The 72,089-nt window shown below is 38.8% G+C and overlaps 2 protein-coding genes across 2 annotated transcripts; both read left to right on the forward strand.

Annotated features, from left to right (window-relative positions):
• Nucleotides 1-16,492: 16,492 nt before the first annotated feature.
• On the forward strand, nt 16,493-36,273 carry NT5C1B (5'-nucleotidase, cytosolic IB; the record flags this gene model as incomplete). Its single annotated transcript, XM_079109934.1, has 10 exons — nt 16,493-16,525; nt 18,385-18,474; nt 18,798-18,974; nt 19,506-19,637; nt 20,941-21,555; nt 21,706-21,873; nt 22,962-23,091; nt 25,709-25,831; nt 26,243-26,427; nt 34,840-36,273. 10 exons carry the CDS (start codon nt 16,493-16,495, stop codon nt 35,170-35,172), a joined length of 1,986 nt encoding a protein of 661 aa, XP_078966060.1. The 3' UTR covers nt 35,173-36,273.
• Nucleotides 36,274-38,449: 2,176 nt separating this feature from the next.
• Nucleotides 38,450-43,791, forward strand: RDH14 (retinol dehydrogenase 14). The gene is made up of 2 exons (XM_079109650.1): nt 38,450-39,008; nt 42,742-43,791. The coding sequence occupies exons 1-2, from the start codon at nt 38,616-38,618 to the stop codon at nt 43,357-43,359; spliced, it is 1,011 nt and encodes a 336-aa protein (XP_078965776.1). The 5' UTR covers nt 38,450-38,615; the 3' UTR covers nt 43,360-43,791.
• Nucleotides 43,792-72,089: the final 28,298 nt, after the last annotated feature.

The following is a 72,089-nucleotide window of genomic DNA, read 5'->3' on the forward strand; positions in this document are numbered from 1 at the left end:
TCAACTACAATATTCACCCTACACACTTCCCAGCTTAAAGTTCAAGGTCTAGAAGAGCTACATCAAAAACTATGACACCTTAAGACAATGCTGGTTGTACTCAAAATCTCATTCTCATGTTATTTTGGTCTCTAAATGCCAGCCCACTAAGTATGGCTCAATTATTCCTGAATAAGGAGCTTATATTTGGATTTTAACTAGTGATAATTAATTACACCTCTCTCTTTCATTTTAGTTTGAAAATTGTTGAGAGTTAAATATGGATAGTTTCCAAAAGATGAAGATAGTTTCCAAAAGATGAAGACCAAACTTTAGGTATGTTATTTAAAATCATTAGGTAGAAGGATACAAATTAGAAGAATAGTCACAATGGACTTCTTAATACTTTCTTCAATTTTCAGTTTACTCATTAACTGAACAAACAATTGCAGACACGCCCAACTGACCAGTGTATGCCACAGTAATCTGACAATGGAGCAAAATGATGATCCAGAGGTACCTTCTAGGGGTAGTCAGATGTGAAAAAAAGAAAAAAAAAAAAAAACAAAAAACATAATCTAGAAGGAACTGAACTAGACTTCCCGCTTCCAAACTTCTTACCCATTAGGTAAATCAGAAGTGAGTACAGCTGGGAAGGGCAAAATAGAGTGAAAGAGTCCTCCCCAAGAACATGGAAATGTAAAGAACAGGCTGCCCCCTGATGGTACTGGCTACTAAGAGCTCATGTCCCCACATACTTCCATAAATACATTCACGAACATACTCAGTGATGCAAACAAGGGTATACTAATATTCTCATTTCAACATTAGGACAGGAAAAGCTCTAAACAATAAGGAAAAGTAACAGTATCTTTCTCGTACAATGTTTTATAAATACTCTTAATGAAATAAAAAAGGATATGCCATAATGGTGAATTTTAAAAAGGCAACAAAATTGTATTTACAATATACTAGCGACATATTTTTTAACTTTTAAAAAAATACAAAATAGACTTTTGAAAAGTAAAGATAATTTTTTTCTTACATTATTATGTATTTTCCAAAGATTCTACAAGAAAATATCATTAATGTGATCAGGAAAAGGTTCCCCCCCACCTGCAAAGTCCCCAATCTACTATGTTTATTATGTATACTAATTTAATAAAATAAAACAGTATTTCATATGTAGACCTCATTCTTAAGTCACAAATAAAACAAAAACCTTTTAAACCTGTAAAGTGTGTGATTTTTAAAAATTATTGGTGAATTTTTTTCTTATGTCATAGATTTCCCAAATGTTCTATAAGAAAAATATATCATAATATGATCAGGAAAAAAGTTTTTTGGTTCCAAATTCCCCATTTTATTCAATCCATTATGTTTATTACAAATACTAATTTAATAAAATAAAAAATAATTTCATATCTAGGTATTATATTTAGATCTCATTTAAGTAACAAGTTAAACAAAAACAAATCTTCCACTCTTATAAAGTGTATTACCATAACAGATAAAAATATTCATATCTGTGTGGATAGCCCCACTCTTTTCACACTAGCAGGGAGAAAATAAATATTTTATCCTGTAGTAGGAGACAAACATCTAAAAATATGTATTGACTCTAGAAAAGCTAATCAATGGTCAAATAAATTATTTTCTTTGAAGAACACAGAGATATCAACCTTTAATTACATGTGATTAGGAATATCAGATAAATACTGTATGACCAATCAAATTTGAATTTCAGATAAACAAACCTAGGGCCTCATCCATGCTAGGCAAGCACTCTACCTCTGAGCTCACAATATTATTTTTTTTTTAATTTTAAGTACGTCCCTTGCAATTTTTGAGAGGGCAATTGCAATAGAACTTATGTCTTGCTGACCTGAAATACCAACTTAACTGGAAATCCTGTATTTTTATTTGTTTATTCTGGCAACTCTGTTCATGATATCCTTTCAAAAAGCTATATTCTCTACTCTGAATATCCATTACTCCAGTTCCAGCAGAGGCTAGAACAATTGAATTAGCCAGAAACCAGTTCATCAAGCTAAAACTAGAGCTTTCTAATTCAGAGGAAAGTGCTCCCAGGGAGGACACTTAAAGAGACTCCATGCTTATAAAACTGGCTGTGTTCGCTGCACTGTAATTGCATTTGCAGACCTCTCCCTGTTCCCAGCCCTACTGTACAACTTCAGATAAAACAAGGGCAGCAGGGAATCCAAGTGCCCTCGTTTCCAGACTAATCCTAAATGAAATATGTAGGAGTCCTGCGATCCTCCCCGACTCCAAGTACAGTCCCAGCTATACTGCTGTACCAGTGAAACAAGTGGAAAATCGTAATGAGACACTAGGAATACTGCTTTCCACAAAAAGGAAACAGCCAGAGACAAGGTCTTTGGATAGACATGCTTTGCAGTGACCAGTAAGAAGAGTAAGAGAAGATGGTGTCCAGAAAGCAGAGCATACAGAGCATGCAGAACTGAAAGATTGAGGGAAGAGAAATGACAGGGCGCCATTTATGTTGTAGAAGAACACTCTGGTTGCTACATGAAGTAGATTATCAGCAATAGGAGGCAACAGTAAAATTAAAATTTTGAGAGACCAAGGTAATAGTGTACTGAAGTAAGACAACAGCATCAATAGTAAGTATTGGTGGGATTCTGGATAGATTCTGAAAGTAGAGTTGACATAACTTGTGCACATTTGATACAGTGTGTCAATGAACTGTGTTGTGGAGGTTGACTTCAAGGTTAGACACCAAAGACTAAGTGAATAGAGCTGCCATTTGCTGAAACGAGAAAGGTTGGAGAAGTTGCAGGTTTGGGGAAAGAGATGGGCATTAGATATCAAAAATTCTGTTTCTAGCTTGTTAATTTGAGATTCTGTTCCAATATCCATGTGTTAATATTTTCCAGGAAGTTGGATTCATGAGTCTGGAGTTAGAGTTTAGACCTGGCTTTTAAGCCAGTCCCATATATTCACACAGGGAGAGAATATAAGAAAAGAGGAGACATGTCCTTCTAAAGACACATCAGGAAAAGGGTCATGGAGAAGAGATACAAAGAGCAGCCAAGTGTACTTTGAAAGGACCAAGATTCAGTGCCCAAGACACCAGCTGAACCTCTTTGCCAAACTTGTGGGCAGGTGAAGTAAGATGGGACTGAGTACTGGACAGCATTATCCCTGCAGAAACGCTCCCGCTGAAAGACTGCTGATACCTTCACTTCATTCATTCAACAAACTTCCTTTGAAATGTACTATCAGTCAATCACTGCACTAGGAACCATGGATATAGGCCCGTGAGACACGTCCCATCCCAGCAAAGTGACAACGGAGAGAATGGCAGGTCATTAGTAGCAAGGTTAGCTCCTGCTGTTCAATCATAAAAGCAGCTTAAGAGTCAAGCTGGTAAAGTGTACCTCACATTTACTCTGCAACTATCCTGTGCACAGTGAGGATGCACACCATTACTGTCCAACAGTTTGAAATCTATACTGCCAGCCCAATGAAGATGCAAACCCAGAAATAACAGGCATCCACTCTACATTTTAATTTTTGCAGTATCACTTTATCTCAAAAGCTATTTGCATTTGTACCTGTATCTATCTAGATACATGATTTGCATTTTGCTACAAAGCCCATGTTATCCTGGGCATTGTCAGCATGTTTTCTTAGTGTCATCCTTGTAATACCATATTTTTAGTTATATATCATTTGTGTTTATAGCCTGCAGAAATCATGTTTCCTGTCCTCCTCATGCAATCTGGCTTCTCAGTTAAAATTTTCTTACCTGTCTCTACATGTCTTGTGGCTGTATATTTCCATTCAACCAGTCCATAGCAAACCTCAAGCAGAGGCCTAAGGGAAATGACTGTGAGTCACTAATAAGCTCTATTCTTGTCTTCTCTAATCTTTTTATTCTGACCAAAAGAAAAAAGAAAAAGAAAAGACATGTTTTCCTAAAGACAACAAAAACCAACTGACTAAAAATCTTTTAGAAATTGAAAGGTAGTGTTCCTACCAACAGAACACATCTGATAACAATCTGCAAGCCAAGCTTGCCCTGAGAGGCTAAATGTCCTGGTTCTTCATTGTCACAAATATTTCTTTCTCCCTGTGCGAGTGTGAGGTGGGAAAGGATTCTTAACTGACCTTGGGTATCACTCCAACTTTTTAGAAGACAGTTTCTAAACTCAGAGGACTCTAGTGAGCTACCTTCCATTCATCAAAATCAGAACTGGGCTAATCTACTGGTTCTATTCATCAGGACAAAGATGCTTTGCATCCTAAAAGGATCACTTGACACCTTCAGCACAGTGCTGGGGTAGGAAGGTGGAGAGTCAGACAATCCAGCTGAACCCAGGACTGCTGCTTAGTGGAAGTATGGAGAGGAGCCTTGGACAAGGAGCTTCCTCAGCTCCAGAACAGGAATTCAACCTACCTGCCTCCTAGACCTGCTATAGGAAACGAATGACACAATGGGAGCAAAGATACTACAAACTATAACAACCCAATAACAAAACTCCTCCTCCCCTTGTGAGCTCTAGGTACAAAGGAGTGGCAGTCTCAGTGGATTCTTGTAAACCCATGAGCAAAAATGATGATCTGAAAGTGATGCTTTTATTTCAATACAAGCAGTTTAACAACCTATTTGGGCACTCTGAAGAAAAAGAAGCATGTTGGTTGTTTCAGTGTGTTTATTTTATACCACTCTTTACACATAGCAGAGTTCTCTCTTCATAAAAGTCTTTTCGAGTCAATGTGTTTAGCCTCAACTTTAAGGAGGTATTTAAATTAGCACATGATTCTCAGTTCTTTCTTCCCAGAGAAGTTCCACAGAGTAACCTTCCAAATATTGCTTTTGTCTGGGCCAAATCAACTAGCCATGCCAGAAAGACATTACTGCAAAGTTGCATTATAAGACAGTACCATCATAACAAAACAGTGAAAACCAGAGCAGTTTTTATTAATAACAGCAGAACCTAATTTCATTGGTTTTAATTTACCATTTTCACATTTTACTATGACATTATCCAGATATAAATTGTTATGATGAGAAGCCATTCACTAGGGAACAAAAAAAGTTACAACTCTGCCTTTTCTAAAAAAAAGACTTGCATGTATCAGTGAAGGACACACTAATAAAGATTGGTCTGGAACATTTCTCTTCATGACGATTGACTTATCAGCAATAGTCCCTGCAGCAGAGTTGGAAATTACATAATTGCCAGAAACTGTAGATATTTGACTTGGCAAAAGCTCTAGGTTTATCCAATTTATTTTTGTAAGAATTGGGGCCCCGTGGATATTTAGAAATGTTTCATGAAAGAACAGTAGAATATAAATGAAACAAGCAAAAATCCCCTTTCAAAGGCTGCCTTTAACTCCATCGTCACTGTTGTGATAACACAAATAAACCAAAGACAAACCTTTGGTGATGGTGTTGGGCGAAAACACTGCTCTAAATTAAAGCATTATGAGTGACTAACATCTGGACAATTTCTCCCTCTTCAGAATCATTCCTGTCCATTCTCTGGGCACTATTTTTCAGTGGGCGCTGTGAAATGTGACACTCAGCCTCAGAACATATGCACAGTGACAAGGCACACAAAGCGTGGAGGACGGCGCCTGCGGGCAGGTGTGTCCTCACCTCTGCCCGCACTCTGTGAGAAGCCCATCCGTGGTCTGACGAGGAGGCAAGTCCTGTCTGTGCTAAGGTGTACCTCTGTAGTTTGAATTTCAATAAGGAACAAATTCTTCTGTCCTACATTCCTAAATTTTTTGCTCCAAAAGATATTATTGGTCTATAATGTGTTCAGCACTCTGGGAAATTCAGGAAAATGTAGATACTCAAAAGCCTATATCTTTATTTGAAAAGAGCAAAATCACCCAAATATTTGTTAGTCGTGTAGTTAAGTTTAAAAATATATTCAATACTAAGAATATGCTGACATTCACGGTAACAGGAATTTAATGCACCGAGTTCTGTAAGAAAGATACAACTTCTGCCACTGATGAATCTTCCTTCTTGTCTGGGGGGGAGATGGATGAGTTAAAGATTGTTAGATTTCATTAAGGTAAGTAATGCAGGCAGGAAGAGCATGAATGGAGAGGTCTCCCTAGGAAGTACAGGTGAGTGCACACGGCAGGTGACATCAGGGCTACAGTCTGAGGGACAAGTACTGTAGACCAGGTATAGCATGGCAACGATTGTCTGGAAAGTTGACACGAAGAGGTCAGGAGAATAACTCAGCTGAAGAGAAGAAAATACAAAACAGCACAGGCCCACAAAATGTGTGTCGATTGTTCAGGAATGAGAAGGCTGGTGTGGTCGAAGCAGAGGCAGAAAGTAGGAGAGAGCAGAAAGATAGGTAGCCTTAGCTAGGCACACCCACGTGATGAGGGACCACGGAGTGTTTTTAAATAGGGGATCTGTAGTGTCCATTTTTTTAATTTGGTCTGGTAGGTATGTGGAGGTAAGAAATTGGAGCAAAATTGGAAGATAAGGAAGAAGTTTCTGTTCTGTGAAACTATATTGTGTAGTGTTATGGGTCAGGACTTACAAAACTATCTTACAGGTACTTTACAGTTGGGAATAAATATACTGAGCAAACTCAGAAGGAATTAAAATTACAGAAAGGGAGAAGATTAGAATAAACTCTGCATAGTCAGGTTGCAATTGGAGATACCCCCATAAACTCATGGTTTTTAATACTATAGACAGGTGAGTAGACACAGAGACATGAAAATAACTGCACACGTGTGTGTGTGTGTTTTCCAGCCAATGAGAGGACCTAGAGACACTGACACGCTAGAAGCAATGAGAACACTTAGACTTACATATTAATTTCTAAATAATGTTGCTCACTAAAAAGAAATAGATCTCTGGAGAAACAGCTGGTTCCAGGAATGGAAGAAAGAAAGGGCAAGATAAGTCCAGAGAATTTTGTTGATCTAGAAAGTCACAAGATGCTGGAAGAAACATGGGGGAATTTCAAAAGCACACAAGAACTCACCTGAAAAAGCTTCCACTGGCCAAATCTGGGACAAGTTGAGCATCAAAATAAATACTGATAACAATGAGTTGCATCCACTGAACAGAATAAGTATCTCTGAGTTCACACTTACCAAAATAAATAAATATTGGTGAAGAGAAAGTACTTTTATTAAAGTAGAATGCCACCTTGTAAACACAGAAGGAAAAATGAAGTTATAATATCATCAATGGAAGCTAAGAGTAGAATGAAAGTTTGATGAAAACTGAATATTTATAGTCTGTCATGATGTCATATTATTTACACAGGGACAACTAGTGACTTTATTATAAAGGACAAAATTTCAACCAAGTTATCAAACTCAATATGGGGACAAAGTGACCTCATGATCCTCCTAATAAAATGTACTACGAGGGGCACAATATCACTTCAGTGGCATTTACTGCCCAAACCATATAGCCTGAATCTAATGATAAGGAACTATTAGACAAACCGCCCCCCCAAAACAAAGAAGAAGAAAAAAGACATACTAAAACAATTTGGCTTATTTTATTCAAAAGGCTAAAATCATTAAAAAATATAAACTGAAGAACTACAGCAGAGACAGAAGACTAAAGAGACATGACAACTACATGCACCTTGTAATCCTGGATTTAATCCTGAAGAGAGAAAATAACCACCAAGAGCATCATACTCAGGCTGCTGCCAAATGTGAATAGAGGACACAATGTTTGACACTCACTGCTTTATTCCTCCGGCAAATGTTTACTTCAAACACTCTACTAGGTTAGTGATGCGCCCACGAGTAACACACGTTCTCTAAGGCTGTCACACACTAGTGGAAGAAATAGGAGGGCAAATGGCTGTAACCCAGCATGCTTAGTGCTCAGGCTGAAGAATGCACCATGGGAGGGAACATGGTGTGGCACTAGGCACGTGATGCGGGTGCTTGGCTAGTTTCAAAGTACATTAAGAAAATCAAGCCAAAAGATGCTAATGAGTAACAGGATGTGATGGGGAGAGAGACTGAAGGCTCTAGAACTGATCCTGACATTGTACCTCAGCCAATGGAAGGATGGTGGTACCATCCACAGCAACACAGGAATAGAACCAAGCTTTCTTAATTTACTGAGGAGAAGAAAGTAAGCAGCAAAGTGGACTAACTGGAAAAGAAAGGTAGGGCCATCAATCTCAAAACCAAACTTCAACAATCTGGACAATGTCAATAAAGCCAATTTTGTCCATTAGAATAACCAAAAATACAGAATCCAAGGATTCAACTCTGAGATGAGCCACACTGAGAGAATTACATGGTATCAGAAGGGAAGAGAGACATTCATCACTGACCTATGTTTCACATGGTATCAGAGGGGAGGAGAGGGGACCACAAGGAACAAGCTGCTTGCTCCTCAAATAGCTAACACACATATTTTCTCACCACCAACCGGGCTGTTGCCAGGAAATCACGCAGACCCAAAATAAAAAACAGGCCAAAGGAAAATAAAGAGACAAGACTCTCAGTCTCTTGTCCAAGGAGCACTGGAGTTCAGGGCAGGGCCCTCCCTAGGTGGCCCTGGGGTCCAGAGAAAACCCTGCCCACAGTCCCTGGAATATGTTTATGCAGGTGAGTCTGGAGGCAGGGGACCTGGGAAGAGGACGGTTACTGAGTGCCTGTTCTGTGCCAGGCATTGTGCTTGATCCTCCACATTCCATGTGTCCTCTCTCCCCATGAAGCTGCTGTTATTATCATTGTTATTTTACCAATAAGGATACAGCATGTGAGGTTAAGCATCTTGCAGAGAGAGTAGGAAAAGGTAGCATTAATTCAAAAAGCCCAGGCTATCTACAAAGCTGTTTCTTTTCTCAGTAAAATACTGCCAGTATCAAGAACGTAAGCACAGCATCTGGGAATTCTGTATGGTGGACACATCAGGGCATCACACAGACACAGACAGCCTCTGTGAGACACATCCTCCTGAACACATTGAGCTCCCAGGTGCAGCTGCTGATGTGGCATGGTGGGTACATATGTAAGTCCTACTTAGCACTTGTTCAGTTGGCTGGCATGAAGCAGGAAATGGGATTTTCCCCCCCTTCGGATGAGGCATACCAAGTTGATTAACGATGTGAGGCAAAGTGGGCCAAGGAGGGGAGTTCTGCTCATGTTTCCTTTAGGAGAGCCATAGCAGGCCTGGGGGAAGAAAGGTGTGCATTGTAAGAAGGAGGCGGCAGGCACTGTTGGGCTAATTAGGGTTTGGTTAATGCTGGTGAGTGTTGAACATTTCTGCTAATGGCTGTTGCTAATGGGAGAAATGGGATCATTTGTTAATTTTACTTATGAAAGTGAGTGTTGAAGGCAGGGTGGAGGGGAAAAGGTGAACATGGACTATTTTGGCTAAGCCAAATAAAAGGTGGAAAAAACTCACAATGTTCTTAAAAAGAACAGGACACTAATTTTACATTGGCACCAAGTTCCTTTCCTTTATGAGAAAGTGGTCACTAATTTGTACTTCCAGTCCAATTTTCAAGTTTTTTGGCCATCTTCCAATTGACCTTTTCTCCCTGCTCAACAATGCAGACATTTTAAAATACCATTGTCTTGGGGGGTTGTTATCAAGAACCTATGAGCTGGGGATATAGCTCAGTGATAGTGCCCTGGCTGCATGTGCAAGACCCTGGGTTCAATTCATACCACCATGAAAGAAAAGGGGGGGAAAAAAAAAAAAAGACCTTCTTATGTGCTTTAACTTGCATGACTACATTTAAGATTTACAAAATTGGGAGATGACTATATGTGTTTAATTTCTATTCTATAGATAAGAAGATTGAAGTTCACACCCCTAATGTACACAGCAAGCAAACAGCACTTTCCTTTTCCAAGACCTATGTTTTCTAGAACATCTCTACATTTGAAGCTCCCATTACTACAATGAATTTTAAAACTTCTTTTCTAGATAAGTGTTTCACATTTTTAAAATTCTTCCCGAATATATCAAAGATATTCTATCCCAGTGTCCACAGTCAGAGTTCTCTGGCCCTCTGACTCCATGGTAAACCCTGGACCATGTGGACAACAAATATGAATGCAGTCAAGAACTGTGAACTTCATTCTTCACTGGAATTCTGAATGGCATGCTCTTCTCTCTGGATGAACTTCCCCAAACTTGTACTTTACAGCCTTGATGTAGCAACTAAATGAGAAGAGCCTGGTTTAGACACATTAGCCTCTAGTCAATATTTTGGACAAGGAATTTCCATGATCAGTTTAAGCAAGAGAATTCTGTATATGCATTATGAACAGGGTCAAGATAAGAGGATGCTCCTTAATCATACTCTGTGACTGGTAGAGACACACATTTACTGGATAAAGCCCATATTTAGAAACTATGATATCTTATCTGATTCAATTCTTTACACTCTCTGATTAATTGCCTAGGATTCCAGATTGACCTATTATTGTGATGAATGTAGAAGACTGAAAAAGAGGAACTGTGGTTCAAAAGACAAATTATTGTGTCAGCGGTATGCAGGACTGAACTGGAATCTTGGTTCCACTAATTATCAGTTTGCAAGTTTGAACAAGTTGTGTCACTTTATACTACTTATTAGTTAAAAGGCAGAAAACAGTATAAACTTTATAATGTACCTACTATATGCTCAACACTATTTGCTTTTATTGTCCATATTTTATCAGTCATGAAGTTTTCAAGTCCTCCCCAGGGAAGCAGCATTCCAGAAGGATAGCAACAGTCTCTGCAAGCCTCTGAAGCCCTGGCTTCTAGAATGCACAGGACAGTATTTTCCTAGGATTGTACTGGCTGAACCAATCACAAAGTAGTCCCAGGTTCAAAGGTTGGGAAATAGACTCCACCTGCTGTTGGGAACAGGTGCAAAATACTGTGCATGATTCAGTCTTCCACAGGCTCTGGTCATTAACTAGTGCTTCGTGCCAAGCACATTAGATCCCTCTAGTGGCTATATAAGGATGGCTTTGAGATAAGAGTACTGATGAGGGGGTTGAGGAGGAAGCTTTTGCTTAGTTAGGTCACTGAAAAGATGAAGATTTGAACTAAGTCTAGTGGAAGGGAGGTGCTTAGTGTTTGATAAACCCTCCTAAGAGAAAAGAGAAGCAACTAATAAGATCCTAAGATAATGGACAGAATGGAGTGAAAGAAGACTTGAGGCTTCTAGCTTGGAATCCAGCATCTTGAAGAGGGTTGCCAGGCCCTTTGTGGAAATTGTGAACTGGACCCCAGGCAATAGGAAAGAGAATAGAGGAAGTTAAATACCCTAGAAAGTCTACCTCCAGCCTACCTCCAGCCAAACATAAATGATCTGTTTTCTGGGTCTGGCACCCAAAGACTCTGATTAAACCTCCGTGATGGTAGCCTGGGCACTGAGATTTTTAGAGGCTGTCACGTAATTTTAATGTGCAGTCAAGCATGTGACCGTGCAGCTTGGATAGTTCCTTTCTATCAGGTAATCAGAAGAGGGTGCAACTGCTGCCAGCCCACTGCTTACAGCCCAGCCAGGCATGACCCTGTTAAAAAAAAGAAATGTGGGTTCCATCCTGAGCACCGATTCTGATGGCCCTTCAGAGGCAGTTTCACTAACAATGGGCTTTATCCCAATTGATGATACTTAAGATGCAAAGAAGATGCTTTGGCTGCACCAGTGGAACCAAAGGACTAGCTAAAGATTAACTGAGGATATGAAGAATTCCACATCACTAATAGAATCTCTAATCCTAATAGTTCAGTGATTGTCAGCATGCAGTTCTCAGACTAGCAACATCAGCTTCATCTGGGAACTTGCTAAACATTCAGATTTTGGGTACCATACTGAATCACAAACTCTGGGAATGAGGGCCAACAATCTGTGAGTACATGTGGGATTATTTACCTTATTAATTAAATTTTAAATCAATTAATTAAACTTTTAAAATATTTTTGAAATAATTATAAACACAGAGGAAATTGTAAGAAATAGTACAGATTGATCCTATCAGCCTTTGCTCAGTTTTCCCCATTGGTAAAATCTTGTAAAACTATAGTGCAATATCACATCCAGACTCATGACATTGATATAATCAAGCTACAAATGCAGAACATTTCCATCACCACAATGATCATTCCTGTGTTCTTTGGTGACTACTTCCACTTGCCCTCAGCTGCTCCTTAACTCTGGCAACCATAAACTTGTTCTCCATTTCTACATTTTTGTCATTTCAAGAATGTTATACAAAAGTAATCATGCAGAATGTAACTTTTGAGCATCAGTTTTTTTCCGTTTTTTTTGTTTTGTTTTGTTTTGTTTTGTTTTGTTTTTTTGTTTTGTTTTTTTTTTTTTAAACTCAGCATACTGCTCTGGAGAATCATCCAGGTTATTGTGTGTTGCAAGTTTGTTCCTGAGCATTACCGACTGGTACTCCATATGTGGATGTGCCATGATTTGTTTAACCATTGACCCTGTTGGAATCTCATTTTAACAAGCTCTCCAGGTAATTCTGATGCATTCTCAAGGTTGACAACCACTGATGTCTAGACAAAGAGCTTTGAAAGACTCAGAAGAATCGGTACTGTTCTTATTTTAGTCACCATTCACTGACCTCATGGATCTTCTAAAGGTATGGAAAAACAACTTTTTTTTTCCTCCGCCATTACTGTTAACATAGTGCTATGATTCCTGCCTATCACTGCTAAGAAAATGGAATTATTAAGAAAAATTTGTTGAAGTACATCTTGGCAACCCCTCTAAAAAATAGGAAAATGACATTGGAAAAGGTACCTGCTTAAGAATGGCTTTCCTTCCAGAAAGGTCAGGGAAGACAATAAACAAAATCTTACAAATGAAGTCAGGCCAAAATAAATGCTACAAATAAAAATAAAGCTAAGAAAGATCTGGAAGATGAAGGAGATGAGGGTACCAATTTAATGGCAGCTGGAGAAGACGTCTGTGAGGAGATGCCTTGGGAGCAGAGTCAAATGGAAAGAAAATACACAAGAAACTTTAGTAGATGGAGCAGCAAGTTTATAAGTTTTGAGATGAAAACTTTCTTAGCCCACATGGCTGGACAGTGAGGGAAGGAGCAGTGGTGGGGGATGAGATCAGGAGCAACATGGAAGGACGCTGGATTTGATTTCACTGTGCTTTTGTACATTTGGAGGAATGGGAGTGAATTGAATATGTTCCTATTTCCATTTTTACAGGAGTGCTTTTGTTGTTGAGTATAGACCAGAAACACTGGATAATGAAGAGCAGTTAGCTCCCTACTGCAGCTGTCCAGGGAGAGCTGGTGGTGAGTAGGACAGGGTTGGCAGTGGTTTGCACAGTGCTTGGGGGCTGAACATGGTTATCTGCTGGAAATGGAGCACACTTGAGCAGCCCAAGAACTGATTACAGGGTGTGATAAAAAAAGAAGAATCTAACATGTTATGACTCCAAAGTAGATAGCTAAAAAACTGGGTGAATAGGTATCATTTATTGAAATTGAAAATAGATTTGGAAGGTTAAAATTAAAGAGTGCAGAGCTGGATATACCAAACTGGAGATCATCCAATTACATGCTTAATCACAGCAGTCACTATAGAAATGGATTTTATGTTAAGGAAGTTTCACTATGGCTAAATAAATGAGGAAACTATTATTTACAATAGCAAAAATGTGGAGATATTCCAAAGATTCACAAAATGCTTATGTAAATTATTACCATAAGAAAATCTTTGTAAATTATTGGGTGTCCACTCCTTAACATTATGGAGTCATTAAAAATTACGATTACTCAAAACAAGTAATAGCATGGAAAATATGCTTCATACTATAGGAAAAATCAGGATACTGGCTTGTATATGTGATATAATTTTATCAATATTTTACAAAGAAGTTAAACTTCAGACAAAAATATGAAAATAATTGGAAGATTATAATTCTAATAATGACTATGTTAGTATAGTGAGTTCACAAACACTTCTTTTTTTGGGGGCTCTAATTTTTACTAAGTTTCTATCCACATATCTATAAATACTTAAAAATAACAATACATATTGTCAACAATGTGACATCTTAGTAACTTTTGTATCCTTAGACTCAACAGATGGAGTAGCCTCAGGATAGAAAATCCCTGAAGGTAACAGAGCCAATCTCACAATAATTATTTCTACAGACTAGGAGAGAACAGGTAACCATGGTAAAGAAAAAAGATCTTTTGAGGTCTTCTCAGGGTACTGACACCTAGTTGTATTACTCAAGCTGTGCCCCAAGTTTTGAAAAGTTCCAGGGTAAAGAGGAGGCTACTAGTATCTCTGGAAATTTTAAATAATGGTCATTATTTCCTAGAAAAATAAGAAAGAAGGGAAGTGGAAATCATGGCCCAGATCATTTTGTAGTACCCGCTCAGCACTTCAAAGGTATGAGTACATCCTCTCGGTAACCACAGCAAGAATCAAAAAAGGTTTAACAAAAATGAATGAAGAGTGCCAATCTAGACCCCTTTATGCTTTTGATTTTCTAATATGTCTTTCAAATCCTTTTTAAGGACTCTTTAAAAATTTTTTTCACAAGTGGATCAATGATAATAAAATTATAAAACCCACTGCAGTGGGATCTGGGAGTGTCACACAACAATGTAATTAGAGCACAGTTCCTTTCCTTTACTGCCAAGGTTGAAATTATGGAAAGCAGCATCCAAACCAAATCAAAACTACTCTACCTACATGAATCCAGAATTTTCCATGCTCAACAGCAAAGTTAAGAATTAGAAGATAATAAAGGAAAACAAATTAGGAAATATGCAAAAAGGCTTACAACAATTCTTTAATTTCACCTTCAGCACTCAGAACAAAACAGCATCACTGTATATTTACATTTCAATTCATAAAATAATTCAAAATGATCATTAGGCTCCTATTCTTTTCTCAGTTGTGTGACACAGGAAAGGACCAATAGCCAAGGAATTTACTGAATATATGAATGCTGAATTAATTGGAGGAGCAAGAGAAGAAATCAGAAGCAAAAGCCAATCTTCAATGTTGTTTAGAAGGACCATTCCAAAATTAGTCTCTCCCAAGCCCTCATCTCTGCAAAATCTTCCACCTTTATTTTGTAGAAGGTACATGTGAGAGCTCTTCACTCTGGGTTCCTAATGGCTTTTCCAGTGCCTTTCCCCTTCCCAGCTGGGTACCCTGCTCTGTGTGCCACAGAGGCTAGAGTTTAGGAGATGGGAGGAAGCATCAAAATGATATTTGATTGTTCATAGATCTCTATGAACAGCAAGTATTTTTAAATTTATATTCCTATAACTAGATTGCAGTGGAGATTATAATATCTAAAGACCTTTTATCTGAACACTGTTATAGAGCTGCTAGCAAAACTTATGAAGTCGCTAATAGTTGTTAATTACTTATGAATGCCAATCACTGTCTTGAGTACTTTATAATATTTCAACCATCACAACAACCTTTTGATGTTTATGCCATTATCTCCATGTTATAGTTAGGTAATTGAGATGTAAGAAAATTGATCACCTTAACCAGGATCTCAGTGAGATGAGGGGCTGAGGTGTGATACGAGAAAGGATTCAAACTCTGGTGGTCTAACCTAGAGTCTGCATGTTTTGCTAACTAAAAATCACTTTCAAGAACTTCTGATATTCATACTTGGTTATCAACAATACCCATTAAGAAGGCCAGAATCTCCCTTTGTTCTTGATAGTTTCAACAGCTCAGCTTGACACAGTACATATCTCTTATTGAAAGTTTGGGTGAAGACAAAATCAGAAAGGTAAAAATGCAAAACACTGTTGGACACTCTAAACCAGAGCTGGGAGCTGCCACTGACCTATTCTCCTACATGTGCATGGTAGGAACAAATGTGTCTCAAGGGTTAAGGCAAGGCAGCGCAACATTCTAATGTATGTCCAGACATATGAAAGAGCTTATGGGGGCTTCCTCAACAGGCAAAAGAAACACCAAACACTAAAGCTAGGTTCAGTTCTAGACTTCGCATCTAGAACAAAATAGCAACTGTTAAAAATAGCCTTCCGATCTGCAAAAAGTTCTCCAGAGTCTGGCAAGGTGAACAACAAAAAATGATCAGGTTCACAAATGAGCCTGATACTCATTTTGACAGAATCAGAAATTGTACATCTACAGAAAATGTACATCTACAGGATTGAGATGATGACAAAATAATACTGAAAATATTTAAAAAGAAGGCAGTGGCAAAAATGATAACACTAAATATTACACATTTTAACAATGTTTAGACATCAATTCCTAAAAACACAGACAATGGTTATGATGGGATGTACTCAAATATGAAGAAACATCATTGCACAATTATTTTTTCAAAAAGTGTAGTTATGTCTGCACAGAGTCAGTTTGTTACTATGGAACCACATGTGATGTCACAAATTTGACATTCTAAATGCAGAGCTAGACTGAGCATGGGAAGCCATAAGAAATGGAGCTGGAGAGACAAAAACCTGCATAACAACAAAAGAATTTCAAGTTAAAGACATGAGTCAAACATCTTTGAAACCGAGAAAGAAGGTGAGTGAACCAAATGCCTAGAATCTTACCAATAAGCTGAGGAAATGCAAATATTAATCTAATCTTTACCTCAGGGAATGCCCTGCAGAAAACAAATAATTTCAGATAATGGCTGCACAGAGTGCGGGGGAGAGATTAACACTTATAGTCTAACTCAATTCAGTAAGTCACCATTTTTGAGCACAGGCTCTTATGTGTTAGAAGTAAACGCCCAATGTCTGTCTCGGATGAATGCACAGCATAGAAGGGCAGAGAAGAAACATAAAATGTAATTCAGTGCCAAGTAAAGTTTGGACAAAAGACACAGGCAGCACAGACCAAAGTTTCCCTCTGGGATCTGCCCCCAGGCCATGCTGAGCTGTTTTGAAGATTACTAAAAGGAAGAGGGAGTTACAAAGAGAGAGGGTATGTGGGCAAACAGGTCACTTGGCATCTGTAGGACCTGAAAGAGTTGTGCAAGTTGGAGAGGAACAGGAGCTCCTCAGAGGTTCCTGAAGTCTAACCAAGTGAATAAGTGTTTCTCAGGAATGAAGCTGAATTAGATTCACATTTTATAATAAGCTTGACAGATTTAGAAGTGGGAAGGATTTGAGGCCATGAAACCTGTTCAAAGGCCATAATCTAAGAATATGATATAAAGCCTACAGTAAAGTAACAACAGAAAGAGAGATGAGGATTGAAAATGTCTTTTGGAGTTAGAAATGATAGGACATTATGGTGACTGATATGACAGTAGTGATGGAAAGATTCTGGGATTAGTTTGAGAGCCATGCAGCTAAGTCATTCTCTGAGGTCAAATTCTTATTCAATTAACACCGATGGCACATTCCTGGTGTAAGACGCAGCATGAGCAGAGCTGCCTCCAGAGGCAGCTCTTGGAGGACCTAGGTCTGATCTACAAGTTCAGTTCCTTAAACAGATAAATGACACTAATCTTGATCACATTGATGCTACTGAATTACTATGAAATAATATAAACAGGTGATAAGTTTCTCACCCAATGGAAAATGAAGACATGAATGTTTGAACAGGTTTCCATAGTGAGTTGCCCTCTTGTCTCCCATGTGGTTTTCCCCTATTAGTTTGTTAATAAGAAATTCTTTTTGCTCTAAATGCTGAAAGTAATTTGACAGTAAGAACAGAAAATGCCTGTAATAAATCTTTACGGAGTGAAAGTCCTCATTTATAGGGCTCATAATAATATGGTTGAGGCTCAGATACACAGAACTCTGGCACTTGGGTGATTAAAAAAACAAACAGGAAGGATGTAATGGAGGGAGAGTGGTTAAATTATGCTCTGTGCACCTACCAATGCCATAACATATCCCACTATTATGTAAAATTACAAAGCACAAAAGTATAAAAACAAAAAAGTATTAGCTATTACTAATATATTCAAGGAAATAAAAGAGAATCTTACCATTAAAAAAAAGAGAATAAATACGGAAAGTTTCAATTCTATATGGCAAAGGGAAAAGTTCCATAAGGAGCAACTTTCAGAGGAAATGAAGGGGGAAAAAACAGTTATTCTGTACAAACAAGGTCATATTTAAATCCAAGCTCTGCTAAACCCTCGAAAATCCTCCCACAGCATTTCCCATGTGAGTATAATTAAATGATAAATGCTTCAATATCTCAAACCTGTGAACCACAAATTTATATAAAAATTGTTTGTGCAACTCTTATTTATATTTATTTTTATCCAGGCTTGTTAGATGGGGGAAAACATTAGGTCGAAAGTTCATAGTTTTATATTAGCAAAGAGAAAAATCGTTTTATTTATCCTTTATGCCCAAATCCAAAGTTTCTAATGCCCCTGAACTTAAAAATTAATAAACATTCTTTGTTTTTATATTAAGAATGAGAATGGGATCAGGCAATCAAAAGAGAGTCTAGAAGGAGAAAAAAGAAAGGAAACTGAAAAGTCGGGAGTCCGGCTAAGTAATCAGGTGAGCTGACCTCTGGAGCACCTTTGAGGAAAACTAGGAGCAGAAAGCGCAGTGGCAGATAACAAGGGGCAGGGGAATTCTGGGAGAGAAGACTGAGCTGCTGAGATCTGTAGTAAAGGATAAGTAATGTCCTCCTGCGGAAGTTAAGCACAAACTGAGGAGACACTGAGCCCCATCTTCCCCTACAGTCCACATCCAGCAGTTCACGCAGAATCCGTGGTCTAGCCCCCTCCACTCAGCAGACAGGAGACTGGCCTCTGTCAGATCAGGGAGGGAAGGGGAGTCTGGCCATCACATTGATCATTTTCTGCACAATCTTTCAGATGAGGCATGCAGTCTATCCGAATCACCCGCTGAGATGTTGCCCCACGTGGGGTCACCCGCCGTGTAGACGCTGCCTTTGTGCAGCTGAGGGAACTAGCCCCTGCCGCACAATACGTATTTATATTCACATGTGCCTGTTGTGGGAGGATCAGGGCCGGCAGATCACCATGATCAGGGTGAGCAGAGATTGCATCACTGATTTGGGAGGGGAGCCCCAGGCAAACTGGGGAGGGGAAGGATGTGGGGAACAGAAACTCTTCCACTTGCCTCTCCATGGTCTCCCCGATAGGAAGGCCAGAGGGCTTTATGCCCTTGTAGACTGCTCTGCAGTCTTGGTTAGGCATCAGCTATAGTCAGGCAAAAATGGCAGGTAGTCTTTGTCGTACCTACTTTAGGCTTATCATTAGGAAAGGAAGTGGGGGAAATGGAGATCATCAGCTCTACTAAGTCATATAGAAGGGGGATCATGGTTGAAAAAACAGGAGGCTACCAGACTTGTTTCTTGGTAGCTCACACTTCACACAGAAGTTAGGGTTCTGCCAGAGCTACAGCAGTGCACAGGACGTAGGTTGAATTAAAGGTCACAGAGGCCAGGAGCCTTTTCAATGGTTGCTGTTATTTTTAGCCTGATATGACTATTCTGTAGGTATATGCGAAGAAGGGCTAGGTGGTGGGGAATCATACCCTGGCTCTCTTCTCTCCTTTAGGGATCCCAAGAATTATTGCAGAAGTCAGACTCTCGAGGAAACATCGTACGAAATCAGTGGTCCCGGACATCACGGAATTCCACCAAGCCTCCATCAGTAGAGGAGTCCAGAAGCAGGAACACCAGTCTTAAGGTAGAATTAGAGATGAAAGGGGGGAGGGGATAAAAACAATAATGGTTTACTCTATTGAGGCTTTCTACCTGCCATGCCCTGTCCTCTGTACTTCAGGCCTTTTAGCTAATTTAACTCTCAAAAGAACTCCCTCATAAGCTCCCATTTTATCTTTGAGAAAATTGAAGAACCAACTTGCTGAAGGTTTCACATTAAGTAAGTGGTAGAAGTCAGATTACAGCCCAGAGTTTCTATGTCGAGAGGCTGCACACTTTCTCTTGCCTTCCTTTATTCATTCAACAAATATTGACTGAGTACCGGTGGCTCTCAGAAGAGGGGATAGAAAGTTAAAAGAGAAAAAAATTAATCCCACTGGATTGTGTGCGCTTTGGGCCTTTAACTAGGCCTGACCACATAGGAAAAAGTATATGTGTGCATATATATGTGTGTATATATACACATACATATACATATGTATATGAAAACATATGCATATGTATTTGATTATTTTCAGATGTAGAGAAAATGAAGACCAAGTCACTGGCAAGAATATATATTTACACATGCATTCATATAACCAATCTATCTCTGTCAGGATTGGTTCAATAATCTCATCAAGAACATGTGAAACAGTCATAGAAACTGCATAATATATGGATGTGTAATAACTTCTCGCACACCTTAGTAGAAGGGTTCCTTCTCTAGAAAGATTCCTACCTATTGAGAAAAAGGATCTTCTGCTACTGAGCCGCTACAGGTTCCTTAAAGGAAGTGGAAGGTATTTGCTTCCCCAGATTTAGCCACTGTATTATTCACATGGCAAATAGGGAGAGAGAGGCCCTTCTCCTGCCAGGTAGAGTTCTGGTAGGAAGGTCTGGCCCAGCTCGCAGATGGAGATCACTAGAGGCAGCACAGCGAGGTCTATTACTCAAGGTCTTTCAGAGGCCTCTGTCTGGGCAGGTGTATATGGTAGGCAAGGGCAGAACTTTGCAAACTGTGTGCGCCAGCTGCCTGAGGTGAGGAAAAGGACCTGTGTCTTAACTACTCAAAACCAAAAAGGTGGTGCTGCCAGACGCATCTGTGAGGGCTGATGAGGAAGCCATGGGGCTATGAGCAGTCTGTCTGTTTAACAGAAATATGAAATTCTCAGGGACTAGAAACTCCTGACACCTTTAGGGCCTATTTAAAGGAGCTTAGATGAACCTTAACTCCTCTAAGACTAGACCAGGCAGAAAGGACAGCTCTCGTTGACCAGAGTTGGGCTGAGATGGGGATAAGGATCTCGATCAAACCTTGAGTCCAGGCAAAAATTTTCTTGCTCCAGCTCCAAAACAGCTCCACAACCTCCCGAACTTCATCTGCTTCCCCCAGCCAGCACGAGGCCTCTCCGCCACCACAGCCTTCGCCGCAACCCTCGCCAGTCCTGCCCAAAACACAGCCTGATCCAGTTGTGCCACTCGACTCGCGACCTCCCACGCCCCCGGAGACAGAGTCCAACAACATGCGCAAGAAATATGATCCTCCCACGCCCCCGGAGCCAGAGTCCAGCGGCAGCAGGCGCAAGAAATATGATCCTCCCACGCCCCCGGAGCCAGAGTCCAGCAGCAGGCGCAAGAAGTATGAGCCTAACGAAGCCTGGAATCAAAGCCTGGGCCGTGATACCCGCGAGAGCCGGAACTCGCAGTCGCGGGACTCACGCAGCTGCGAATCCCGAGACTCGCACGGGCAGCCGCGGGAATATTCGCGCACGACCCCAACCGAGTGGAAGTCCTATTCCCAGCGCCGTCCGCACTACCCTGCCTCGGTCCAGATGGATCGCGACTGTATGTCAGAAATGCAACAGCAGAAGCTGCGGGAGGAAGACGAGGTGGACGAGGCCTACTGGGCATCTGTGAAGCTGCTGTACGAGAAAATCCCCAGCTGCTCACGCCCCCGGCCGGTGAGCGGCCCCCCACCTCTAGCACCCCGCAGCCTCCCTCTGTCCACTGCATAGTGAAGTCAGTCCGGGTTCCTTCCACCCTGCCCGCTCCTACGCAGTCCCTCTGTCTGTTGACACCTCTTCCCGTCCTGTCCTTCTTCTTCTTTGCAGCCCAAACCCAAGAATGCCATCACCATCGCCGTGTCATCGCGGGCTCTCTTCAACATGGTGGACGACAGGAGAATCTACGAGGAAGAAGGTCTGGAAAAGTACATGGAATACCAGCTCACCAACGAGAATGTCATCCTGACACCTGGGCCCGCGTTCCGCTTCGTCAAGGTACTGCCTGGGCCTTGGACTGCGAGAGGAGGACCCGGGACGACCTTTGGGAACTCAACCAGTTTCCCCCATATTTCCTGGACGACTCTTGTCACATTCCTAGGTTTAGGAACCTGACCCTTCTCTCTACCTACCCCCAGCGTTAATTCGAGTAAACAGAACATCGTAAAAATTTTTAACACACCTTACCTATGGTTACTGCCCCATCAACCTTCGGTCTTCACATATGGGATTTCAGCCTATGGCCCTAGATGTGGGACGTTGCCTTCCCCATTAAGAAGCAATAACGAATTTATAATCCTGAGTAGTAGAAATAAAATACCTTATTAAAATGAGATGAAAGTCATGTTAGCCACTCTGGCCACAAACATAAAATATTAAGAAAATGAAGATGCTCTGGCACTTAGGGACATGGATGTGTACTGTAATATATATTACTTATGATTAATCCCCTGTGTAGATGATTAATCCCCTGTGTAACTTACACAGTTATTACACAATAACATCATACCCATGCAAAAACAAATGACACCTCTACAAGTTGTGGGTAGAAAGTGCTCAATGGGATGCGTTATAGAAGCATGAGTGGAAATCCAAAACCTAAAGACCCATGATTTAAAAAAAGACCGTGTTCACTTGCAGTAGGTATGGTAAAATTGGAACATACAGATGATCGCTGTGGCCTCCGTACAAAATGATGTATAAATTCCCAAAATGTTCCATATTTTTCACAGCAAAAAATAATGGTTAGACAATCATAAAGGTGGATTTCACAAATTAAAACAAAGCATAAAAGGGTTAGCCTGATCCTTCTACCCATCCCCCAGAGATAATTCTAGTAAACCAAGTGTTGTAGGAATTTTCAACAAACATTACCCGTGTACACAGTGAACATTAACAATGGTCCCATGTTTGGAAGGTGGAAAGTTAAGAAATCAACATTATAAACTTGCCAAAAAGGAGCCTAAATCTCTCACTGAAGACTCTTCAGAACTTGAATCTGACCCTGATGAGGTGCTTTCTCTCCAGCCTCCCAAGGCCCACCTTGCCTGCGCCTCTTTTCTTACATCCTTGTTTGTAACCTGCAGGCACTGCAGCATGTCAACGCTAGACTCCGAGATCTGTACCCTGATGATCAAGACTTATTTGATATTGTACTGATGACTAATAACCATGCCCAAGTGGGAGTGCGGCTTATAAACAGCGTCAATCACTATGGTAAGTAAAATAAATACCATGTGGAAGACTAGCTCACAGCTCTGGAAGAGAGAAGCCATGTTATTTTGCTAAACTGTGGCCTAACCAGTGCAGTGTCTTTGATACTGACACTCCCTCCCGCGTGAGGAATGTTTATTTGCCTATGTCAGAACCAGAAAGGCCATGTTCATTTTTAACTTCAGCACAGAGTTGGGCTCAAAGCTCTGGACTTAACTTGTCAAGTGTGAATTTCAAAGTCTTAATCCCAGGCCCTGCAATACATTTCTCTGTTTTATGTTTTTCACTTCTGAACTTGACTTCAAGGGGCCGTCAACCCAAAAGCTTTCTCTGTCTGATCAAACTTCTTGTTCACCACAGATACATGTTAAGGGTTTAAAGGTTTTCACCTCTCCTTTCCTCTCTTAAGATCTGATTCTCCTGACTGCTTTCTCTCCCATACATCAAATTCATACTCACATCAGCAAAAGAGTCTTGATTCCTTTACATGGAAAATTTGATTGGCTCTAATCTCCAGATCATTTCAATTAGTGTGTCACTTTCTCTTAAAGTTTCCATTTTCCTTATTTGAAATTATCTGACTTTTTATTTGGTGCACCACTATCTTTTTTTCTAAGGTTATACTTAGATAACCTTATGATCCAGTCTTGTGGGTATGTTAAATCAAAATCAGTTTTAAATTGTATACTCTTAAGTCTTAGGTTTAAATTGGGAATATCTATAAATAACTAAAACATATTTTGGGTTTATTATTTGGGTTTATTTTGGGTTTATTATTGTGTTTTATTTTATATTACCCTAATTATGAGATTGCTATCTTATTGAGACATAGTTTTAAAATTTTGCCTTTTAAAAATGTAGTCTTCATAGTATTAAGAAATGAAAAGAGAAAATGTATATAAAAGGTTTAGCACAGATGAGTGGCATACAGTAATCATTCAACAAATGAAAACTATTATTTTTAAGACACATGGTTTTATTTGATTTAGTACCTAATATAGGTTTATCCATCCCTCACCACACTGAATCTGCTGAAGTTGGGAGCATAAGGAATCAGTCATTTAACTATGAATTCTCCTGATGAACCAATTGTGCACAACCTTTTCTTGCAACCACATTGATAGACTAACAGCCTTTCTCCATAACGAATTAGTTACTACTCTCTCTGCTGTGGTCTTTGTTATAATTAACTTTTTACATGCCTAGCTCCTCAGGAAACTGTGATCTCCTTGAGAAGGGGAATAATGTTCCTCTTCTGAAAACCTAGTGTCATCAAGTATTTTCCAGATCATTAAATTAGTAATTTATTGCTTTATAGAGTCCACTTTTGTGTCATTTACACCCAACATTGGCATATGTTGAAAAAGTCAAAGTATTTTCTTAACAAGAAAGCAGACATACTTCACCTCCACTGTTGATGGGCTCCCACCTACTTCTTTGTCCCTACAATGTCAAACAGCTAACTCAACTGATAGCCTGCTTTATTTTGTATGTAATACCCAGCTTCTCATAGATCTACAGAATATTTTGAATAGATATATAATATTTTATCATACACATGAGATTATACTTCACCTAACTATACTCACATTATTGAACATGTTTTGTTTTCATATATAACCTGAACTGAGTAGGGGATGTAGCTCAGTGGCAGAGAGCTTGCCTAGCATGTGCCAAGGCCTGGGTTCAATACCTAGTACCACAAAGAACAAAAACGAATAACCCTGAGCTAAAACCTTTTAATATAAAATTTTATCAGAATTTTACATTTTTTCATTAGGATAAATACCTGAAAGAAAGGAATCCTAGGTCAACAGGTTAAACGTCAAAAAGCTCTTAATAGGTATTGTCAAATTAACCTTCTAGACAAATTAATCAATTTATACTTTTATCCATCGTATTAGTGGGTGGGTACCTATTTTATAAACTTATCACCAACAGGCAGTGTTGTTTTTAATTGTTGTTGCTATGAAAGGCATTTAATAGTATATAACTGTTGAGTCTGCTAATAATTTAATTAAAAGCTTCAAATCAAAAAAGAATGACAATTTCAAATGTTTTATTGTTCTTAGAAAATAGTTTAAATCCTAGCACTACTTTAGTACTATTGTATTGCTACTGAAGAAATACTTCTTAAAATAGAGCCATATTTAGTGACCCCTTTTCATCAAGTAAGGAGGTCACAGTGCAACTGAGAGAGCACACTGCTCTAGTCTAGACAAGAGGCAGATAGCTGGAGTCTGCCCCATGCAAGTTATCCGGTGGGTTAGACCTATAACTTTCTGCTTCATGGCCTTTTCTGTGATGAGGATAATATCTGGAATGCTGTCATGAGAATAAACCAGCATGTTCTATATTAAAATACTTAAAAAAGTATAATACACCAAAACACATTTCCTATTCCTTATTTTATGAAATACCTGAGAAGTTTTTCAATATTGATGCTATGAAAATAATTTTAAACTTCAATTATTTCCAAGGTAACTTTGATTTAGATGTACAAATGAACTCACTTGGATTTAAAAATGAACTCAGTTATTCCTAAGGTAACTTTCATCTGGATTTATAGTATTCTGTCTTGAGTCTAGGTCATAACAAAGTTTTTCTCGCTTAATAATAGGCCTGCTAATTGATCGCTTCTGTTTGACTGGTGGAAAAAGCCCCATTGGCTATTTGAAGGCATATCTTACCAACTTGTATCTTTCTGCGGATTCTGAAAAAGTCCAAGAGGCAATACAAGAAGGTATTAGTCTGCTTTAACCCTCTAGTGCATAGAGTTCTGCACTGACAATTCACATAGGATGATGTGGCTCATGTCTCGGGTCTTTGAAGGTGTTTCCATGCCTGGCAGCCCTTATGCTTGTCTTTTAGAGCTCTGACTTTCCTGGAGGTGGACCTCCTCAGTCATTGTCCTACAGTCCATTTTGCACACTTCCCACCCCAATAGAAACAGGCAATAGTAGGCCTCTGTTCTGTGTGGCAGTGGAAAGGAGTTGTGTCATCAGGTAATAGCTAGAGAGGAACCCAGGCTGGGAGGGCCTTTTTTTTTTTTTTTATTTTTATTTTGTTTTGTTTTGGTTTGTTTTTGTTTTATTGGAGACACTAAAACTCATGGCCCGACAAAGAGTATTAATAGATCCCCATGATCTGTCAGGTATTGCCTCTGCGACAATGTTTGATGGAGCCAAAGATACAACTTACTGTGACACACAGCTCCGTGTGGCCTTTGATGGGGATGCTGTCCTCTTCTCTGATGAGTCTGAACAAATTGCCAAAGAGCACGGGCTGGACAAATTTTTTCAACATGAAACACTATTTGAGAATAAGCCGCTTGCTCAGGTAGGTTCATTAAGCTCTGGTTAATTTTGATCTACTTATTTTCCAACAGAGAAATACAAATATTTGTTCATTGTGGTGACTTTTAAAATTATTTTAGGCAGTCCCTTTCCTCCCTGTTTTATCCTTGCAGTTTTCTCTTTCATTTGGGAATTCCTCACTTTGAAGCATCCACTGCTGACAATTTTTTTTAAATTTAATATTCTTTTAATTATCTTTTAGAAATACTTCTATGATTTGCCCATGATAATGAGTTCATTCCCTCCAAATTATGAATGACATAGGAAACACTGCCCACCAATATGCCATTTCCACATAATAAGCTCTCAAAATAGCAAGATCATTTCTAGTAAATCAGTAAACATTTGTTGAATCTCTCAAAAAAGGCATCAATTAATTGAGAAAAATAGGCAAGACTGAGAGTTTGAACTGAATCAAATAATGAATCTCAAAAAGTATAAACTATAAATACCTAATCAAACTGAAAGTAAATATTTACATTTCAGGAATCCATCATGAACTGAAGTGTTAAAATCAATGTACGAAATGAAAAAAAACCTACAGCTTCTGAACCAAAGGAAATTGAAACATCAAATCATTCAGTTTCAGGCTATGACTCTTCCCAAGGAATTGTTTTCCTTTTTTTCTCAGTTGTCTTTGAACCTTAATAATCTTAAATATTGTTATTTTGGCTTACATTAATAAAACTATGAATGTACCGATCAAAAGCTGCAAAGTTTTTACTATTTTGTCACCTTACATTAGGGAAGTGATATTTAAATTATGTGATAAAGTTGGGTTTTTCAATTTGTCCTCATAAATTGCACTTTTAATTTGCTAAGAAGTGTTTGCCTAAATCCAGGTCACAAAGCTTTGTCTCCTCTGTTGTTGTACAGAAGTTGTATAGTTTTAGGTCTTAGAATCATGATCTTCTTTGAGCTAATATTGTGTTGAAATAAACTACAGCTTGTAGTTTACTTTTCTCTGCTTATGGACACACTGATTGTTCGAGCACTATTTGTTGAAAAGGTTTTCTGGTCTGTTCCTTTGACATACGTATTCATTTTTTCGGCAAATACTACATATACTATCTTGATTTTCATAGTTTTAGGGTAGGTCTTAAGATCAGATGGTATGAGTTCTCTGACTTATTTTTCCAAAACTGTTTTTGATAGACTGATTCCCTTGCATTTTCATACAGATTTAAAAAGCTGCTTATCTATTTTGGGGTGTGTGTGGGGGGGAGTCCTGCTAGAACTTCTATTGGGTTCATAGATAAATATGGGGAGAATAAACACTTCAAAAATATTGAGTATTTTGGTTCACAGATGTGGTATATCTCTCCATTTATTTAGAATTTTTAAATTTCTTTCAAAATGTTTTATAGGTTTCAGAATACAGTTTTGCATATATTGTTAGATTCATACCTATGCATTTTATAAGTTTTGGCAGTACTATAAATTGGTACTTTCAAAATCAAATGTCCAATTATTTATTGATAATATTCAGATACACAATTGATTTTTGTACACTGACCTTGTAAACTTGCAACTTTGTTAAATTTCCTTGCTAGTCATAACATTTTTGTATATTATTTGAGGTTTTCTAAGTAGGCAACAATAATGACCATGAATGAAGACAATTTTGTTTCTATCTTTCCATGTTGTTTGTTTTCTTTATGTCTCTTGCCTATTATCTTACTGGTCCATTCAGTACAATGCTCAATGATAGTGACGACAGTGAATCTCCTCGCCCTGACCTTAGGGGAACATCATTCTTTCACTCTTAAGCATATTAGCTATAGGTTTGTTTTAGATCCCTTTGTCAACTTGAGAAAATTACCTCCCATTGCCAGTTTTTTGAGTTTTTTAAGTGGCTGTTAGATTTTTTTATATATTGAGAAAATAATGTGGCTTCTCTTCTTTAGTTTATGGATATGTAAATTACATTGGTGCATGTTAAATGTTAAAGCAGTTTTGCACTGTTGATATAAACTCAGATTGTCATATGATGCCCTTTTTACATTTAACTGACCATCTTGCTAAAATTTAGATTTTTTTTTTTTTTTGGTTTTTGGCCTTCAGGTTGATGAACAATATACTTCTATAGTTTTCTCATAATATCTTGATCTACTTTTGGTCAAAGAGTAATGCCAATCTCATAAAATGTGATGCAAACTATTTTAAATATTTGGTACAACTTTCTAGAGAAGTCATATGGACTTGGACTTTTCTTAATAGCTGCGGAGCTAGTATTCATATTTTCTTTGTTCAATTCTTTCTTCTCTGTGTTTATGAATTAGTGTTTTTTAAGGAATTCATCAATTTCACTTGTTATTTTTATGAACATAAACATTTTTACATTTTCTTTAATTCTTTGCAGGCTCTTTAGTGATGTGTCCCACTTTCATTTCTGATATTAGTACAGTGTCTGCTTTTGTTGATTTATTTGGTCAGTCTAACCAGAGGTTTATCAATTTTACTTTATCTTTTAAAATGAACCAGATTTTTCTAAGATTTTTAATATGGAAACTGAGGTCACTGATTTGAGACCTCATTTCATTTCTTATAAGATTTCCTCTATACACTGATGTAGTTAAGATATTTTTAATATATGATTTCCACTCTTATCCATGAGTTATTTAGAAGATTATTTAATTGTCAAATATTCTGAGTTTTTCCAGATATTTGTTAGTTATGGAGTATAATTCTGTTGTAGTCAGAAAATATATTTTCTATTTTAATTACTTAAAATTTTTATAGTATGTTTTATTTCCAGATTATGTGGTATCTTGTTAAATATGTCTTATCTACTTAAAAAGAATATGTTGTTCCTGTTGGCTTGAGTCCATACATGTCATTTAGATTAAGCATGCTATTTTGACTCATATTGCTTGGGTTCTTTATATTGTTGATGATTTTCTGTTTCCTTTTTCAATCTACTATTGAGAAGGCAGTACTGAAGTCTTCAGATGTAAATGAATATTTATCTATCTATGTACTCAGTTTTACCATTCTCATATCCTGATATGAATTCTCATATCTCTGTTGTGAGATGCCCACATATTTAGGATTACTTTATCTTCTTAATGATTATACTCCTTGATCTAATATTCAACTATTTACTCCAGCTTTTTAAAACCAATGTTTGTACAATATATTTTTTCTATACTTTTACTTTTAACCAACCCATGTCCTTATGCTTAAATTAGAAATTTTTTGTGTAGATATCATAGTTGATGTGAGTTCTTATACAAGCTGATCATCCTGTGTTTTAATGGTTGTTTTTAGAATATCTAAATTTACTGTGACCATTGCTATGGTTGGATTAAAATCTGTTCTTTCTTATTTTTCTATGTCTTCCATATGTTTTCTTTCTCTTTCTCTTTTTTTCTTTTTATTTTCTTTTGTGATTCTAAGTCCATTGTGTTTTAGATTCAATTTTATTCCCATTATTGACTTATAACTCCTTTAGTATTTTTCCTTTATGGTGACTCCAGAGTATACAATGCACACCTTTAAATATACTGCCAGGCAATAGTATATGACATCATACATAGTATAAGAACTTGCAACAAGGTACTCCAAAACACTAACACTCTCTATCATATTTTGCAGTGTTGTTGTCATGTATTGTATCTGTTCTACAAATTCTCAATACCTTGTTACTATCTTTTATTTTGAATCAAATATCTTTGAGTAAATAAAGATAAGACAAAAATACGTCCTTTATATTCATATTATTTTTTGAATATTTGCATGATCATCTTTTCATATTTCATGTAGGAAAAATCTGGTGGTAATGAATCTTGTTTTTCTTTGCCTGAAAAGTGATTTCTCCTTCATTTAGAAAACATTTTATTTTTACTCAACATAGCATTCTGGGTTAGACTGTATTTGCCTTTCAGCACTTTGAGGATGACTTTCCATTATCTTCTAATGCCATTCTATATAGGTTCTGATTACAAATTTTCTGGGATTTCTATCTATGATCCTCTGTATGTATGTATTTCTCCCTGACTGCCTTCAAGATTTTCTGTATATATTTTTATTTAGGCAATTTAAATACTGTGTGTGTGTGTGTGTGTGTGTGTGTGTGTGTGTGTGTTCATGTCCATGTCCTACAGCATTTCGATGTTTTGCTATATTTCCCCCCATGCTTTTCTTCATTTTTTTTTTAATGTCTGGGTAATTTCTGTTCATCTATCTTCAGGTTTATTCATTCTTTCCTTAGCCATGTTGAGTCTACTATTATGCCTGTTGTAAGCATTCTTCATTTCTGTACAGTAATTTTTATTTCTAGAATTTCCTTTCGACACTCTCTTTTCCTCATGCATGTTATCTACTTTAAAGTATATGCTGTGATATTAATTATAGTCACCTTCATTTACTTCTATTATATGTATGACATCTGAGTCATCACTAAGTTTAGCCTGTTTTAATTTCTCTTGAAAGAGAATTGTACTTCTTGTTTTGTTCATTCTTTTGTGGTCTCTCTCATAAAATTTGATATTACTAATTGTAGTGTATAAATGTGGAGACTTATGAATAGCAGTTTTGCCTGATAACAGGCATTCTTCCTCTTCTACTAGAAACTATTATTATATATTGAACCATGTAATCAAGAGTTAAGTTGGTTTTAGATCTTGTGCTATGATTTTCTTCATTGCATCACAGTCTTCAAATTCTTCTGGTATTAAATGTGTTCTAAAGATGCAGCTTGGTTTGCCTGAGATTTTTCTGCTCTACTTTCAGATTTGGGCCTTCTCTGTGAGTCTGTGCCTCACATACCTCTACCTCCCCAGCTGTTGCTTCTTTGTCTCTGCCTTCTCTGTCTCCCTAGGGTTTTAAGGACAAGGATGTCTCCTGGACCCTGACTTTCCCCAGGGAAAGAAGATTGTCTGTGTCCTCCAGGGGTAGAGGATTTTACCTTTACCCTTTCCCAGTAATAGTAGATCTTTACTTAAACCCTGGAGGATAACATGTTTAGAAGTAGTGAAGCCTTTTATTCCATGGGATATAAAGTACTAGGTAGTATTTCAGTCATTTCTCAAAGTGGCTGCTCTGTTCTTCCAAGGCTGTACCACCAAGGATGGCTTTCTTCTCTCTCCTACCCTGTCTAGGCAAGTCCATGGTGTCTGTACATCACAGGGCTTCTGTACTCTCTCATGAGTCCATATTGGTCCTTTATTAATGTGTTTTCTAAATTACCTGAATCTTTCATTCTTGCTTATACAGTGTCTGCTGTTTCTTCCTTCAATGCTCTGCCAAGGGTGTGGCAGTTATTGCATTCCATCTCTCCTTGGAAGGACACCAATTTTTTCCTTAGATTCCATGACAGTTGGTTGCCTTTCGATATCAGCTTTCTTATGCACTCAAGAAGTTATAATACTTTCAGATTGTCGGGGGTTTTCTTGTAATTACAGTGGGCATAATAGTCCCTTTAGCTTTTTATACCTTAGGCAGATTCCCAAATGTTTTAAATCACATATCTCCTCAAAAAAGTATTTTTAATAACTTTCCCTGATAGCCCCATATTTTATTCATAAATTACATGCTTTTAGTGGTGAACAAATACATAAATTATAAAACATACACAAAAAGAGAAGTAAAAGCTAACTGGTTTGAATATGATTACATAAATTCAATGTTTCAGTTTCATCCTTTTGGAAAATATTCAGATGTAATGAGAATAGTGTCCTTCTGTATGTCAAAGACAAACTGTGACCACAGTGGCTCCACCAAATTTGCTGCTGTTGCCAAAAAAAAAAAAAAAGGAAAAACAATCACAGTTTTTTCAATTATGCCTCTCACCTTTAGAAGTTAAATTTACTTGCTTTTTCTGATATATGCAGCCTCAGAGGAAGCAGAATGAATCAAATATTCATACAAGCGGTCTTGTATCCAGAAAACAGTCAGTTTTCCTGAAAACAGAAAAGGGAGTCTTTGAATTGTGAAGAAAGTCAGTCTTGAAATACCATCCTGATCTTCCCTGCAAACCACCAATTTTCCCAAGGAAAACCCATCTACTTTGGTATAAGTAATAAAAAGAGAACTGATAATAAAAAGAGAACACAAGCAAAGATGCCAGAAGAAAAAGGCAGGTCAAAAAATAACATAATTTAATAATAACAGATGAAGAATTTTCACTTGAAAAAGTTTCCATGGTTCAGGTGAAGATTGTGAAAACTTGCCATGACTTTTAAAAAGCATCATAAAGCATAAATGAAATGAAATAATTAGGAAAAGAGATGATAAAATATGAAATGCAGAGTGCCAAAATGTGCTAAAGTGAGTAAAATTGAAAATAATATTTTAGAAGAAAAAGATTCCAGAGAATGAAGGTCCAACATAGGCATAAGTGGAATTGCTGAAATAAAACATTGAAATTATGTTGGGTGAGGTGTGGTTAAGTAAAGATGCAAATTTATATAAAATACAAATCAAGAAAACATTCTTGCCAGGCATGGAGGTGTATGCCTGTAATCCCAGTGGCTCAGGAGGCTGAGACAGGAGGATTTGAATTCAAAGCCAACCCTAGGCAATTCAGTGAGACCCTGTCTCTAAATAAAATCCAAAAAAGGGCTGGGGATGTGGCTCGGTGATTAAGCATCCTGGGTTTAATCCCCAGTACAAAAAAAAATAAGAAGAAGAAAGAAAGAAAACATTCTTGAGGTATCAGATTTTAATATATACGTTAAATTATTAAAATATTGGAGATACAAGTTCACATTGTGTGATAGGGAAATAGAGCATCACTGAGATAGCCAAGTGAAATGATTTGACTTCAAACATGAATAATTCTTTGGGCTGTCTGCCCACTAAGACCAATCAACATAATTGGTGGGCAGTTTCCTCAAACTTATCAATAACCGCTTCATGGAAAAAGACTACTTTTAAGAGCTTATGGAGAGAAAATATAAATCATGGATTCTACATCTATCCAAAAGCTCACTGAAGTGCAGAGCAAACCACCAAACAACTGAAAAACCACACTAAATTCTCAAGGATTATTACCATAAGATTTTTCTTAAGAAAACTAGTAGTGTTAGGACAAATTTTTTCCAACATGTGGATGACTGTATGCACTAAAGCACAAATAGGCATAGAATTATTTAACCATAGATTTAAAGATCTGTAGGGACTAAAGTAATGGTGGCTGGGGTTGGGAGGTAAGCAAATATTATGTGTCCTAGCAGCAGGAATTATCTAACCAATGAGAAATAGAAAAAATATGGAAAAAAAATCTACAGAAGACTAAGTATTGTGATGTTTTCAGCTATAATAATTAAAGAATAAAAATGTGAAATTGTTAAAAATATAGGAATATTTAATAATGTAAATGTAAACACAGAAAGATTAATTAAATGACTAAGATTACATGACGAAGAAGTAGAGGTTTAGATAAATATTGAAAAATACTCTAATTGCTTTATTTGTCATTATAAAGAATAATAAACCAAGAATTTTTAAAAATAGAGGACTGAGAGTCCTAAAAGGTTATAGTTATAAAAGTGATCAGTAGAAGATAATGCAAAACTTCTAATGTCAGAGGAAAACATACTCTCTCTCTCTCTATATATATGTATATATACACACACACAAAGGAGAAAGACACTTAATGAATAACCTTTAAAATATTCATACTTGGAAAATGTAAAAAATCACAAAGTAGAACCCATATCAAGTATATTTACAAAATGAATAAATGTAAATGGGTTAAAACTCAGCTATTGTTTTTTAAAAAAAAAAGACTTTCAGAGTCAATCACATAGCAAAATCCAGTTCTATGCTCTATACAAGAAATTCAGGGGCTGGGATTGTGGTTCAGTGGTAGAGTGCTCGCATAGCACTCATGAGGCACTCATGAGGCACTCAGCACCCCATAAAAATAAAGGTATTGTGTACACCTACAACTAAAAGTATATATATATATATATTAAAAAAAAGAAATATAGCTAAAACTAGGTGTTGGAAATTAAAGCAGGTATGAAAATATATAAAGAAACCATATGACAACATTGGATTCAGGTCAAAATTTTAAAAAACAACATTATACTAGACAAATGAGTATACTTTTATAGTTAAAATATGAAATTCATAAAAAAATTAAATCAATGCTTTCTGGCAACCGACTAAAGTTTATTTAGAATATGATCATTTATAACAGTTTACTACAAATAGTTCATGTTCATTGTCCTGGTTTGAGTATTTATGGAATGTTTCTTTCATGTGTTAAAATATATTGATTTGGATGATAAATTAATTCCAGGAATGCAATGATGGTTGCATGAGGAAATACATTCACATAAATGCAGTCAGTTTTAGCAGTTTTAGCCTTATATGCCTCTGCCATTTCATTGATCACTTCCTTTGGTTCGCTGGCTTATAGCTGTGACATATGTTCCTTTTACAGGGTCCCTTGAAAGGCTTTCTGGAAGATTTAGGCAGACTACAAAAGAAGTTTTATGCCAAGGATGAACGGTTACTTTGTCCTATCAGGACCTACCTGGTTACAGCCCGAAGTGCAGCCAGCTCAGGCGCCCGGGTGCTGAAGACTCTTCGTCGCTGGGGTCTAGAGATAGACGAAGCTCTTTTTCTTGCTGGAGCCCCTAAAGCTCCCATCTTGGTGAAGATCCGGCCCCACATCTTCTTTGATGACCAGATGTTTCACATTGAAGGGGCAAAGAAATTAGGCACCATCACAGCACATGTACCTTATGGAGCAGGCCAAAAATACCACAATTAGAGATGGGTACAAGAAATACAACAGTGGCAGTCTGGTATTACAGAGGAAACATCCTCTGGATGTTTAGAATAATCAGGTATTTTAGAAGATTGAACCTAAAAACTAGCTCCTTTGGAAAAGTTTTCTCTTCAGTTTTTTGGGAAACATTTTGGACTCTCAAGTTAACTTCAAGCTACTTCTGTCAATGCTTTTGAATGTTATTGCACCTGTCTTTGTGTAAGCCACAGTGATGACTCTTTAGGATAAATTTAGAATTTGAATACTTGGATTATTAAGGGGGCTATTTCAGAAACTTACTTAGTTTCACAGAACAATGCTCATTTTTGGAAGTTGGTACATGGAATGAATTGTTACCTATCATCACCTAGAGTTCTGGTTTTCAAAGGCAGAATATGCATTAACTACACTCTTGAAAACTAGAATGTTTTATCCCGTTGCCTCTATGACCAGTCTTTAGACCAATTCAAAATGAAAATATTACTCTACATGTGTGAGTGTACCAGTTTTGACACTGTTCCTTTGGAAATAAAACAGCTAATTGTTATGACAGGGCACCTTGTAAGATGAGTTCTAGACAGAGCTTCCTGAGAAGGGTTCTTTAAAGCTTTCTTAAAGAGCTAATTACCTCTGAACTATAGAACTTTATATTCAAGGACTCCAGCTTTGGACCAGGCAAGTTGGGCCAATATTTGAGTGAGGGGGAAAAAATTGGTCAACACTTCAAAATGTGTCATGACATGTTGTATCATGGCCTTGGTCATTCTGTTATAATTTTTATTTACTTTCAATAAAACTTGATTGGTTACTAACCATAATATACCATATGTTAGGGACAGTGAGCTGGTAATTTTTGTATTATCTCATTTTCTTATCAAATTAAATGTTTGTGATATAGTAGTATTACCTTCCTTTTCTTTCAATGAGGAACTTAAAATTCAAAAATATTAAGTAGCTTGTCCAAAGATGTGGAGCTAATAACTGATAGGATCAAGATTTAAATTCAGATGTTCAAAAGCCATGTGTCTCTTTCCTCTCTGTTACACAACATTTCAAATAAGAGTTGTTATTATTTCCATTGCCTTTGTATTGACCATTCCATTAAGTTCCCGGCACAAGCCACACAGCAGTTACACAGAAAAATCTAAGTATTATTTTCCTTATCTTGTTCTCATATTCTTTCCTGTTCTCTATGCCTACCTACAGCTCTACTTCTCCTTCACATTAAGATTTCATCTTTGGCTCTAATTGAGAAAACCAGAGGTGTCACGTATCTTTTGCTCTGCTCCCTAATTTGATGAAAATCCATCCAGAATATATTAGTTGTGACACTGTTAAATTTTGGAAATTTAAATTTTAGAAAATTTAAAACCTTAACAGAATGGTAGAGGAAGTCCAGTGTGGGAACTCAAATAGTCAACAAAAGATGTCTGTTTGTCCTTAGTTCTAGTGAGGGTCAAACATAAAATTGAGGAAGGAGAGATCCACAGAGCCTGGAACTTGTCAGGGAGAACTGAGATGGACCTTGAAGGATGGGCAAGATGTGGACAGGTAAAAGGGTACAGCAAGAGGAAAGAGATGTGGTTGGGGTTGTGCACTGAAGTGGCAGTTTCATATGGGGGAAGAAGGAGGTTTACAAGGCTTGCCTCTCCTGATTCCTATTCCTGGTGCCTTGTATAATTCCGTCATAGTGGGGAGAATCCCACCACCGAGCCTTCCCACCTCCAAGTTCCATTCTCAGTGTGTAGAAAGTCACCTTCTCCTGGAATCTATGTTCTCTTTGTATTATGACTATTAGTTGCATGTTATATCTTTCCCAAATGTAAGGAAGTGGAAGATAGTTAATTAAATTCAGCTAGGGAGGTTATTTCAAACTACACAGGTTTTGTTTCTCTTCTCTTCTCCGGAAGAATCTTGACTAGATCAGCAGTGAGGGTTGGTGATTACTGTACCAGCTAGGAAGCACCCTGCAGACAAAAATGGCATCTTGTTTCTCTGTGGATTCCACAGGGCACAGGCAGGACCTGCACATTATTGGGCGGGTGAGTAGATGAAGGTATGGTGTCTTTAAATGCTGCTAAATCTAAAGTCAGAAACAGTAACAATTAAAGATGGCTCCCTGTGCTACTAACCCCTGACATTTCTGAAGCATTTTACAGTGTAAAAAGCACTTTGCCCTCTGTTTGTAGAGGCAGCAGGGAAGAATTTTTTAGTGGGTCTGCTCAAAAGTCTATGTTTAGCATATTCTCCCACTGTACCTTTATTAGTGACAGATAAGATCACTTAAGAGTGACTTTTTCTACAGGCACAAAGGCTATCATGGTTGATAAGATTTGGATATGAGGTATCCCCCAAAAGCTCATGTGTGAGACAATGCAGGAAGGTCAAAGGTAAATGATTAGATTATGAGAGCTGTAACATAAACAGTGGATTGATCTATTTGATGGATTGCAATTTGAAGGGATTACATGGCTGAAGGAAGTAAGTGACTGAGGCATACCTCTGGACATTATCTCTGTCCCTGGCTCCTCACTTTCACTCTCTGCTTCCTTGCTGCCATGAGTGTTCTGCCTCATCTCAAACCCAGAGCAATGGAGTCAGCCAATCATCAACCGAAACCGTGAACCAAAACAAATCTTTCCTCCACTAAGTCATTCTTGTCAGGAACTTTGGTCACAGCCATAAAAAGCTAACAAAATGACCTTCCCCAGTGATTCTCAAAGTGAGGACCCTAGCTCAGCTCTGGCATCTGCATTACCTGGGAGCCTGTCGGAAGTGCATTCTCAGGTCCCGTCCCAGGCCTACTGAATTAAAAATTGGTACTGAAGCTCTGAATTTGTTTTCCTTTTATTTTCCTGGCAAACTCTCCAGGTGATTATGATACAAACTAAAGTTGGAGACCCACTGGCCCATTCTATTTCCAACTGACTTATGTGGCTAAATTCTTAAGTCTCATCTATGGAAAAGAGAAGAAAAAGGCCTCAGAATTCCGTTGACAAGGCCCATTCTCCAGAAGGTGAAAGTAAACAACTGAGTTTACAAGTCCCAGGAGCCCTTAATGGAAAACACTAAATGCCTCTAAGAGTGGGTATATGCTACTCAGCCTATACTGAGATCGATAAACTCAAAGAGTTCATTCGGCGTTACCTCAGGAAAGGCCCCCATTCTGGGATTTCAGTGGGTGTAAACCCAGCATCCTCAACACCGCTGGACACGCTGGCCTCAGCCATTAGGTTGGGAGCAGGGTCCCAGACGGGCACGCGAGGGAGAGCCCCGCTAGACTCTCAGCCAATCAGGTGCCGCGGGAGAGAAACTACAAGTCCCAACATGCCCCTCGCGCACTATCAGGCGACTCCTGGCCGCGCCCCAGAATTCTTCGCGCCAGGTGGCAGGCTTGACTCCGGAACCCGAGGACAGGGTCCCTCGGGCCCTCCGCCCGGAAGGCTATGGCAGTGGCTACCGTGGCGGCACTGCTGGCCGCACTGGGCGGGGCACTGTGGCTGGCGACCCGGCGGTTCGTGGGCTCCAGGGTCCAGCGGCTGCAAGGAGGCGGAAACCCCGGCCTCATGCACGGGAAGACCGTGCTGATCACCGGGGCTAACAGCGGCCTGGGCCGCGCCACGGCGGCCGAGCTGCTGCGCTTGGGGGCGCGGGTGATCATGGGCTGCCGGGACCGTGCGCGCGCCGAGGAGGCGGCCAGCCAGCTCCGCCGCGAGCTCCGCGAGGCCGGGGGTCCGGAGCCGAGCCCCGACGTCGGCGGAGCGGGAGAGCTGGTCGTCAAGGAGCTGGACCTCGCCTCGCTGCGCTCGGTGCGCGCCTTCTGCCAGGAGCTGCTCCAGGTGTGGGTCTCGCGGAGCCGCGCCGCCCCGGAGGCAGGCAGGCCGAGCCGCGCGGGGCGGGACGGGGCGGGCAGAGGGTCCGCCTGGAGCCCGGGTGTGACCTTGAGGATCCAGGTGCTCGAAAGAGCACCGTGGCCGCCGCTGAGGAGGGGCAGGCTTGAGAAGGAAGGGGAACTGACCGCCGAGGACGTTAAGAACAGAGTACATAAGCCAGTTTCAGAACATTTCATTTATCACGTGAGGATGGCCCAAAAGTCATCCCTGGTCTCCGAATTGTTCTTCCTGTGCCAAGTGGAATGTGTGCCAAACCACGCCTTCAGTCACAGGGCCTGAGAGCACTGGAAGAGACTGGCTAGCCAAGAGTCTCCCACCAGCGCTTTCATCCTCCCCCACTCCCCTGATTTTTTCTTTTCTGCTGAGGTAAGGGAGTGTCACTTGTTGCCACCCATGAATCAGTGCCATCCCTAACCAGACTCTGGTCTGATTTCCACATAGAATGGAGCTTAGGTTCTTAGTGATCAATCATGCTTCAAACAGGAATAGGAGTTAAAAATAATACACCTTTCATTATTGAGGTTTATTGTATGCCAGGATATGTACCAGGCATTTCATATACTTTAAAAAAAAACTGTTAAGTGAAAATAAAATGCCTTTGGCTATTGCCATCATGGAATCTTCACAACAACCCATGTGACACAAGAATTATCTCCATTTTACAGCGTGAGGAAACTAAGGCATAGAAAGGTGTAGTAGCTTAACAGTAGTCTGTCTTCAGAGCCCATGTTTTAACCCCTATTGTATACTCTTGCTGCTGGGCAGTGAGGGATGAAACTATCTTTGGGCAGGTGGTAAATATTCCACTGAAGTGGAACCCTCTGGTGAGACAGACTGTTGCAGAGGTAATTTGCCAGAGGGCATTCAGAAGAGGGAGACGTACAGGTAGTTGTCACAGGAATGACCCTTGTATGAAATGAGTCTTTGAGGCTAAAACAGAGGTTCCCTAACATACTTAGTAATTGCTAATGGAAAATGTGTGCCTGTTGATCACCATACCAACTTCTCCAACTTTGGGATCAGATTGGATACAGCCACCCTTGTTTCCTGTTCTATATAGATTTTTAGCCTTGCACTTGGAATTTATTAGAGAAGCTGCTAATAGGTTCTAAAAAGTCAGCTCCACAAAGAAATGATCTCTTCAGAGGAGTACAGCCCAATATAATGTTGAAACTATGAACTGCCCATAGCGACTGGCTTTTAGGTATCAAGCAGAGTATCACTGCTTTCAAATATTGAAGATAGGGCAGGGGATATAGCTCAGTTGGTAGAGTGCTTGCCTCATAAGCTCAAGGCCCTGGGTTCAAATCCCCAGCACCAAAAAAAAAAAAAAAAGTAAAAATTGAAGATATTCCACAGCAAATCCTGGGAGTTTGCAACCCCTGACCCCCAATGCTCTAGATCAATGATCTAGATATTGTTGCAGTATAGGAGCTATTACTCTAGAGAGTTGGATTTTTTGTTTTGTTTTATTATTGCTAGTATTTCATCATCATGATAGGTTAAGAAGTAATACTCATGTGAGAAATTTTTCAAAGCATTAGCAATGGGTCTTCCTGTTCATTAAAATGTAGATTGGACTGGATATATATTCCTGATGCCTTTGGTACTTGGGCACCTTGAAGCAGGCCCAGTTAAAAGGTAAGAACAAGGAAATAACAAAGTCATCATCCTTGCTTGTAAGCACTTACCTTTCTGCCTGCCTTGGAAGTTTGGGAACTATAAGTAGAAGTGGAAAGAAAAAAAGTGGAAGTGTAGACTTCCCACAGGTTGGTATTCTTGGTATTTATCTCATTTGTCTCCTAGAGTTTAAAAAAAATAAAAATGGTAAATGATGAAGACTTAAAATAACACTATCACAGCAAAGAAGGATGACTCAAAAATGATTAATTCGGGAAACCCTTCCAAAGGATCAGTGAAAAAGAACATTCCTTTCTTTCCCACATGGGTGAACTCTTGCCTTCTTTTTGAAGTTGGAAAAGGTAAAGATTCTTAGGTTAGAATGAGAAATAGTTACTCCTCTGACAGGTAGGCTTTGGTAACATTTGTGAAATCTAACACTTTTTTTTCTCCTAAACTTGGTAAAAGAGCCAGTGAAACACAAAATTTGAAACTGGAATTAATTTAAGCATGAGTCATCCCTTTGTCTTTACACCTGGAACATGTGCATTTCTTTTTTTTTTTTTTTTTTTCTCTGTCCAGCAAGAGATGGAGAACTCAGGAAAAGTCCATCTTAAATGATTTAGGGAATGAAAAGACTTACAATGAAAAGAGTCTAAATTTTAGATCTTATTAACTTTAGAAGATGCAAGGATATATAGTCAAGGTACAAATTTCTGCCTATACAGATCTCCTAAGTTAGGGGCCTCTTGAAGCTTAAAAGAGAGTTTTCATTTAAGGAAAAAAAAGGACTGAATTCCACAGTCATATTGGGGGTTGAAGTTGTTTGTTGATCCTATGGCCCCATCCTTTTGTCTCCTTCACTGTTCCTAGATTTGTACTTATGAGTCGCTGTGTTGTGTATTTTTATATTACCTGATTAAGTTTTGTTCTCTGTTCGATTTTTTCATTACATTCTCTCCAGTCTTTTAAGTTTCCATCCTTGACCTCTGTTGTCCCATTTTTAAGGAACTGCCTTAAGGTCATTCTGTTCCCGTGGTGCCATTTATACTTGGAGAAATACAGAGTAACACATCTGAACATGGCTCCTGATGTCCATTAGGTCTGGGAATACTATCTCTAGCTCACTGACTGTAGCTAGGCTTCAGAAATCCCAGTTAGAAAACCAGAATAACTTACTAATTAAGAGAAGGGACTTTATCATAAAAAGATTTTACTTTGAGTATCATTCTTTTTGTTTTGCTGCTTGGGAACTCTGTGACACTAGGTGAGTCACCCAGCATCTGTGCAGCAGTTTGCTTATAGAGTTATAAAAAGTAGATGAGGTTTCATGTAAAAGCTGAAAACAAGGCCCTACTAAACATGAAAATAATTTTATTTCCATTTCTCTTTCAGTGTTGGAAGTTCATAGAAACATTTTATGGAATTTTAATATTTTATAAGAACTTTAAAAATTTTTATCACAGGTACACTTGAGATTTTAATATAATCTCAGCATTAACATGATATCTCCCAAATTGATATTTTCTTAGTTCAACTGAAATTAGGGGGAGAAATCTAGAATCAAAGGAGTATCCCACTTCTAAATTGACTCTATGTCTGATTTAAGAAAGATATTGGTATTGATTATCAGATAATCAACTTTCTAATGAAACCAAAGTGTGCGCGTGTGTGTGTGTGTGTGTGTGTTAAATATATATTTAACATTAAGTTGTAAAAACAAGACCAGAAATTCAGTCTTAGATTCAGTTTCTTCATCTCTTACTGGCAGATTACTGTAGATAAGTATTTTCATATTAATTTAATAAAAGAGAAGAAAAAGCTGTGGGGTGAGATTAGGAATGTCAGTATTGGTCTGAGGAACATTATCCAGAGGAATCTTGATTCCCCCACTCCGGTTGATGAAAAACAAAATTGGCAGTATTAAATAGCTCTCTGATCCATAGGCCAAAAACTGAAATGTTTTTACTGTCAGGTTCCTTTTTTTATTAAAACATTCATGAATAGAAGGAGCAACTGGAAGACTTCTAATCCAGACATTCTCTTTTTATATTTGAAGGAGGAGCCTAGACTGGACGTCTTGATCAATAATGCAGGCGTCTTCCAGTGCCCTTACATGAAGACGGAAGATGGGTTTGAGATGCAGTTCGGGGTGAACCATCTGGGGCACTTCCTGCTCACGAGTCTTCTGCTTGGACTTCTCAAGAGTTCAGCTCCCAGCAGAATTGTGGTCGTTTCTTCCAAACTTTATAAATATGGAGAAATCAACTTTGAAGACTTGAACAGTGAACAGAGCTACAATAAGAGTTTCTGTTACAGCCGGAGCAAACTGGCCAACATTCTTTTTACCAGAGAACTAGCACGGCGCTTGGAAGGCACAAACGTTACTGTCAACGTATTACACCCAGGCATTGTGCGGACTAATCTGGGGAGGCACATTCACATTCCACTGCTGGTGAAACCGCTCTTCAATTTGGTGTCGTGGGCTTTTTTCAAAACGCCACTAGAAGGTGCCCAGACTTCCATCTACTTAGCCTCTTCACCTGAGGTGGAAGGTGTGTCGGGAAGGTACTTTGGGGATTGTAAAGAAGAAGAACTATTGCCCAAAGCTATGGATGAATCTGTAGCAAGAAAACTCTGGGATATCAGTGAAGTAATGGTTGGCATATTAAAATAGGAACAGGTAGTAAAATAGCTATTTATGAAATTTATCAGTTATATCTGTGATCAGGAATGGTGTGACTTGAGCACTTGCTACTTTTGAAAAACAATTTTGGTTACAATTGTACTGCCAAGAAAATACATGGGGATATTTTCAAGTTACTGAAAAAGGTTATTTTGGGGTATCAGAGTTTAGGCAAACCTGTTTTAAATGTGTAAGTATAATGAATGCCATTATATTTTGAAAATTATAATTGAGCAAGTGGATTTTGCAACTATTTAAGAATTTGGTTATTTAAAATAGATACCTTAAGATGTACTTCAAATAACTTTGTGTTTCATGGCTGAAGAGTTAATTATTTTCACTATAACTCTGATTTTTGTGTGGAAATAATATGCCTGGTATATGCACACAACCTTATTTCAATAAACTTATTGATGCAGATTTGTCATTGGGTATTTCTTTATAAATGTCACTGAATGCAGTCCTTTATCATGTCCTCTGTAGCCCACCTGGTCATATTATACCCAGTCTCCTCTTGGCACATACCTCGCACACTGCTCTCAGAGATATTTCTAAAACCCAAATCTGTCATGGCTTCACATGCCTTCTTCAAAACCTATGATAATGATTTTTTTTTTTTTTTTTTTGGCCATAAAAATTCTTCAAAAGAGATCTTTTATTCAAGAAACTGGGTGGGAAAAACAAGTTGTAGCAAAGCTACAGGGCATTGTCCCCCAAGGGTCCAAAAGGAACTTTGTAGAATACAGCAGTTTATATGCTTCGTTAAACTCTTTAGTATACATTAGAGTATCTCCATGAAATAGTAACAGACTTGCCTTATACTATTAAACTCAGCACTGTCTAATGGAACTTACTGCAATTATAATGGAAAGATTGTACAGTTCAAGATGGTAGTTCTAGATGGAGTACTGAGTACTTGAAATGTAATTAAGAACTGAATATCTGATCTTAATGTTTTCATAGGTACATGTCTAGTGACTATTGTCTTAGCACATCTCTAGTCATGCCATTGGAAAACTCAGTCCTGAATATAGAATAGTTCCTTGCCTCTGGGCGGTATGTTCTTTCAGGCTGGATACCATCTCTGTCCTCAGGAGTACTACTTACCCCTTAGGTGCACCTCAAGAGTGCTTCTTTCTCCAGTCCCTTTAGGCAGAAACAATTCTCTTCCCACTTTGTTTCCATTAGTTTTTGTAGCTTTGCTTAAAGTTCACTCATTTTTCATTCACAAATCCAATAAGACCATTAGAATAAGAATTTTCCAATAGAAGATTTATTATTAGCTTTTTCCCTTTAAGTATCATAGTATAGTATCTAGTGGGGATTAAGAAAAATAATAATGAGTGTGCATAAAATCTTTGCGCCCAAATAGGAATATTGTGGACATCTGTGTTACAGCTTCACCGGTAGCAACAATAATTTCATCTGTCTTGCCATCTCCTAATGTTGGAAAAAGGAATTACAACATGGATAAAGAGCTCCATATTTTTGTGTGTGTGTTTTTGGTTTTTTGGTTTTTTTTTGGTTTGGTTGGTTTTTTTTTGCACAGAGTACTATATATTGAGGACTTCTTGACAGAAGCAGTTTTTGAAAAATCTAGATTTGGGGGTAGCATAGAATGAATTTGTTAACACATTATTTTTAGAAAATAATTATAGTTTTGCAAAGTTTCAAGGCAGATATAATTGGCATTATCTGAAAGCCAAATGGTTGCTGCCATTTTCACAACACAAGTCATGGAAACCAGCTAAACTCTTTGAAGGCTATTGTTCCATTGCTTTTTAATGACCATTTAGCCTGGGATAATCCTTGATTGGTTATTATTTTTAAGGCCATTTCTAATACACATCAGTATCAGTTCAAGAATGGCGAGACCTTGGCAGATCACACAGAATGTCTGTTTTCTGTTAGAGCCTTACGCTGTGAATACGAGAAACTTTCTATCATCACAGGTGTGTCTCTGCAGGTGTAGCTGCATCATGTTCTTTGAAACACTATTTTAAAAAGTAATCCTACAAAGAGACCTGCTGAACTTGGAAATGTGGGCAGGAAATACACAAAATGCAACTTGGAAAAATGGAAGCTAATAAATCTGTCCTACACCTCGACTTCATTAAAAAGGAGCCTCTTTTTTTTTCATTTAATACCATCTTTTCTGGCTGCAGTTTGATACCTGATGCTTTTCAGGGGATTTGGGCCTTTTGAGTCTTTCAGAAGGCTTGTTTGTGGCACCACAATAAAATAGGATATATTAATTTATCTTGATGGAAAACTAAAAACTTGTCTGGGAACAGCAACTATTAAGGTAAAATGAGCTGCCGCTAGGAAGATGTCCTTCCCACCACTGGGTCCATCCAATCCAGGACAAATAGCGCCAGTCTGACTAGTTAGTTTTCGAAGACTCTTCCAGCCCTTTGCTTCTCTCCTTTCTCTCTTATGCTGACTCACTTCAATCCATTTCACTGGGGAAAGAAATAAGGAAAAAGCTCTTGTATTACTTTGATACTCTTCATCCTCAGCAAAGTATTGCTAGTACATTGCCAGATAATTGAATAAATGTTGAAACCTATTTTTCATGCTGATTCTTGGTTTCAATTTTTGAAAACTGACTTCTATTTCAAGCATCTTGTTCTGAGAAGGGATGAGGTTGCTGGGCTTCTACCTCAAGTTCATGCAGAAGAACTATGTTACATAGTGGTGTTCTAAGTAGCATTACATTGGAAAAGCGTTTTCCCTTCTTTTATATGTTTTTACTGGTGAATTACAATTATACATAATAGTGGAATTCATTGTGACAAATTTGTACATGCACGAAACATAATTTGAACACAGCACCACATTGGGTTTAATTGACAGCTCCCGAACTGAACTCTCCCAGTGACCTTGCCAAGTTACTTTACTCTGAGCATTTTTTTTTTTTCTTGGCTCTATCACTGAGCTATTAAATGCTTATTTTAAAGGACTACTCAGTGAATGAAAGTGACAGAGAACTTAAAGCATTTAGGAAAAGTGTCTGACACCTATGGTATATTCATTTCTCCTTTCCTGATGCACCTAATCATTACCGTTGGTAGTAATTTGAAATAGTGATGGTTAGGTGAGTACATGTGTTGGAAACAAAACTCTGAACCAAGATCCAGCCAACTTTTTTTTTTTTTTTTTTTTTTTTTTGTCAAAAGCCAGGTTGTAAATCTTTAAGGTTCTGTGGGCCAGATAGAGTCTGTGTTACATATTCTTACATATTGTTTTGTTTTTCATGATAATTTGAGAATGTAAAATCCATTCTGAGCTAGTCCAGGCCATGCTATTGTACTTAGGCAACTAGTAGTCTTCCAGGCTCAGTCCTTTCACCTTTTGTTTGTCTTTAAGAACTGTGTATGGTAGTAGTTGTGTATAGGGCAACTCCTAGGACTCCATAAGCCTGATGTTTGCCTTAATGCTAATCTTGTATGACTATTTGCTTGCAGACCCAGGAAGTCTGTACATTTTAAATCTATCTCCAGCTCTAGGGTCTGATGTGAGGAATAGCAGTTATCTGCCCCCAACTCCCGCCTTTGACAAACCTGCTGGGCCTGGCCAGAGATCTGAGAGAGTCTCTATTTAAATATTTAATTGATTCCAAATGTCCTAAGGAACACTGAAGAGAGAACATGTTACTAATCACCCTTCAGGAGCTTTGCCCCCAGACAGCCTCAGATGTTTCACAAACCTCCGGACAATGGGGAGTTAAATGAGTTACAGGTTACCATGGAGGAAGGTATTTAATTCCTAGAGGAAAGTTAGAAGGTGTACTCAGTTTTATGCAGACAGTAAGGAAGATGTTTTGCTAAGCCAGATGTTTAGTCAAAGTACAGCAAAATCACACAAGTGATCTCCATCTAACAAACGTGCTGTAATAACTGACTCTCCGTTCTTTTTGACGATCATATTGACCCATAACGTGAATATTCTAGGCTAATGGACTCTATGACACACCTACTCCTTTGCTTCCTCCTGGTCAATTATGTACTTAGGAAGAACAAGCTTTATACCACTGATTTAGTCCTTTAACAAATATTACAGTACCTTTTATGTATCAGGCATTATCCTAATGTCTGGGGATACAGGAGACAACAAAGAAAACTCAGACAAACATGGGTCTGCATGTACTAGCTGTGCTGGTTATTAATCATCATACGAGTTAGTAATCATAGTACAAACCAATGAAATATGAATCCAAACAGAAAGAGAATGTCTGAAAAGTAAGCCAAGTGCTCTGCCACAATTAAATGAAGGCAAATTACTAGAAATTTACTGTGCATGGAGTTTCAAACTGTCATATACTAAAAGTAAACATAAAAATGTAAAAGATATCAGCATTTCATCCTTTGCAACTGACTTTGAACCCATTTTAAACCTGGAAATCATAGGACTATTAAGAGTATAATGTAAGAAGAGGGAATTCCAAGTACATCTATGCTCAAAAAATAAAAATCACTAAATATAAACCTGTAGCTTTACATCAGCAGATAGGCAAATGAATGAATAAGCTATACTTTTCAAGTTCACATGGCGTTTTTGTGGTGCATATGGTTCATCTGTGTGATTGCTTTCCTTGATTGGCTTTTTCACGTAGTAAATCAATTGCAAATAAGAGGGTTTCTATTGTATAAAATAGAGCTATCATTCACATTTCAGATGAGTCTCAGTTTGAAGAAATTGGAGACACATATTTTCTGCGTAGTGAATCACATTTCTCCAAAGACTTCTAAATTAAATTTGGGAATTATCGGATTTAAAAAAATACACCAATGTACTGAAATGATTATTTTATATATGTGGTCCTGAAGTGTTTTCATAGTGTTTCTTAAAATTGAATTTCATTATCAGCTTTCTTTCTCTCTCCAATTAAAAAGTTCCTACTGATTTTGTTAAATAGGCAAGTTCCTGAATATTTAAAATTTTTTCAGTGTGTCTCTTTAGAAGTTGCCCTATTATATATGACGTATTACAGTCTTTCCTTAATTTGGGCGTATTTGATTGTATTATAAAACAACAACAAAAATGTGTTCCTACCTTTCTTTATAAATTCAGTCTTAAGAAAGTACTAGTACTTTATTTGTTTATTCTGATACATCCCATAGATCTAGGTAGATATCCAGCTATTGGCAGAATGGATGGATTTTAAACCCTGCTAATAACACCCTTTTTCACTACTATAAGAGTAGTAAGATGAATAAGTCAAATTTTAAGTTGGAAACAAATTCAAGATGTTACTTGCACGGACCTACGTACATGGTGGCATATTTAGGTATCTTGAAGTTGTACACATGGCTTGAGAAAATGCTGAGCCCAGGGAAAGTATATAATAATTATTAGTTTGTGAAAAAAGCAAAACAGGTTTCTGCCACCAACCCATGAAAGCACAGGAAACGGCTCCACATAGTAAGTGTCCAAGTCTAAGCAATCTGTTGACAGAAGCGGGTCCTACCCGGGGGTTTTGTGTTAATGTAATCACACACTTCAGAGCTGCAGCCCAGCAAGCCCAAGTCCACCCACCTCAGAGTTTATCTTTAGCTCATCTGGAAGAGTTTATTTTAAACATTGAACATTGTTTGCTGCTGTTGAAATGAAAGTGAGAGAGTTACAAGCTTTCTTCCACTGCCATCTGGCAGATTTACTGATGGATCGGGTTCTTTAATCCATGTAACCCCGTGTGTGGGAGCTATTGTCTTTGTGTTGATCATGCAGCTGGCTTGGCTGAACTTTAAAAGGCTCGCACAAAGCTGTCAAGAGCCATCCTATAGATAAATGAAGTTGGAGATGTTGCAAAAGTCACTGAGACCTTTTTGGAGAAGGTGTGGATGTGTATTTTTTTATTTCTCTCTGAATGCTTTTTTTGTTTGTTTGTTTTTTCCTTTTTTTACTCTATGGTTCTCTTAGTGAACTAGAAAAAAATAAAATGACTGTATTTTTGGATATTTTGAAAAAAATAATTGAAAACTACAAAAAGTGACAATATTTTACTAAGAAAAGCATGTAGCAGAGTAGAAGTAAGAGGAATACTGATTTGGGGTTCTACATCTCATTGAAGTAAACATGAGCGGTAGGAAACCAAGAGTGCGCTCTTCTTTTCAGCAGCGATTTGTCCTGCTATTTTTTTCAACATACAAATGACACAGGTAGGTTCATTGATATGCTTATTACATCCCTAATCATTAGGGCAACATCTTCAGGGGACAGTAGTAAATGGAATCCCCAGTGGTAGTTATACTAAGTATAACTTACAATCAACTCTAAGGCATGACTTTTATAATATCCACAATACATACATACATGCACTAAGAGATTACATGAAAATAGTGGGCCGTGTGCCAGGTGGGCTACCTTGCATAAATTTATATTAAATTTATAGGAACACTGTGAGACAGGATGTGAAGCATTTAGATATGGTGGATTGGTGTTAAATTTTCTTTCCCATTTAAAAGGGCCCTTTTTATCTTGCTTAAGGTAGAAAGTTTAAAAACAAAAACAAAACACAAAATGTATTGCTTACATTGTGTTGGAAAACCACTTTCCAACAGACAGATGCCCCTAAACTGAGATTTTAACAGAAGAACTGAGAAGGAAGCAAGCTTCTTCCTAGTGCTTCTGGCCATTTTCTACTGGCAAGAAGGGTGATGGGGACAGTCACCTCTTTTCATTCAGATTTGTTTTTGTGTTTTGTTTGTTCTGATGACAGAAGGCAACAGGGACAGACTGCTAAATGATTGTGTGTTGGCTCACCTCTTAGTGGATGCTGAGAGAAGGCTGCAGAGATGGTAGAGGCACCTTACCCCAGCTTCCTGCTCCCAAAATCATTTCCTGTGGTGTTCTGGGTCGTCATCAGCAAATTCCGGGTTTCCCACTTTCCCAATCATGGCCGAAAGTAAGACTGTACCCCAACCGGTCAATTCTTCAGTATTTTTGGAGTTATTCCTGTTTCATAACTAATCTCATTCTTTCAGCCCTTCCCATTATTTTGTAGGTATCAACTTTCTATAGTCTATCCTTATGTCCTTAAAATATCTGGGACGGAATCTTTTTCTTACGAATTAAATAGACTACCAGGATTACTGACCAGAGAGGAAAAACAAATGTGCAAATAAAAGCCACCTTGCCAATGACCCAGCCATGGCACATATGGAAGACATGGGCAAAGAAACTGAGTGTTACAGCTTGAAAGGTTGAAGGGCCAGGGGGCGATGAGAGAGGCAGCCAACATGGCATTTCTTCGGCATTACAATTGTACGATGTGTAAGCTTTAGCCACAGATATTTGAATTTGTTGAAATGATTGTCCATGATGAAGAATAATGTCAACAAAGGAACAGAAAACCTCTTTTCTTTAGTAATAAATTGTATCCCAGTAAAGAAGTCCGTTTGGGAAGCCAAATGATAATGAGAATCTTGATTAGGTACTAATTGGAGCAGAGGAAGTTAATTTCGAGATTGATGTTTTGTGACATTACCAGGAATATTTGTAGTAGGTGAATCCTTAAGCAGAATTTATGCTTCTGATGTGATCTTAAGGTAGGCCTTACACTTCTGTATTGTTTTGCTGAACTTACTGCCTTAGGTGTGACATTTTAAAATTTTTAAAAATATGTATTTATCATTTTAGTTTTGCTAGTCTGGCTCAAGAAACATTTTGTCTCCACTGTATTTCAGAGAGAAATAGAAGTGACTGATGGAACTGGCCACACTCCAAATCAGGAAGGCATAGAGAAAGTTTGACAATTGAGAGAATATCTATATGATAACTTTTCCTAATGTGAAATTTCTGGGTTAATTTAATACAGGTGCTTTCCATCTGGGACAAAGGTAATAAACATTAGGCTTCCTTTAACAGGCAATGTCACCAAGATTGCAGAATGACTTGTGATGGAGAATCCGGTGTAAGGGCTTTGGGTGGCATGAATGGATTAGAAAGAATCCGTGGACTATTTAGGAATATTATTTCTACTTCTTGGCTGCAGATAGAACCAGAGAAGTAGAGGCAAGAGGGGAGTCAAAGGCGAATGTGAGTGATCAAGTACCAGACTTCAACACACCTTCTCTACACACTAATATCTGGCGTGGAGCTGTCATGTGTCAATTACTCACAAAATGATAGATTAAGCAATCAATTAATTAGTCAATAAGTAGCCTGAAAGCTAAGATACCTACCAACCCATTGATGATCCTGGTAGATGGAGTTGATTTAGGTGCTCTGATAGAGGGACTCTTCCTGTGCCTTAGGAAAGTGCTGAGTCTTCATAAGAAGAGAGTCCTTCTGGCTAGTGAAGGCACCTTGGGGTTCTCCTGCACACTCTCATTCAACAGCAAGAATGGGAAACATGACAGAGGCTTTGAGTATGTGTGTTCTCATTCCTGACAAGTACAATCAGTGGTTGTGGGGAATTAATATGAAGAAAGCTGGAATGTCTACAAAGAGGTACTAGAGGCTGAAAAAAATCCTATCACAATTCCCCTGGATGCTTCTTTATAGTTCAATCAAATTGTATTTGTCTCCCACCTTCCAGTTCTTTCTGGAGATCCTGTGTTTTCCAATAAGCACCATACCGTCAGTTGATTAAATATGACTTGCAAAAGCCAAAGTAACTATTTCTGCAATATTCAGTATTTACTGACCCAATTAATTTTCAAGTAAGTTTATGTATAAGTGAAAAAGCTTAAGAGGACTTATTTTCTTTTTAAATTAATGCTACATCTGCAAATCTCTAAGACCACAGATCACCAATTAACAGGACTAAATGGAACATGTGATTAAACTCACTAGGGAAAGTTCTTTCTGGAATAATTTCACTATTTGTGAGATATTTTACATATATTACTGCTAATCCTTGTAATAACACCTCAAGGTATCCTTATTCGTAAATTGTAGAAGAAATGGGACTTCAGAAATCTTCAGTGACTTGCCCAAAGCCTGATGGACCCAGGATTTGAGCCAAAATATTTCAGAATTTAGAGCCTTTAGTTATTTTGCTCTACTAGTGGGTACTTTCATCAAACTAAAAGAGTATTCAAAAATGTTAAAATTTTCTCTAAAGCCAAAACAACAGTAAATACTTAATTCTCATGTCTATAATTATTATTTTCAATTTTTGTCTTAAATATATTCATTTCCTGGAGTAGATAATATTTTAAATAAAATTGTTTCTACCTAATAGGGCAAGAATGTGTTAAATTTCTTGCCCTGACTCTACTATATTTAGTTTCCCTGTCAACACAAGTTAATTAAAAGGTTTCTGTATGATATCCCCCAGTGTAAATTATTTATCAGGGTGGTTAAATAACCCAGTACCCAACCCAGCATGTTGGTTTCCTGCCAGAGGGCTATGTATCATCTTTCATGGGTTTGGAGAGATTGCACAAACAATGAAGATGTCTGAGTTAAATCATAATACAATGATCAAAAGAACCATATTATAGTACTTTATAGTAAATACATCCATTTCTTTTGAAATGCAACAATTTTAACTCTCCAGCATATGCTGAGCTTTGAAAGAGATTAGACACATCCTATTAGTGAAAACCCACTATTTAAGGACCCCAAATATTTATAACAGTTTCCTACTATGCAACTGATAACACACTTGGCATATCAATATTATTTCACGTAAAAGCTTCTAAATAAAGTGAGAAGTGACAGAGAAAAGATTTTTTTGTGTGTTTTAAAACAAAATATTTGAAAGATAGTTGACTTTTGGACAGGACAACCTAGATTAGTTAAACCAAACATTAAGAACAAATAAAAATTCTGAATGAAATTTTTAAAATACATATTTCATTGAAAACATTAAAGTGCTACAAGCCAGAGAGAAATTTTCTGATCAAAATCAGGCCATCATGAAGGCAAGAACACACAAATTCAGAGAGAATGCAGTCACCCTTGTTCAGAAGGTATTTGTCTTCCTAGAAGAACAACGATGAATGTGAACTGCTGTTTGACTGACAGCCCTTGAAGAACAACAGAAGTAAAAATGTGTGTGAAACCACAAAATCAAGAGTCAGGGTTTTGTTGGTAGCCACTCACACCAATTCTCATTAAACTGGATTCTGAAGGACTGCATGCTCAAGGTAAGAGTGTGCATGAATTAACGTATTATGCTCCAACTTTCTATGCAACATGGAAGTTCCCTTAATACCAAGCAAAAAAGGGAACATATAAAGAAAAAAGGAATATTTATCTCTGGAAAGTTATAAATTAAGTACTCTTCCCCCCTAGGAGATGTATGAATTGATTTCACCAGGGCAATCTAAGAAAAGACAGGTTATTAATATGGTCTGAAATTGTTAGGAACAGGTAGTACCCTAAATGATGAGCAGAAAAAGATCACACTATTCAGAGGAAAGTACCTTCATAAAAGAGCTGGGCAGCCTCTGTACATGATTATTTTCAAGGATAATGACCAACACTAAAGACAGGTGCAGGGGTCAGGAGTGAGAATCAACAGAACCGATCTCCTAGTTCAAATACAGGACTTATCAGATGCAGATGATAAAAATAGCTGTGCTAAAGAAATAAAAATGACTGAATAATATTCCATTGTGTATATATATCACAGTTTCTTTATCCATTCATCCGTTGAAGGGCATCTAAGTTGGTTCCACAATCTAGATATTGTGAATTGAGATGCTGTGAACATTGATGTGGCTGCATTACTGTAGTATGCTGATTTTTAAGTCCCTTGGGTATAAACCAAGGAGTGGAACAACTGGGTCAAAAGGTGGGTCCATTCCAATTTTCTGAGGATTCTCCACACTGCTTTCCAGAGAGGCTGCACCAATTTGCAACTCCACCAGCAATGTAAAAGTGTGCCTTTTCCCCACATCCACACCATTACCTATTAGTGCTTGTGTTCTTGATAATAACCATTCTAATTGGAGTAAGATGAATTGGAGTTGTTTTAATTTGCATTTATCTAATTACTAGAGATGTTGAATGCTTGAAATTTTTAGCAGGAAGTGAAACTATGAAAGCAGCAGATTTCAGTAATAATGATATACAACTTCTAGAGATGACAATATTATAACTGAAATAAAGAATTCAAAGGTGGATTTGGCTGCAAATTGATCACAGCAGAAGATAGAGTAGTGAACTACAGCAATTGGTCAGAAGAAGTAATCCGGAATGCTGCAGGAATAAAAAAAAAAAGGATGGAAATTTTAGAAGAGAAATTAAGAAATGTGGTGAATCCAGTAGAAAAATAAGTAAATAAAAAAGGAAGGAGATGAGTAAAATGAAATGTGTAATACACTTCTACTGAAGCTAGAGAAAGAAAACAAAGACTAGAAACAGAGACAATATTTGAAGAGATAATGAGAAAGGATTTTCCAGAACTGATGAAAACAATAATCCATCACTTCCAAAGCCTTCTTCTAAACAAGAACGTGAAAACTTTGTACAATAAAATTTATGTCCCAAGGGTGAGATGATGCATGCCTGTAATCCCAACAGCTTGGGAGATTGAGATGGGAGGATCATGAGTTCAAAGTCAGCTTCAGCAAAAGGCACTTAAGCAATTCTGTGAGATTCTGTTTCTAAATAAAAATACCAACACAATAGGGCTGGGAATGTGGCTCAGTAGTGGAGTGCCCCTGAATTCAATCCCCAATAAACTCCCCCAAAATAACCTAAGTCTGCACATAAATGAATGTATTCACAGCAGTTCTGGTAATAAATGTCAATTTTTGGAAGCAATCAAGATTTTCTTTAGTAAGGAAAATACTAAAGAACAAAGTAATTAGCTATCACTTGGTACCAACAAGAAATGTACTAGCAAACCTTTTAAGATAAAGAGGAATCTTAAAGTCATATTGCTAAGTGAAAGAAGCCTAAAAAGACTAATACTATATGAATCCTGAAAAATGCAAACAATAGAGAAGTAAAATGACAGAAAAATGATTCATACTATATGAATCCAGGAAAATGCACAACAGAGCCAGTAGATAAGGGGAGGGAAGTGAATAGGCAGAGCACAGAGGATTTTAGGGAGTGAAACTTCTGTACAGAAATTGAATAGTGGATAGATGTTATTATGCATACAAGTTATACATACATATATGTGGACATATGTTTGTCAAAACCCATAGCATAACACCAAGAATAACCTGTATTTATAACAGCAAAAAGCATTCATACCAAGATATATGATGAAGAAACTTCAGAAAGCAGAAGACAAAGAGATCTTAAAACTGCAGAGAAAAAAGACAGATCACTTTTAAAAAAGAAACAACTGATGGAAAACTCTCTCTCTAGCAACTGTATGATCAGTCAGAAGACAGTAAGAAATTGAACAGAAAAAAACTGCCACCCTAGGAGGCTACCACCAATCCAACTATACATCAAGAATGGATGTGGAATTCAAATGTTAACCAACATACCCAAACCCAGAGAACTGGCCAAGCCGAACCACATCAAAGACCACTCTAAGTGATGGACTCCTGGCTTAATGAAAGTAATTTCACATGGAAGTCCTGAGGTACGTGGAATAAACAAGCACATTGAAAAGACTGAATGAAAAAGTGATAATTATATTAGAAAATAAGAATATAAAATAATAATATATGAAATAATAATGTAAAATAATAGACTTAAAATATCTGACAATATTTAGATCTGAACCAAGAATAGGTAGACACCAAGTGTACTAAAGGTTTTTCTCAGTCCAAAGTCTGAAAAAATAAAGATTGCCATTAAAATTATTTAGTCAAGGATGTGTGGTATAATATGGAATAATCACTGCAATAATATTTAAAAGGTATAATCTTTAAGCTAATACAGCAAAAATAGATTGACAAATTGTTTCTGAGAGAAAATAAGAAAAGAAGTAAAAATTATGGGGCAAAGAATAATATGTTATATTTAACCCAGAATGTGTAATCATAATAAACATAAGTGACAAAATACTCCTATAAAAAAGACAGAGATTTTAAGACAGTCTTTTCAAAAGATAAAATATAAATACAAAGAAAAGTTGAAAGGAAAAATATGCTTTGAGAAAATTGTAACCAAATTTGATGTGGTGGAGCACATCTGTAATCTCAGTGAATTGGGAGGCTGAGGCAGGAAGATTTCAAGTTTGTAGCTAGTCTTATCAACTTAGCAAGATGCTGTCTCAAAATTCAAAATAAAAAGGGCTGATGATGTGGTTCAGTGATCTAGCACCCCTGGATGAAATCCCCACTGCAGAAAGGAAGGAGGAGGAAAAGAAGAAGAGAAGGGAGGAGAAAATAGCAACCAACTGAAAACTGGTTTAACTATATCAACACAACTAGTACTTAACCAAAAAAGCATTACTATAGGAAAAGAAGATCATTTCATGCTAATAAAACTATTAATTCACCAGAAAGATGTAACACTTTTTTAAATGTCACATGAACTTAATTGTATGCAGTTTTAAAAATGTGGATCCTCAAAACACAAAAAGGAAAAAAAGCACAATCCCCAGGACATATCTACTGTCCAAGTGGACTTTTAATAATTCCATCTCAGTAATTGATTGAGATGACCAAATACTAATGACCCTACAGAAGATTAGAACAATTTGATTAACAAAGTTTATTTAATGGCTAGAAATAGAATACTGAACTCCTTGACTACAGAATGCATCAACTTTTAGCACCTGCAGAGGAATGTCAAAAGTGACTTTATATTATAGATTTTAGAATACACAGAATGTATCACCATTCACAATTCAGCTCAGGTAATCACCAGTAACTAAGGAATAATTGGCAACTCCCACATTTAAAATTAAGAAATATTCTTCTAAGTCATCAGTGGATCAATTAAGAAATCACAATGGAAGTTTCCAAATATTTTGAAAAAATTATAATAAAATAATAGCCTTAATTGAACTCATTAAAAATAGAGAAAAACTAGAAATCAATCATCAATGCATTCAACCCCAGAAGTTAAATAAAATAGAGCAAAAACTAACTAAAGCAAAAAACAAAACAAAACAAACAAAAACCTTAAAAGGTGATGAAAAGGTGCCTCTATTCATAATGCTTTGGATACTAAATGTATGGAGTTTATTTTTCTCATCAAGTAGTTTTTTAATTCTCTGTAGACCAGCTGGGTGTCCAATGACTCAGTTCTGATCCCATCAATCTGAAGTTAATGTTGAACTGAAGCAGGGCAGAGACCCCCATCCAGAAGACCCTTACCATAATTAAGCAGAAACCCTGACCATATCTGTAACATCTAAGTTCCTCAGAGCCCTGTCAGAAAGCTTTTTACCCAGGATGTCAGCAAAATCTTCTGCAGAAGGGCATTGTGGTTGGTAGTTCTCTCTTTGTGGAAATGCCAGGTTTGCAGGAAACATACACACAGCACACACACACACACACACACACACACACACACACACACACACTGGTAAAAACCTCTGACTAGTCTAAAGAAAAAATAGGACAAAAATCACTTGTTGTGTGAACCTTCAAACCCCTCCTTCCACTGGGTGTGAAGTTCAAAGAATTTCCAGACTCTTTGTCCAGAGAATGTTTTAGGCGATATCCACCCTCTGGACCCTGCAGTTAATAAACCTGAGTCTTGGAAATTCCCTGGGTGTCCAGCCTCTTCTGTCCTACTTCAGGACTGCTCCAGACATCCAATGCCAGTCATGGTAGGGATCCCCAGGTCATTCACACAGTGTCTGGCTTGGTTACAAACTGGATTTGTTTTCTGCAACTCCTCTTCAGGTTACTGTAATAGCTCACAAATCTCAGGACAATACTTCGCTTACTATTACTATACTGTCTTTTACTGTATACTAGAAAATACATAAATGAACAGCTAGAGGATACAACGGTGAAGTCCAGGAGGGTCACATGTGCAGCGCTTAGGGCACACTACCCCCCTAGCATAGGGATGCATCTCCAACCCAGAAGCTCCCCAAATCCTATATTTTGGGCATTTTACAGAGGTTCCATTACATAGGAATGCTTCATTAAATCATTAGCTATTGGTGTTTGAACTCAATCTCCAGTCTCTCTTCCTTCCCAGAAGTTGGGGCATGAAACTGAAGTTTTACTCCTCTTATCACAGGCTGGTTCCTTTGACAATCAGTCCTCACTCTCCAAATCCACCTCATTGGCATCAACTCAGGTGTGGTTGAAAGAGGTTTCTTAAAAATCACAAAAATGCTCCTCTTGCCCTTATTACTTGGAAACTTGCAAGAGATTTAGAAGCTCTTTGCCAGGGGTGCAAAATGAAAACCAAATGTATATTTCTTATTATCTCAATTTCACAATACAATGAGAGCAAACATCCAAGAAATGGAAAACAAAAATACAATGGAAATTCAAGGAATCGATGTTTGATTTCTTTGGAAATTTATAAAATTGACCTGCCCTTTGTAGAGAAGACCCAGACAATATTACCCACTACTCCTCAGGGTCTCCCCGATGGTCTTCCTAAGACCTCTCCTGCTTTCATTAAGCCTCCTTGAAGTCCTTCTGACTTCTGCTGCCTGTCTAGTCCCAACATTTTTTTTTAAATCATTACACTTCTAAGCACCAAATTTTGTTCTGCTTTTCTAGGCTGTGAAACAAACTACCTCAGAGCTCAGTTGCTTAAAATAAGAGCAACCATGCATTCTGCCCCAGAGTCTGCAGCTTGAGACTGGGCTCTGCATACATGACTTGACTCTGCTCCTCAGGGCATTCGCTGGGGCCCAGTCTGTCTTTGGATGCAGTGGTTGAAGTTCAGGGGCTCATTCTCATAATTTGACCTATGCTTGGGTTTTCCTGCTCTGCAGTCTTTGTTTTCAAATTATAATTTGTGCTTTAAGAGAAGTCAATGGGACAATGGAGCATGCAGTGAGGGCTTAAAGCCTAGGGTCGCATGTAGTCCAGCCATCCATTGCCTTCCAGACCCCTAGGATGAGATGGTAGCAGTCTGGTTCCTGCCTCTACCCGGCAGCCACCTCAACCATCCTTACGTTTGCAGAGATCAACACACTCACCTGGCATGTATCCCTGCACAAAAAGGGAGCACACATTAAATAAAAAACCAAAACCACATGACAAATCACTTGAGATGATGGAAGAAAGGAAACAGAGCTTTTCTCCTATTTTAAGAACAGAGGTCTCTGAATGTTTATTTTGTGCTGGTCCTACCAATGACATAGCCAGCCCCACCTGAGGTGCTTGACTGGGTCGGAAGGTCCACTTTGCAAGGTGGTTCTTTACATGGGTGGTGAGCATTGGCTTTCATGAATATTTAGCTGACTGAGGGCCTTGGTCCCTCCCGCTGTGGGCCTTGGCACAAGGTGGTTTGGACTTCTTAGGTGTGGCTTCTGCATTTCCAGAACAAGGTTTTAAGTGGCAGCTTCCTGTCTCCTCCGGTCTTGGTCTGGAAAGCAGCAGCATCCTGTTGGTGAATTCCCTGGAGAAGTGAGCCACACCCCTTTCAGAGTCAAGGGGAAGGTCATTAACCCTGGGTCTCTGAGAGAGAACTTTCAAATAATTCGTGGCCACCTGTAATCTGCCACACGCACATGGGTGGTAGAACAGCACTGCAAAGTGAGGAAATGAGGAGGTGAGGAAATTTCTGAGGATATTGAATAACAGGAAGGAAGAAGGTGGGTGGTGATTAGGAAAGAGGCTTTGGGGTGTTGGAAATGGTGCCTCTTAACCTGAGTGGCTGGGTCAAAGTACTTTAAAGTCTTTGCATATGGACTATGCTTTTTTGGTATGCATGTCATTCTTAAAAATGTGAACAAGAAAAGTAACTGAATTTAGAACTAAAGTTGGTTTTCAAAGTCTTACAGTATGACAATAATATTACTGAGCAATCACATTTGTAGCCTAGAAGTATATTTTTTTCTTAAGTTAATTGAAGTTGAAATGAAACTTCATTACTTAAACTTAATTGAAAATTTTTAGTAGCATGTGTGGAGACAGAATGAGTGACCTCCAGACTCCCTAACAACAAAGCAGAGTAAGCAGCCAAAACTACACTGTGATGATCCTTCTGGCTAAGAGAAATGGTTTCCAATCCTAGAAGAAACTGACATAAGCACCTGGGTCCATTCTATCCCCCATCACTGCTGGCCGGGGCTCTCCAGGCATGCGCCCTTTGTGCTAGTGACCAGGGAGACGGTAGCTGACATGGACTCTGTGCCTTTCTACTTGCTTGATTGTTCAGTGACTCCTCAGAGCCTATGTTCACTAGTGAGAATTAACATGTAATTCAAAGATCTTTACAACCTGTATCCACTACTGTGGGTCTCTTTGAAGGCCTCTTTCACATTTTATCATCCCTGACCAAATAAAGAAGGTGTTTATTTCTTTTCATGAATTATATGTGTTCTTACCTTGGCATTTTTCTTTCTAAAATGCTGATAACTAGATATACTACTATGGAATCAGAGACTGCAAGGCAATCTGGAGGCTTATAAGTTTTGATTTCATTGACCCAATGAAATCTCTCTTTCCTTGTCTCCCAGATACCACTTCTTCAGATCCAAGTCCCTGAGCTTGGCATAGCAGGATTGCAGATTGGTACATGCAGACTTCTCTGGGGCTTTCCTCCTCTTATGTCCTAAATATCATTGCCCTGTCCTCCCCACCCCGCCTGAGGCCCTATTTGCCAGAGAACCTGAGGCTCTATTTGCCAGAGATTAAAGTTTATTTATACGCTATCAGAGAATCCCTCTGACTTTCACACTTTACACGAAGTTGGAAATTAACCATGAGAAGTCTTTCATTCTCTTTCTTCAATGTGTCTATGGCACTCAGCAAAAGCCACATGATTCTACCATGCTTATAATAACTTTCTCCAAAACTCTTAGGTCCCTGCTGTCTGAGCTGTCGCTGTCATCAGCGCATTTGCTGTCTGCTGTCCCGTCCCAGTTCACCACCAGTGAAGATCACAGGGGCACTGTACAGCACAGCCCAAGTTAGCCACAGGCCACCTGCTTCCACTGATGCATGGGACACTCTGGCAGCTGGCTGGTGAGTATTCCATTGTATTCCATTTCCAAAATCCTACATTCAAGGCTACTTCCTTGGACAACTCCTGGCACCAACTGTCCTAAAAAGAGACACCTGAAAAATAGACTCTCAGGCAAAAGTCTACAAACAGGTGGTCTCATTGTTCTCAGGAAAGCGCATCTAAGGGAACCAACCGGAAAGGAGACAGGAAGAGGGAGGGGCCTCGGACCCCATGGGTTCTCACCTGAGGTGACCCTTCAGATGTGCTGTCCGCTGACACCAGGCAATTGGGCCTTTGCACCCAGCGTAACCATTTCCTGGGAGGGAGCCTAACCTTGCAGTGGGCAGTGCCCTCAAACCAGAGGAATTCCTAGTGAAGTACTCTACTGTGAATTCTCAGTAGACAGAATAATTCACAAAGTAAGTGGGAGTGGGAAAAGAATGTTCAAATCAAGAAAAGGGGACTTGGAGAAGTAACCACAGAATCTACTGCAATATATCATTTTACTTTGTTTTCACATAGTAAGTATCCAATAACGACAAGTGAACTTTCTCAAAAACATGGGAGAAGGGGCAGACAAATTTTGTTCTTCAAAGAAATTGTTTTATAAAAAGTGTCTAAGGCCTCTAAAAGTTGGTGGATATTATTGTTTTTAATTAATAATAATTTTCAAGAGAATCCAGACTTTCTTGTAGGTGGAAGTGGTTATACCCAGGGCAATGTTAGGGATTCCGTGTTCTATTACTGAACTACACCAGGGTTAATACTGGGCTTATCACGTTACATTTTAGACATTGCCATTTGGGAAAATTAGTAAAGTGTACATAGGACATCTCTGCATTACATATTAAAAATGCATTTTAATCCACCATTATTTCAAAAGTAAAAGCTTAATTTAAAAAGCAAAAGAGTGACATTTCTACTTCAAAGTTGTATGACCTTTTATTATTAGAAGTAATCTAATCAAATAGTCAGAGGACTATGAAAAACTGCTAAAAATAGATTTGTTCTATTTCTTTGCTCTGAGACAGGCTTTGTGTTGCTGATTGTCCCACCATCTCTGACCAGCCAGCTGTCTCTTTCCATTGACTGGGAAAGGTAAACATTCAAGGCGCAGGGAGAAGAGCCCATGGCTGGTGCTTTGATCAAGGATGAGGAACAAGTCAGAGGCTTTGTGACTGGCTTGACTCCCTGTAGGTGCATGTTATTTCCTCTGGTCCCTTCTGGAACCTGCATCCCCTCTTCCTACCAGCCTGCCTTATTTGATGATATCATAAGGTTTCAGAAATGCTCTCCCTGTCTCCGTGTTTTGGCAGTGTCTACTATTACAGAGGAAACTAGCATATTCTGAGCACTTTCTGTTTGTCAGGTGTGAACCTAGATAGCTTACCTCTGTATAGGAACAGCAGCCATTTCAACAACCAGCCTGCTATACAGAAATAGATCCATTCCTCCAACACACACTGTTAGAAACCCAGAAAGCTTGGGTGCAAACTCATGCCTGGATGTCAACCCAATTTCAGTCTCAGATACTGGCAGTTTTTAAAAGAATGGTAAATGTCTTGAAGATGTCGCCAGGATTCAAAACCACTGAGTTGAAGAAGCTACCCTGAGCAACAAAGAAAAGAAAGTGCTATCACGGAGCAAGCAGGCTCTAAGCTGGCTCTAAGCTGGCTCTAAGTGGCTCTAGCTGGCTCTCAGGAGAAACACGTCATCCTTGAACAGGACTTCCACTTCCTGCACGTACTTTCTGCATCTCTAGTTTTCTTTTCTCACCCTGGCATCATTTTCTGATGCCCCATTTCTTTTTTTTTTTATAATTCATTTTTATTGTAAACAAATGGGATACATCTTGTTTCTCTGTTTGTGCATGAAGTAGAGCATACCATTTGTGTAATTATACATTTACCTAGGGTAATAGTTTTTGATTCATTCTGTTATTTTTTTCTCCCCCCACCCCTTCCCCACTCTTATCCCTCTATAGAGTCCCTCCTTCCTCCATTCTTGCCCCCTTCCCACCCCCTATATGTGTCATCATCCGCTTACCAGTGAGATCATTCGTCCTTTGGTTTTTTGAGATTGGCTTATCTCACTTAGCATGATATTCTCCAACTGCATCCATTTGCCTGCAAATGCCATAATTTTATTATTCTTATGGCTGAGTAATATTCCATGGTATATATATACCACAGTTTCTTTATCCATTCATCAATTGAGGGGCAACTAGGTTGGTTCCACAGTCTGGCAATTGTGAATTGAGCAGCTATGAACATTGATGTGGCTGTATCTCTGTAGTATGCTGATTTTAAGTCCTTTGGGTATAGGCTAAGGAGTGGGATAGCTGGGTCAAATGGTGGTTCCATTCCAAGTTTTCTAAGGAATCTCCACACTGCTTTCCAGAGTGGCTGCACTAATTTGCAGCCCCACCAGCCCCATTTCTGAGATTTCCTAAGATTTAACCAAAACGTATTGGAAACTTTACTGATGGCTTTCACCTTCCCATTATCTGAGTTTTACACGGATCCCCTTTAAACTCATGTCTAAGCTGAACTTAGACTTTCAATATGGCTAGTGAAAAACACTGGAAGTTATCCCTCATGCTCTGTAGTGCTCATGACTTTATGTGGATATTGGCTGCATTTATCAATATTTTAAATAGGTTAAACTTTTTAAAAAGAGAAAATGATGAATCATTCAAAAGAAGTCTCATAACTCTAACGCTTTGAGAATAAATTGTCAAGTCGTGGATACTCATTTCCTTTGTTTTTGTTAATGATTGGATAAATAGATTAATAAATGAGATGAATCCAGTATGTGGAAAACCATCTGTTACCTCAGTGAACCCCAGTATGCATTGGGCTTGAGGTCATTATTGTTGTATTCAAACATACAAGAAAAAAGTTGGGGGGAACTATGAAAGAACAGAAATAAAATGCAAAAGAATTTTTTCTAAGATAGAAGATTGCACCCAAATAATAAGGTTTAATTAGGGATTTTGTAATTCATAGTTTAGCTCTCACTTATATCTGTATTTATTTTCACTTTATATGTTTGACTTTCACACACATCTAGGAAGCATATCTTGTTGGTGAATAGACTTCTAACTTTGACCTTCGGTTATCTTAACTCTTGTGAAGTATGTGTCATTAGCCTGCATCTAGAGACCAAGAAACCAGCCGGAACGGAGGAGCCTGGCCAACAGCTGCAGGAGGGCACCCTCGGCTTCTGCTCCATCACTTGTCATTCTCCAATCCCACAAGCCTTTAGGTTTTTCCCTCACCCAACTGTGGGATCCAATAAATCCTAAGGTGGGACCCAGAAACTTCCAGGTTATTTTGATTTCCATTTTTAAGGCTCTTAAAAACCCAGTGAAATGACTATTTTCTGATAGAATGTCAAGAACGATTTAGGGGAAGGCTACCCCTAAATTCTACCTTTCTGTACATAAATCACAGTTATCAGAGAAAACAGGATTTTGTTGAGGAGAACAAGGATCCAGCCCCCTTTGAGTAGTGGAAAACATTTCCCACTGATCACCATCTTCTTCAGGGGCTTCCAGAACTGCGTAATACCTCCAGAATTAAATAAATTACACGTGTGGTTATGAGAAAGCTAAGCACTTATTTATCCACATCATTAGTCATCGAAATTCTTGTAGGGAGTAACAGCCCAGCCCCACAGGTCAGCCACTTCATGTTTCCTTAACACTTCCACCGTATTTTAAACACCCGCTTCTTGATTTATGACTGTACTGTGGCCTCAGGCTGGGCCTAATAATGCAGCACGTACCACCCCCGATCAGAGTGACACGCACATTCTCTCGCACCAATTTAAGTCATCCCATATGTGGGCTCTTGCTTTTCATTCTGCTCTCTGGAAGTTCATGGAAACAGGTGACCTATGTTGCAAGCCAAGGTCCTTTCCTTCAGCGTGGAGACTGTCAGTCCTCGGTTCTTCTCACCTAACTTCAGTCACTTGGTATTCTCAAAGCTTTTTCTTGGCTGCTCCTCATTTTCTTCCATTTGGGCCATTTACTCCCATGGGAATGTTTCCCCTTGTCTTTACTCTGTGCAGCAAAAAGTTTTCACTTCCTGCGACCCAGGTGATAAGCCCCAGATCACAAGCCATGGCCCCAGGAAGTCCGCCTCCAATAACTCCATCTGAGCCTTAGCACACTCCTGCAAGTTGTGGCTGGGTTCTGTCTGTCTCTAGGTCAGACCAATGCATGCCTCCACACCTGGCACATTCCAGGCAACCAGAAAAATAGCTGTTTTGAAGCATCTGTGAGTAGCTACTAGTTGTAGATAACTTTCCAGGTGTTGGTAATACATTGATGAATAAAACTGATTTTCTTCCATCACTATCACAGTTTATAGTCTAGTAGATATAGATAAATGCATGCATCCAAAAAAGCTATATTACAAAGTGAAGGAGCCTATGGTAAAGAGCTCAAAGGACAACTTAATGTGACAGTTGGGGAAGCTTTGAGCATGTGATTTGGAGGTGGCCTGTGTAGCACACTTGCTTGGGGTGGAAGTAAGGACTACAGACTGTGGGAAGAGCACAGGCTGAGGCAGGGGCTTGGTCAGGTGGCAGGAGGGTCTGACTCTCGACCATTGGAATACAGACATCCCCTGTAGCTCCTGTCCCACCCTGACCAGGGCTAAAGGAACTCCAAAAACCTCAGAGAGAATCTTTTTCTGGAGGACTTAAGCTAACTCCCCAGGGTTCTCCCAGACCCTCCAGAAGAAGGACCAGACAGTAATGATTGTGCACAAAGTTGGGGTCTGCTTCCCCAGAGGTCACATGATGATTTCCTTATACTCTCTCATTCTTTCAGCTCTTTGTTTATCAAATATTTGTTGAGCAACTTCAAAGTGACCTAAAGGAATTTTGTGGAGGAAACATGAAGGAGACAGAAGTTATGGGATGAGTAGTACTCTCCCCAAATGCTTGTGTTGAAACCTTCACCCCTGGTACTTTACACGGTGGCATTGGAAAACACAAGTCAATACTCTAAAGTGAGGTCATCAGGAAGGGCCCTAATCCAATCTGACTGGCATCCTTCCGAGAAGCAGGTATTTTGACACAGAGACATCGAGGATGCACATGACAGAGGAAAATGCCAAGTGAGGGTGCAGCAAAAAGGAAAGAAGCCTCAGGGAAAACCAAACCTGCAACGCCTGGATCTTGGACTGCCAACCTCCAGAACTGCTTCAGCTCCGTGGCCATTATGGCAGTACTCCTTCCATTCCCATTTAGAGAAGGGAAAAGTAAGGCTGTGCACACCAGTGGCTTTATACAAGTATAATGTATTGAGCACGTACCAAATGTGAAGTACTATGCAAGGTCCTTGGAGTCTATTAGTGACCAAAACAAATACCTGCACCCTTATATAGCTGGAATTCTAGGGAAGAGGCCATCAATAAAGAATAAAACTAATAAATCAATTATATAATGAGAAGATGATAAGGAAAAAGTTGGGGAGAGTGAAGGGGCGCAGGCAGGAATAGCAATGATTTCACAGGATGAGTCTCATGAAGAAGGGGCATTCAGGCAAAGACAGGAAGCAGGTGAATGTGGTGGTCGGGACAAAGGAACAGCGGCCCACTCCTCTCTGGAGCCTCATCACCAACACAGTGTGAGGAAGTTCAGTGGCTTTGGATTGAGAACTGCATAAACACAGAGAGTATAGACCCAGAGTCCCAAGTTCCAATCTCAGCTCTGCTTTCCCCTAGCTATGGGCTCCCAGCCAAGCTACAAATCTCTCTGAGCTTATCACATCAGCATGCAAAATGAGTAAACATGGATAATGTGAAAAACACTCAATGTAGGACCTTGGCACAGAAAAGAACTCTGAATATTAACCATGTCAGTATTCATTTAGAGGCAAAAGACCTGTATTCAAGCCCAGTCCTGTCCCTTCTCAGCTTTATGAGCCTGGACAATTGCTCGCCTCTCTGAGTCATCTATAAGGCAGGGTTAACGATCCCTGACTCGCTTCCAGTATTATGTTGGAGATTACACCATGTCACAGAAGTGTGAGTACCTTGGGCTTTATAAATTGCTCCACAAGTATACGGGATTCTTACTGTTACAAAGCAAATAATCTCAAGGAGGCTTTGAAGTTTAAAGAAAAGTTGTAACCTGGATAAATGAACAGAAGAAAAAAATGCTTTTCAGACTTGGCACAGTCAGAGCAGCATCCAACTGGACCATTCAGAGGCTGGGGTCCATGAGATAGAAAGTATTCCATATGGGGGGCCATGCAGCAAGACCATTTGTCTCTTTGTACCAATTAAGTGTGTTCATGCATCCCTGAGACCTGTAAGCACCACCTGAAACATGCCTCCCATTCACTGCCATGGCGCTGCCAACTTTTAGGCCAATGCGCCTGTCAGCTTTCTGCTACTATGACAAAATACCTGAGAAATCAACTTAGAGGAGGAAAGATTTATATTGACTCACAGTTTCAAAGGTTTTAGTCTATAGTCAGCTGGACTGGGTGATGAGGCAGAAATCATGGCAGAAGGGTGTGGCAGCATAAAGCTATTTACCTCCTGGCTGTCAGGAATCAGAGAGAGGAAGTGAGAAGAAGAGGCCAGGAACAAAGTACACCCTTCCCGGGCATGATCCCAGGACTCCTTCCTCCAGTGTCTACCACTTCGCAATAGTCTATTCAATTATGAACCCATCAGTGGGTTAACAGACTGTGAGTTCAGAGCTTCGTGATATAATTATTTTCCAGAAGCCCCACCTCTGAACATTTGCTGCACTGGGAAGCAAGCCTTCAATCCATGAGCCTTTGGAGATCATTCCAGATCCAAACTATAACAGACACTCAGTGCCATGCAGTCCAGGGTGCAGAGACCTGAACAGCAAATTAGCGGGAAATAATGTTAGAAAGTGAACATCGGCTCCAAGAGGCCTCCCAGGAGTCAAGGCCAGGCAAGCATGTGTGGAGTCCCAGTCAGGTGTCCTGTGTTCCACCAGGGTGGGAGGAAATACAAAGCCATTACAACAATAAAAGCAGCTAACATGTTTTAGAGACTATTAGGTTAGACATTCTGCTAATGGTATAAAGCTTATATCTCATTTAAGCACAGTGACAGTCTTCTGTGGTTGTATTGCCATGCTCACTGCACAGGTGAGGAATAGGCTTAGAGAGGTCATGTGGCTTGTCCAAGACCACACGTTCTAAGGTGATCCCCATTTCAAAGCAGAAGAAAGTGAAGCCCAGAGAATTTGGAGAACTTGCTCTGAGGTCTCACAGCTGATAGAACGGAAGAACATGTATGTGGAAGTCGCCTCCTTGAATCAGGATTCTCCCAGGCAATGTGAACTGTGCTTTATGGAAAACAGGTTCCTTCTCTTCGGCTGATACCACTGCCTGGGTACTTGAATTAACAGACTAGAATCTACTTGCCAGTGAATCTGCACACATTTCCCACCGCAACCCAGATTCGGACCAGCAATAATTGCATCCTTGGTAACACACAGCATAATGCACTCATCAGGGAAAGTCCTGGCCTTAGAGGATATCCACACAGCACACAAAACTCTGAATGTTCCTCTGGGTGGCCTTAAGGCCTTGTGCCGATTCTTATCCCTGTGGGGAAGCATTCTTTTCCCATCTTCTTGGCGTTCCTTCTTCTTCTTATCCAAATCTCTGCCTGAAGCTTCCTGTAACCTCTCCAAGCTAAAGCAGTACCCCCCACATGCATAATTCTCTATCCAATTCTCTGCTCAATTTCTTAGCATTTCTTCTGATCTTCTATGATTTTATAAATTTTGAGTTTACTTGCTGATAAACAGACTTCCAGTACTAGAATATGCACTCGTGGAAATGGGGACCTGGCTATTGTGTCCCTAGGTCCCCAGTGCTACATGTAGAAGATGCTCAATAAATTCTTGTGGATTGGCTTGCCACATACATAGCAAGCTAAGAATTATTGGTAATAGAATTGCATAAAGTATAAATTCATAAGGAAGAGCCAAAACCCAGACAAAATGTAGACCAGAGAAGAGGAGCCCTGAAATACAATGAGCCTGAGAACCCTGCTAATAATCAAAATAAGATACCCATTCACTTCCATTTGACAAACAAAAATTAATATCTCACCATCAGATATTATCAAACTAGTAGTAAATACAAACATTCATCCACTGCTGGTGAGAATATAAATTGTTTCATCTACTTTGAAAGTGCTTTGGCAACATATAGCGAAATTAAAAATGACTATTCTCTGTGGATCTTGAATTCCACTTCCAGATGTACATTCAAGAGGAATTAAAGATGTGCACAAGAAAACATGTGCTGGGATATTCATTGCAGCATTGTTTTTCACATTTAAAAAATTGGAAAACACCCAAATGTCCATCTATAAATAAATACACTGTAATATATATATATATACATGAATTCTATTCAGCTGTTAAAAAGAACGACTTGAATCTATATATACAAATCTCAAAAACATATGTGACTTCCACTTCTGGTTCTGATGCAGTAGTTATAGCAAACCACTATCCTAGCTGAGAACAAAAATTAAATTAAATTAAATTGAAAAAATATCTTCTTGAAGGGAACCGAAAACTATTGCAGTAGCCAGGATCCATGAAGCTAAGTTGTGTGCAGAATTTTCTGAATAACAGATTGATCTCATGCACTGGCCAATTCCAGGTGCAGAAGAGTTACTGAAAAGGCTGGCAGAGGACTGTTGCTGAGAAGGCACTTAGGGCAGGTTGGGAGCTTGGAACTAACAGCCAACCTCAAGGACTACAATTCTAGAGAGACTGGAGACTTGGAAAAATGACACAAACTCTCTAGGGGCACCTGAAGGTTCTGTCTTGAGACCCAGATAAAATGAATGTGCACACCACAGTGACTTCTTGCAGTGATCTGCCCAGCTCCTCTGGGCTTCTACATCATCTGGTATTCTACACAGCATGGTTGAAAGTCATGTACCTTTAAAAACAGGACCTAAAAACGCTCAAATTTCAAAATAATTCAAGTTTTCAAAATACATAACAATTAATGAGAATCACATAATGACCAATGGTGCTGAATTCCTTGTAAACTCTGCACTACTGCTTGCTCCAGGTGATGCTGGATTTTCAGCCCCCACAAATCCCTTGCTGTCCATCCTGTTGTTTACCCAGAGAAGTGAGGGGGTTGACATTCTTACTGTAATTTCTTTTATTATTCCATGTTCTTATAACTTAATTTTTTTCTGTGACTTATATCAACATCATCCAAGGGTGCATTATTGATGAGAATCATGTTTTTTTCCTGCCTTTTATTTATTTATTTATTTTTTTGGCTAAAAAACATTCCTGAGAATAAAAACACTAGGAAACACTAATAAAATGCTATGAAGATGACCAAATATCTACCAGGATAATTCGAGTAGTTGATTTAGAACCAATTTAGGAAAACATTAGAGATAACCTCTAGAAAATAAAGAATAGCATTAAACCAATATCTATAAATTCCCCCAGTTTTATTCTGTGATAACATTTTTTTATAGATTTGTAAATCTCAAAAATATTCTTTCCTTCTTTACATGTATACCTATGAGTAAATCAGTCTTGAATTATTCAAAGTTTTAACTACATAAAGTCTATAGCACTAATCACTTGCATAGAAAGAATTGGCCCTGTACCTGCCTGACATTCGGGTAGCCCAGGCCCACAGTTCTGGGCGAACCTGTCTTCCCGACAGAAGAGGCATCCTAAGAGCAAGGCCATCTAGGCTGACCTGTCTGCCTGCTGGCATAGGGACGAGGCACACTCTGGCACAGTCCAGAGAAGTTTCCAGAACCCCTGTGTCCAGTCACTCGTTGGAGGTCTCTGAGGCGGCAGTTTCATTCCCAAACCTCCCAGAATCCTCACCCTGGGCCTTGGGGACAGGCCTAAGATTGCAGGGCTTCTGATGAGGCAAATAAAACTGACTGGCTAAACCTTGAATAGTTCAAGTCTAGGAACTTGATAAGTCGGTGAAAGCTCACTGCAAACCCGGCTACATTCCAAGACTTGATAATTTCAATATGTTTCTCAAATTTGCAGAGAAGTCCGGCCTCCAGCCAGGCTCTCACCATGACCTTGAGGAACGGCAGCTCTGACCTTGGATGTGCCTTTGCCCACCCGGTCTCCCAGGGAGCCTGTGAAAAAGATCAGGGAGGAGGCAGAATGGCTAAGTGCAGTAGGAGCAGCAGGCTCAGTGTCTGTCCTCACAGTCTGTCTAACAAGGTCCCCCTCTGGGCCTTAGTTTCTTCACATGCAAAAAGAAGGATGCACGAGATTATTTCTGAGACCCCATCTTTCTTTATGGGCATATGAAAATAAAAAGGACCTGACTATTTATCCTTCCTTCCAATAACGAATCATAAATTTTACGGCACACCCAACCCACAATAGCCTGTCTGCCCCCCAGCACCCACTGCTGCTACCTTGGGTTAAAAATGCCTGGAGATCTTGCCTGTGCTTTCTGTTTTATGACTTGAATATGACAGAGTCCAGAGTAAAGGAAGAAAATGTCTCCCTCTTTTTAAGACCATCCCTCTGTCTCCACCTCTCCAGCTGTAAACTGAGAATAGCAATCATTACCATAAGGAAATACTTATCTCCAAGGGATATGGGGAAAGTTCATGAGATAATGGGTCCTATAGCTGCCAGAAAGGGAAAAGGGGGAGCAGAAGCCCCCAACCCCACCCCAGGGAATTGCTCCTGGCCAGGGTCAGACCTCGATGGGAGCT

The sequence above is a fragment of the Sciurus vulgaris genome (assembly GCF_902686455.1).
Source record: "Sciurus vulgaris genome assembly, chromosome: 14".
NCBI classification, from domain to species: domain Eukaryota; kingdom Metazoa; phylum Chordata; class Mammalia; order Rodentia; family Sciuridae; genus Sciurus; species Sciurus vulgaris.

Excerpts from the sequence above, each read along its gene's own strand:
- RDH14 (XM_079109650.1), top strand. The coding sequence starts at position 38,616 with ATGGCAGTGGCTACCGTGGCGGCACTGCTGGCCGCACTGGGCGGGGCA. Across the intron at positions 39,009-42,741 it reads TCTGCCAGGAGCTGCTCCAG|GAGGAGCCTAGACTGGACGT; the intron begins GTGTGGGTCTCG and ends TTATATTTGAAG.